Genomic DNA, 72,089 nt, shown 5'->3' on the forward strand with positions numbered 1-72,089 from the left:
GTTAATATTGTCTTAAAAGTAAAGAAACTTGAGTTTAGGCCCCCACTTTATCATTAATTTACTGTGATATATGAACCTTATTACTTCTTTTTTACCTTCTTTATCTTTAAAATGAAAGCTTAGACTAAATCGTCACTCTTATCCCCTTCAGCTCTAATATGCTATTATTATTTATCCAATTTGTAGTGGAATTTAACAATGTTGCTATAGGGGTATTCCTTTCATTTTAATCAGGCTAAAGTTCTTTGTCCTAAAAAGGAAAGATACGTGCAGTCTAGCTCAGGAAATTTCACCACCGGGTATTTTGTTTCAAAATGTGTGATTATTGTCTCCTAAAGCTATTTGGTTGAATCAGACAGGAAGTAAATGAAAATAATGAAGGGTGTGCTTATACAAAGCAGCGATATTTATGGGTTTTTAGAAAACCGAATATCTTTCTGTTCTTTACTTATTGAAATTGCTATTATTTTTTTCCTTTTTATTGAATTTATTGAAGGTGTCACTGGTTAATAATATTATACAGATTTCATTGAAGCATTATTTACAATAACCAAGATAAAAAGCTGTGGTACATTTACATAATGGAATACTACTTAGCTGTAAAAAAAAAAAAAAAAAAGGAAATTTTACTTTGTGCAACAGCATGGATGGACCTAGAAAATATTATGCTAGCTGAAATAATCCTGCCAGAGACAAAGACAAAAACCATATGATTGCACTCATATGTGGAGTATCATGAAGAAAATAAACTAAAAGAGAAAAGAGACAGACTCATAGACAAAAATCCTGCTATTCTTTTTAAAAAATATATTTTTATTGATTTCAGAGAGGAAGGGAGAGGGGGAGAGAGATAGAAACATCAATGATGAGAGAGAATCATTGATTGGCTGCCTCCTGCACGCCCCACACTGGGGATCCAGCTCTCAACCCGGCATATGCTCTGACCGGGAATTGAACTGTAACCTCCTGGTTCATAGGTCAACACTCAACCGCTGAGCCATGCAGGCCTGGTAAAACCCTGCTATTCTTTTTTTTTTTTTAATTCTTTATTAGTTAAGGTATTACAAATGTGTCCTCATCCCCCCCCCATTAAATCCCTATCCTCCCCCCCTACTCATGCTCTCATCCCCCTGTTTTCCATGTCCATTGGGGGCAAAGGGAAGAGATCAACCAAAGGACTTGTATGCATGCATATAAGCCAAACCAATCCTGCTATTCTTAATAGGTCCAGCACAAACTCTCCTTCTCCAGGAAGACTTGCCTGACTTCGATCCTCAAATTTCACTCCTTATCTCAGTGCTCCAAGAACTCTGACTTTCTCTGTGAAATGTTGCAGCACTAGATATGACATTATTAGGCCTTTATTACATACTAGGGGCCCGGTGCACGAAATTCGTGCACTGGGTGTGTGCGGGGAGGGGAGTGTCCCTCAGCCCAACCTGCCCCCTCTCACATACTGGGAGCCCACAGGCGTTGACCCCCATCACCCTCCAATCGCCTGATCGGCCCCTTGCCCAGGCCTGACGCCTCCGCCAGAGGCATAGACCCCCATCACCCTCCGATCGCCTGATCGGCCCCTTGCCCAGGCCTGACGCCTCCGCCAGAGGTGTCAGGCTTGGACAGGGGACCCCCATCTTCCCCCAATCACTGGCTCTGGCCCCCGCCCAGGCTTGAGGCCTCTGGCTCAGGAATCATGCCTGGGCAGGGGACCCCCATCTCCCTCTGATCACTTGCTCCACCCCCCGCCCAAGCCTGACGCCTCTGACCCAGGCTTCAGGCCTGGGCAAGGGGACCATCATATCCCCCCAATCCCCGGCTCAGCCCCCCACCCAGGCCTGATGCCTCGGCCAGAGGAGTTGACCCTCATCACCCTCCAATCACCAATCACCGGATTGGCCCCTTGACCAGGCCTGAGGCCTCTGGCAGAGGTGTCAAGCCTGGGCAGGGGACCCCCAGCTCCCCGCGGTTGCAGGCTCCGCCCCTGCCCAGGCCTAACGCCTCTGGCTGAGGCATCCGGCCCGGGCAGCGGGGACCCGCAGCTGCAGCGGCCCCGCGATCATGGGCTCCGCTTTAGGCCCAGTCAAGGGACCCCTAGCTCCCGGGACTGCCAGCTTCGACTGTGCCCAGCTCCCATCGCTGACTCTACCCCTACTTTCTGCTATCACTGGCCAGGGCGGCAAAGGCGCCTGATTCTCCGATCATGGCTGGGGGGCAGGGCAAAGGCGGCCCCAGGGCCGCCTTTGCCCTGCCCCCCACCTCTTAGCTCCCCCCTGGGTTTCCGATCACTGTCAGTGGCAGGGGGCTTCTTCCTGCTTTCCCTTTCGCCTCCCCGCATTGTGCCTACATATGCAAATTAACCGCCATCTTGTTGGCAGTTAACTGCCAATCTTAGTTGGCAGTTAACTGCCAATCATAGTTGGCAGTTAAGTGCCAATCATAGTTGGCAGTTAACTGCCAATCATAGTTGGCAGTTAATTTGCATATAGCCCTGATTAGCCAATGAAAAGGGTATCGTCGTACGCCAATTACCATTTTTCTCTTTTATTAGATAGGATACATTGCCTTATATTTGAGACAATTGCATAATGTCTTATCTAGATTCTAAAAAGCTCCTGAGAGATGACACCCTTTCTTTTACCAGCAGCCCACTCTCACAGTTTTCCCCACATTCTCCCCTTCCCCTCGGGTGTGCTTTTAGCAGTTTTTCAATAAATATTTGCTGAATTGAGCTAAGGCTGTGTGAGGGGAGAGAACATCCCAATAAACTCTAGACACACCAAAATTAAGTAGAAAAATTCTTTAATAAACACAGCATCACCTGCATATTATGCCAGAACTCAGAATAAAGAATAAAAAGACAAAGCGAGGACAATATATTTTATTTTATTGTAAACATATCTGACATAATGCAAATTATGATTAATTTACATCCCCCCCCTTATATTTTACCCCACTTGCTTAGGACTGTTCTCATCATAACTAGCCTATTACAAAATTACTAAAGATTGCTTTGACAGTTCAGTTTTCTTATCCTGGGTTCTTTTTAGCTTTTCTTTATATCCTGCTCCCACCATCTACACCCATCTTCCCAATTCTAATAAATTCATTCACACCAAGTTTTCAAATAAGTATATTTCTAAGAGCATCAGGATTTGAAAATCAAGACTTCAGGAAGAAGGGAACATTACCTGCAAATGACTGATGTTTCATGTATTAATCAAGGAAGTATTTTGAGGCAGAAAGACTTACAGGTTCTCTCTATAATATACCCCACAGGTATGCCCTGGCATGAGGCTGGACCTTCACTAACATACTTCTTTCTCCCATGGTCTATTTGAACAATTATCTTGTTCTGATCTAGAAATACTGCTCAAGTCTTGAGGATTGCTTCAGCTTCCTTCTGTTCATCTTCTAGCGGTGCTGCTGGTGGTAGTGGTGGTAGGGTGTTAGATGCCTAATACAGTGTGGCAGTTGGTTCTGAGACCCTGAGGCTCCTTGAAACACCATCTTCAAGAGGCTGTGTCTATGGGTCTAGTCTACAGGAAACCAGATTCTTTTCACTCAATCCTCCCTGACCACTGAGAGGAAATGGGAGCTTACCTGCACTTCCTTTTCACAGGGTCTCTGAGGGGAATGCAGAGTGTGTGAACAGGAAGTGGGAGGCAAGTTTAGAATCTCCAAATTCCTCTTTAAAAGTAGGGTATTTATTTTAATGTCAGGAGTTTGGAGGTTTGTACATACAAGAATACTCTAGGTAGAGGTCTACCACATCTTGACTTCTTTATTGGGAGCTACCTAAGGGATATCCTTAAATAAGTAATGCCCACTTTGGTACCTAAACACACCAACTGAGGAGCTGTGAGAAAGGATCACAGTTTAGATTGCAATGGTCCACTAACTATGGCAGGGGGCAGAGGGCACCTACCTTAAACAGAGGGTTCCATAAATAAATAGGTTGTGTATTATTGTTTGTACAAATACCAAGGAAATTGCACTCAATGCTTGGTGCAGTCACGGGATTGGTAGACAATGCACTTAGCCCTATAAATAGAAATGAGAGGTGAGAGGTTCTTTGCTAAGTGTGAAGCTTTTCAAACTAAACGTACAGCCCATAGTATATATGCACCTTGCATCATTAATGAGAGAGAGAGAGAGAGGTGCTGCCCCCTGGAAAACGGAAATGTTCAGTGTGCACAGGGTGGTTTGCATATTTCACTCTGACATTTCGCTAGCATGCTTTCCAACATGGTAATGGTTAGGTAATGCTGAGAATTTAATTTTTTCCCCTTTTGCTGTCTTAATTTTTCTTTTGGCTTTCTTTCATTGTTGTTGTTTCATTTTGTTTTTTTACTCTTTCTTTCCCTCTTTTTTTCCTCTCTTTTCCTTTCTTTCTTTCTTTCTTTCTTTCTTTCTTTCTTTCTTTCTTTCTTTCTTTCTTTCTTTCTTTCTTCCTTTCTTTCCTTCTCTTTCCTTTCCTTTTTTGTTCTTTCTTTTCTCTCTCTTTTTTTCTAGTAGTGAAGCAGGATTGGATTTGTTGTTCTTAGAACAGGGAGCCGGAATTGATACACAGATCAGTAGTATCCTTGTTGCAGTGGCTGTCGCATGAATTCTTTAGAGACATATGAAGAAAACAGAAAGAAACTGAAATGGTAGGTTCCATTTTTTTTAATGCATAATTAGCACTTATCTGTGCCTTTTCACACTTGATATACAGAACTGTTCTCTTCACACCAGGTTCTGTTATTTCTAAGGGTGATGTGAATATAATAAAACTGAACTATCCCCATATATAATTTCCTTGGTATTTGTACAAACGAAAATAATTATATTGTTGGCTGCCTGAGATGGGTGAGGGAAGTAACTGTAAATTAGAGAAATGTAACTTTGATATGGAGAGGTCTTTTATAATGTTTTGCTCAATTTATATTATATAAAGTAGCCCTGTGAACATTTGTAATTTAACCAACTCTATTAAATAGAGTTACTTGCATAAATATGCAGGATGCTTTTAATCTACTCTTTTGTATAATTCTTTAAAGATAATATTTTTATTTGCTGGGTGATTAAAATGGTTAAATTTATGTTTTGTTATTTTCAAAATAAACTCTGATTAAAAATAAGAGATCTGTAATGCCTCAGGACCTTTACCAAAATGAATGCATATTCCTGTCAGCTTGTATAAGTTACATATTTTTATGGTAAAGTGAATTGTAATCAATGTTAGGTGTACAGATTCTGCCTTCAAAGAAAGCAATCCAGAAGAAAAAAGTATTTATAATTAGAGAGAGGGAAAATAAGAAAAACAGCAGGCACAGTTGTTGTATTTCTCATAGATAAGCTATATCAGAATAATCAGTACACTAAAAACAACAACATGTAAACTGATATTGGATTAAATTCACATTTTAGAAACTTATAATAGACTTAGTTTATCTTTTAAAAATGTAAGTGAAATTGTTTCCTGACTTTCATGTTGTTTCTCTTTTGTGCTCAAAGAGAAAATATTAAGGAAGGTGCCTTCTAACTTTAAACCAAAGATAAGGCTATCAATGGCATGTAACTTCTAAGAACTGCATTCAGAGATTATAAGAAAGGAAAATATGGATTTCCATGGCGCACCATGATCAAGCATTAAATCGCAAATGACTTTCCTGGTTCTATGCTGTCAACAGTATTGTGCAAGAACTTCATTTCTTACTGCTCTAATCTTTCCAGGGGGAAAATGTTATAATTTTATTCAATTAACAGAGTTACTATTGGTTAAAAAGTTTTGGGTCATTCAGCAAGGAGTATTTCTTTTCTGAAGCTACTATAAATCTCAAGTATGGTGGCAAAAGCATCAATCTTATAGATAGGATTCAAGTTTTGAAGCCCAGGGAAAGATTCCACCAGCCACATTAGCAAATATTATTTAGATTATATACAAGCCATCCTCCAAGATGTTTGTGTCATAGGGGGATATATATATTTTTTTAATTACAGGATATGGTCTCTGCACTTTTGAACACACGCACTGCTCTATTTTGCTACATATTTGCAGTAATATTTCTGTGACACAGGAATAATGTAGTGTATTTATTCTGTTGGGGCCAGTGTAATGTGGCTCTGATTATTGTAAAAGTGAATAAACACAAAGTAGGACATTGACCACTCCAAAAACCTCACTGAATTTCCACTTAGAGACCATTAGGAATGAATGAACTCAATTATCACCCTTTGCACTAGGTAACTGAAATGCTTTTTGCCTTACTGTCATAGACACTTTTGGCATTAATCAGATGCACTGAACCAGAAAGGGAATTTGACTCCTTCTTCTGACCACTACCTATTCCTATGAGGAGATACCACAGATAGTTCTGTTTCCCTTACCATTAAAGTGGCTTCCCAAAAATGTTCCTGTGTGCCATAGGTGTCAAGAATCAGTCTCCAGACCCCAAGCCAGAGAATGGAAAATGATCAGAAAAAGATTCAAATCCTATAATTCACAGAAGCAATGGCGAAAAAAAGAATGTTAGATCCTTTTATGATTCAGGAAGTAACATAAATTGACAGCCTTCATTTTACAGTTGGCTCAGAGAGTTGTAGTGATGGGGACAAGTACTTCTGTGAATCTGTGACAGAGAAAAGGCTAGAGCCTAGGTCTCTTAATGCTTCATCTAGTAATTCTTTCACTTGTGATTGCCTAACAATGCTTGAGGATTAAGAGAGACATGCATTATTCATTGGGAAATGTTAAAAGATGCAATATTGAAATCACTCAAGAACCTTTCAATAACAGGGGCACACTTATGGCTGTTCCCAAGGGCCCAGATAATGTAGCAAACCTTGATTTGGGGTTTCTACCACTGTTTCATTGCAAGAATAGGAGATAATTTTCCCTACTGTGCCCACATAAAAAAATCCCCAAATGCAAATTGATAAACACTAAATGATGTAACACAACAGTAATATGGACTTGGCCATTGACTGGATACTTAGGTGCTATATTGAGTGGCAGGGCAACAGTTTGGTCAAACTATAAGACAAGAGATGGTATTCAGGAAGACCTGAGATGTAGGAGATTTCAGACTTCAGAAGGCAGTCAAGATTACAGAGTATGTGCCTAGCAAAAACATTGATATGGGGCTTAAGATAAAGTGTGAGGAAGCATAATACTATACTAATTAGTGGTATGTGAATCCCAAAGAGGATGCCACAGTTCGTGGCTTGCCTATTGTCACTGTTTATATGACAGGGTGATATATGCAATTAGAAAATTAAAGTGAGTTCTCTTGGTATAGTCACTGGAAGGCAATTAGGAGTGGGGGATGTGCTTCACAGACTTCACTTTCATTTTCAGCAGGGGCTGGCTGCATGAGCATCAGTCAGGAATCAACATGCAGACAGAGTTCCTGATAAATAATCAAAAGCGCAGGATATTAACCAAAATAAAGTCTGTATAGGCTCTGGAGATTTGGGTATGGGCCAGAAACTTCACTGACTCTAATAATCTAGTGAGGAAATCAAAGTTTACGCAATTGGCCATAATCAGTATGTAGGTCACATAGAAGCCTGAGTTGTGTCCAGAGCATGAGCTAAAGCTGCCCATTCAAGCTCAGTTGTATTTCCAACAGCCTAATTACTATCTCACTAAACATCAAAGATATATGCAAATATCTGCTACCAAGTCTAAAGCCCCTCTACTCCTTCCTTACTTCTTGGCAATATATTTTTTTTTCTTCCAAAACGCTTTTAGTCAATCTCACACTATTTATGGAAGACAATAGCAGAGTTTTCTCCATGTTCTCAGCAACGGAAAAAAGGCTTTAATAGTGTTATAATTACAATTACTTAGCTAAAATTCTTTTCTGCTTTACTTAGTAAATCAGATTTGGCTATTTCTCATAAGGTAATAAACATGTTACCAGATATTTTTTTACAAGGTGATTTACTTGTATAAGATAAAACAATTTCAACAAGTTATTTATAGGGTAACCATAATGATACTTATTTAATGTTTGGAGTATTAATATTTTAAAAAAATATATTTTTTATTGATTTCAGAGAGGAAGGGAGAAGGAGAGATAGAAATATCAATGATGAGAAAGAATCATTGACGTGCTGGTTCCTGCACACCCAGGCATGTGCCCTGACTGGGAATCAAACCATACCTCCTGATTCATAGGTTGATGATCAACCACTGAGCCACAGCAGCCAGGCTTAATATTTTTTAAATGACATAAGTTAACCTATGAACTGTTTCTTTAAAACTAAAAATATGTTTTCCTGTGTGGCTACCCTTTTTTGATTTTTACATTTTTAAGACAAATTTATTTATTTATTTATTTATTTATTTATTTATTTATTTATTTATTTATTTTACATTCAATATTATTTTTTACTAGTTTCAGGTGTACAGCATAGTGGTTAGACAATTATCTACTTTACAAAGTGCTCCCCCACCCTGATATTTCCAGTGACTACTCTATGTTACAGTGTCAGACCAAAAGGTGTGCTGAAAATGAATCACGTGTAAATGATTTATTACATATTAGATGTGTTATTTTAAACCCATTTAATTCCAAAAGTGCAAAAGGATGTGTTTTCTTGTTTTTTATGATTAATGTCACATCAACAGATATAATAAAGCCGCTCTGATTAGTGGCAAATAAAGTAGTAAGACGGTGGCTTTAAATTACAGAAACATTGTGTATCCTAAATTAACTATAAAAAGTTGAGGAGCTCTTTCTCTATTCTTCGAGGAAAAATGAAGTTTTTGAAACTAATGCACATTTACCAACTTGACATATATTGTGCATATGTAAGAATCAAGGATGTGCACTGGACATACTTGTAAAGAGTCTAAAACAAAACACTGGTGTTATCTTTAAGCAAAATGATTCAACAAAGCTGGATATATTTTATAAATAATTCTATTAGAATTGCTCTAAGATATGAAATTATGTTCACATATGCCTCTCACAAAGATAAGTTAATGATTTTCCAAGCAATTCAGTTAATGCAGATAGAGGAAGAGTATAATCCATGCCCAATAAACAAACTTTTTTTCAGTAGACAGTGCTATTCTGTTACTGTTTTACTCAACTTACCTGGATAGTTTAAATTTGTAGGTTTAGAAATAATATTTTTGGTTTGGGTAATAGGGACCTGCAAAGGTGGTTTTTAAATGTATATTTTCCTGGTCTTTATTAATTTTTATACCAAATATTTCAGTTATTAATATTCTAAAATTAAGTAAAATTATTTTGATCTTTCTTCCCACATTTTCATAATAATAATAACACCCTCCTTTTATATTCTTCGGTCCATTTTGATCAGGATCTGATTATTTTGTTGTTTTAAATTATTGTTTAAAACTTGTTCCCCCTTCATCTTAATATATTTTAGTTATGAAAGTACTAACAGGCTTATCTTTTTTCCTAAGAATGTGAGAGTTAAAACTAGTTGTTACTGATTTCTAATACTTCATAAAACTAATTTGATATAAAAAATTCCAGTCACTTGAACTGGTATTAGTCTCTTTGAAGAAAAACACAATCAACAATGGAAATATTTGTTTTTTATCAAGAGCAGGCACAGTCCATATCAAAGCATCTGGTAAAGCAATGCCTTTCCCTCTGAAAGTCTATAACCTCCAAAAGCTTATCATAACTTAGAAGAAAAGTGATTAATTTCTTATCAGTGGATATAATAAAGCTACCTCACTGAAGCACAGTTTGAATATGACAAGCTGTGAAGTGACCAGATTAACCAGGGAAAGAAGATTTGGGCTCCAGTTATCCAGGGTGGGGAACATCCATTAGATTTTGGGCTACTCAGCTTTGCTCTGGCCACTTGATGAAAGTCCCTTTTGGTCACAGAGGATACAGTAAACTTCCCTCAATTTTGGACCATGAAATTTGATTAAGCAAAGCACTAAGAAGGAGACATTTTGAAATCTTCAAAGAGAACAGTGTTATTTCTCAGAATTTAACGAGTATGACCTGGATAATATTTGATATAGAAGTACTTGTTAATAACCATTTTGGTTCTAAGTTAAAGTTGTAATAATTAAACATTGAGAAATGTCATCTCTTTGTCTAATTCTTTCCTGGGGTGGGGATTACTCATGAAATTTAAAGCTGCCTGACCTCTTGGAATCAGTAAATTTGAAAATCCCTCTGACATGGTCTAATAGGGAAAATATATTACTTTTTATTTCTCTGCATTGTAACTTACTCTCTTACTGGAACTTGGGCCAAGCAAATATAATCAGAGTAAAAACCTTGGTTAAACCAATATCTGGAGAATATGGGCATGATGGTTACTCATGCTGACTCCTCCCCAGATGCTGTGGGATCTCCAATATGTGTGTTATTTTAATATAGTGGATAGAGAGGTAATATTTTCCCCATCTTTTTCATGTAGTGTTACATTTGAGAAATTGTTAGAAATATTTTAGAAACATATCTAATACTGGCTGTAACTTTGATTTTGAGTTCCCTTATATTCAAAGATAATAATGATTCTTATTTATTGTGCACTGATGAAATACTAAGCATTTGGCACGATCTCATATTTTGATAATAATTCTATTTAATTTCCCATATGTTATAGATGATAGATGAGGAGACCAATGTTAAGGGACTTAATAACTTTCACAAAGTTGTATAACTAACTGCCTTAGTTGACTTTCAAACTCGGTTCTGTTGATTATCAAAGCTCTTTCCATCATGCCATGCTGTCTCTATATGATAAAGCCACATTTCACTACTTTGTCCTTTTCCATTTGAGAATCAGACGAGTTTATAACAGAGAGAATCAGTATACAATTATTTAAAAATAGGTTTTATTTTTACTAGATTTAGGGTGGGTAACCTAGAAAATGAAATGGTGATAAAACACATAAAATAAGGAATAAAATGGATAAAAAAGGGAATCATACAAAGAATAAATGAAACATTTTAATTCTCTTTAACCAGTATTTATAGTATGTTTACTATTTTTTTCAGTGCAGAAGGATATAATAGGAGTTATAAAAGGTATAGCCCTAGCCCGCTTGGAGCTTATCTACTTGGAGAGGATAAAGTAGAACATATTAAATCTGACTATAAAGTAGGGATTTAGAAGAAGTATGTGTTGATGACTTAACATATTTTGCCTTAAACAGAGAGTCGCCATGATCACACTAAACTGATGTGTTGCAAAAAGGATATCACATTAGGCATTTGGAAAAAAAGTTTTTTATATCTAACAATCTATGTTATGCTAAGATTAGAACAAAGGTTCTGAATTCCACATGTAAGGCTATATCACAAACTAGAACAGAATATGTGATTTTAGATGTAAGTTAAAATCAACGCAAGGAAAGTGTACACAGAAATTCTCCTAAATAGGTCTGGGGAAATAAATTGATTTATATATATACTTGTCAACCGGCCTCCTACTGCACTTTATATTGGCTATATAGTATCAGAATTGGAGGGAAAATTATTATATTCTTCACATACACAATGTTACACACCAAACATAAGCATGTAGAGCTATATTTATATTTATGAGTCATTTTTCCTTAAGACCAAGAACTTGAGATATGGAATTCCCATCCCAGGTTCAGAGTGCAATCCATGGCTACCTTACAGAGATAATTAACTGCAATTTAGCTCTCATACTTAAGTTTAGCTAACCCAAACAGCTATAGAAATCTGGGTTAAAAATTAAAGCAGACATAGGAACAAGGTTTTAGCATAGTTTATCTCCTGATAATGTTGGTTATTCCCCACATCCTCCTACTCTCTGCAATCTTTCCACCCCATGTCTATGCTTCCTTGTCCAAGAGGAAATAGAGGAAGAGTCTTGGGACATCCATTTCTTAATCCTTTTTGAAATTATACTTTTAGTAGGCACAGTCATAGGCTTGAGCTTCAAGTTATGCTTCTCTGAGACTGGCTAGGGGTATAAACCTGAACAAGGCAGTAAGCCTCCCCATTTTTCAGTTTCTCTAGTCATATGATTGAGGGCATCTCTCCTTCAAGATGCCTAATAGGTACTTTGCATCCTTTTGGTCAGAGCTCCTCTGTACAATTTGAAAAATGCTATGTGTAATTGGACTGAAATCACACTTGGAAAATTAAGTTGCACCTGCCAGATTTCCTTCAGTAAACGGGAGCATTATTCTTGGTCAAGCTTGCAGCTTAAATGCATAAGGCTTTCAGCTGAATACATGAGAAAGGGAAATATGAGTTTTATGAATTAGAGAAGTCACTACCCTTAGAAATGCCATATGAAATATCCCAGCCTCATTAAGGTTTGTATCCTAAATATATGGCAGCTTTCAATAGAGCTTAGCATTTGACTTACTCAATTGAGCAATTGATTTCACTCATTTCTCTCTTGCTTTGTATATTGTGTCACTGATGCTAGTCTACAGGTGTTTAGGAGACAGAGCATGCTATTTGTTTGTTTGTTTTAATCTCCAGCAACATCCAACATAGTGACTTGATTTACAACAAGACATTGCTCATCTCATCACTTCATTTATTTTTCCTATATTGATAATTTAGAAAATTGTAGCAGCAGGAAAGGGGTTGAAAAGGAAAAAGAGCGTTTGTCCCATTTTGGTTATTTTATCTCAGTCTTGCATGCCAGTGGAAATCGATGTCTGTGTGTCTCTGTTTCTGTATGTAAGGAGAGATGGGGAAGAGGCATATGTAGGTGTTGATTTTTTTTCTGCACATAGTAAAAACCATTGGCTTCCATACACTTAGTAACATAAGTAAGGCTTACATTCAAATGATGTAACTATACATGGGGAAGAGAAATATCTACACACATATTAGAGAATGTGTAGTTGGGAGGAAGTGTGATATGGATAAAGGAACACAGGCTTTTGAATTAAAACTTAGACTCTAGTCCACCCTGCCGTTAACTTGCCATATAACTCAGGATGAACTCCTTACTTTCCTAGTCCTTAATTACCTTGTTTGCAAGACCTAAGCATCAAAAGAGATTGAAACATTATAAAAAGTCCCATTGAATAATTATCTATGTCAACTTTGGGCTCATCAATGAAAACAGCGTTTTGCCTCAGGTGCTCAATAAGTATGCTCTGACTGAACTTGTCCATGTGTAGGCTGCTGAGCAGGGTTCAGTGTATGATATGAGGAATCCAACCTATTTAAAACATCTCCCCTAATGTTCTCCTTTCTGCTTGGGTCTACAATTGGTTTCCATTAATTTTTTAAAATAAGGCTGCTGAGAAAAGGCCTACACACTCTCTTTGAAGGTCCTGGATAAAATCTTCCACTTCTCTGTCACTAATGCATTAACTTAAACCAATTTATTAAATAGCAGTGGTTTTGAACTTGAAAGTAGATACATTGGCCCTAAGGAATGTTTTGATGGGAACATGACAGGAACAAATCTGTATTAATCAGGAAAGGGCATCTGAGACTGTGGGTCTTGGATTGGATATAGAGATTAGGCAGTTATTTTGTAGTGTGATAACTCTTCATCAGACCTGAGTTGATAAAGCATTGGAAACGAAAGACTATTTCTTCATATCTTTTCCACATTTTACATAATAGTGGGCTTATCTACCAGTTCAAACTTTCTACTAGACTTAGACTATCAGAACTCAAAGGAATCTGAGGAATGACTTAGTACAACTTCATTTTTTCAGATGAAAGACTGAGGCCTAGTGCTAAAACAGACATTACCAAGGTAACACCACTAATTAGTGATAAGTCAAGACTAGAAGCTTATGTCTCTGACCAGTGCTCTTTCCCTATACACCCATTTTCTATCAGCTTTCTACCAAGTGACCTGTCTTGGGAGATTAAACAAAATGCAAGTAAAACAGAATGACTGTAGTGTATATGGCTGTTCTAGAAGAAATTGATGAAGTGACCCCTAAACTGAAACCCATTTTTTGATATCTTGCCTAACTCTTGTTCATGAAATATAATAAATGAAATGACATAGAGATTGTTGAAAGGACTAGCTTGAAGCATATTTTCTTAGACTATTAAGTTGATTGTCTGCCTTCTATTTAATTGTCCTCTCTTCCCTTTTATATAATTCCCTGTAAACTCTTATGATAAAATCTGGCTTTTCAGATAATTTTACTATGTTTCACCACCTAAGATTGCCCCCTTAAGGTTCCTATATTTCCCCTTTTTTACCAAGTAAAATGTATCTCACTTTGTATTTCCTCTCACCCACTTTCTATGGTGAAAAATACCTTATATAATTAATTGCAGTTGATGGATTAATATAAAAATCCTTCTTGTAGAATTTTCATTTTATTAGAAGATTATTAGAGATAAGGTCAAAACTTGGCAAGAGATCATTGGGTAGAGTGGAGCAGAGAGAAGTGGGACATGATTTTTGATTCCCCCAAATCACCCCACATAGGACACCATCTACAAACATTGCAAGGGTACCTATAAGGCAGTTTTGTATAGAAGATAATTTACCACTTAGCATCAGCTTTGTTGACAGTTAGTAGTCAACTGGATCTCCCTTTATGTACATTTAATAACCAATGAAAGAGTTGTAGTCATGAGACCTCAGAAAAGATCTCCAACTGAGAAAAAAAAAAAGTCCGTTTCTGCCCTTCAACTGTACTATGACTTTGACTAGAAGCTGTGGGGCTTTTCAAAGATAACTCTTCATACTTAAGGGCTCCTTTTGAGCAGTCAGTGACTTGTGAACCTTGCCACTGACATTCCTACCTTCTCTCATCCTTATTAAGGCTGCCAATTCAAAGAGATATGTCAAATGGTAAAGGAATTCCCACTCACTCTACTTTGCTACTACTAAGGGCTAAGTGTAACTCTTCATACTCTCTTTTGCCTATGGTAATACATTTTGAGGGTCTCAGGTTCTACCTGTTGCAATTTCCATTGAAAATCTCCTTCAATCTGCAATTGTTCACAGTTCTATGTTCTTTCAGGCATGAATAAATTAATCCAGCCAGATTCCCCATGGCTTCTTCAGGAGACCCTATTGCTTGGATGAAGGAGTTCAACCAGCACTGGAGAAAACAGTAGGTACTCAAATATGGTCTTGACTTCTGTTTTCATATAATCCGTGAAAGAGTACTCTTTCATTCTGTGGGCCCTGGGCAGGGACAGAGAGACCTCACTAGTTACCTGTCACAAATTTGTTTGTCCACTGGAAAAATTAGCAGATAATGGGCAGGTGTTCACAGTACATTAATACAATCCTATAGAACATGAAAGCCTGTGGTTTCTGGAGAATTTGATAAAATGTAATATTTTTTTCATAGTGTCCTGCAAGTCATATTGGAACCTGAGGGAAAAGTAAAAATCAGTCATATTGATCTTGTTTGTATTTACTACTTTGATATTATGACTATCATGGATTTGCATTAATTCTGATTTTTTTTAAAAAAAACATTGCACTAAAATATTTGTATCTTTATTACTGAGGTTTTTTTTTAGCAATTCCTTAAATTTTGTGTCACTCACCTTATCCTATCTTTTATTCCCATTTTGAAAGTAAGTCTATATACAGATTACACAAATGATTTCAATGCTAATCTTTTAGGATACATATATAAATCTCAGCACATATTGGCCACTCTTTTCATATAGTAGAGAATACTCTCTCTCTGTGTGTGTGTGTGTGTGTGTGTGTGTGTGTGTGTGTGTGTGTGTGTGTTTCGAGGAACTGGATGACATTGTTGAGAAGGAAGACTATAGTAGTTGTAGTTGAATCACATGGATTTTAGGCAAGTGTTTATTCATGGATTAGTAACCTAAAAATTCAGTGAGTCTTAAGACATCATCTAAGGGCAAATTTGAAAGATGTAGATTTTGAGAAAAGGAATTGTTTGTTAAGTTTGTTTTTTGGCTCCTTTTCATGGGTGCCTATTCTTAGGAGAACTATATTACTGTAGCACCATTTTAGGTATCTAAATATTGAAAGGGGATTTGTCTAATATTAGGGCTCAGTTTAAAAAATCATGAACAAAATAACTGCAACTGCACATATCACTTAAATATGGAGAATAGTCACATTCAGTTATATCCCTAATCAAGAGGTCAGGATTTTAATGATATAACTCCTTATAGTACAATACTCTCTGTATGTTAAGACAGAGGGTGCATGTTTAACTTAAATTTCTCTCTATATAAAAGCCTAGTGACCAAACGGCAGAAGGACGGGTTGACCATTCGCTATGACATGCACTGACCACCAGGGGGTAGACGCTCAATGCAGGAGCCACCCCTTGGTGGTCAGGGTGGATCCACAGCCACTTGACTGACCAAGATGAGCGGCGCTCCCACAGTGGGCCGAACCCCGTAGGACACCCCCCCCCCACCAGTGCATGAATCCGTGCACTGGGCCTCTAGTTTTATATGAGCTTATGTATATCTTGAAGCCGCTCCATCCTTTTTATACTTGCATTTTCCCATAAAAAGGAAAAGAGCTTCTGTTCAAGACCACTTGAAATATTTATTCCAAGATGTAATCAGGATAAGTATATTAGGAGAGCTCAGTGAAATAAGGAGAAAAAAATCAGGCACCTGTCTGAAGCATACTATGCTTACAACACTCTTAAATTAATGATTAATACTCAGTGGAGTAGCCTACAGAACTAATAGCATGCTTCTATTGTCAGAAGTAATTATGGGTTGGCTCAAGTAAAGAACTATACCTCCTTTGGAGGTATTAACAAATTAAAATGCTGATGGAGACTGAATACTTCTTGTGATACAAAATTCAAATTAACTGAGGGAAATTCAATGAATTTTAATTTATTACTAGCCATTAAAGTTCCTAATCATGATACAAACTCAGGCTTAAGAGAAAGAGAAATACACAACTACTACTACTAACAAACACACAGAAAGACAAAACAAATAAAAACAATATATATATTTTATTAATAAGGATAAAAATATACCTATGTAATTTGTTTGAATTATTTCCTTCTGGAAACATTAGCTGCAATCATTTATGGGGGCAAGAATTTATGTATGCATATAATTATTTTACAATGATTAAAATGATAAGAATTTATTCATTTTAATTAGTATAATTATATAACACTAACAAAACTTAGAAATGATAACTTATTAAATACTCATAGAGGTAGGCACTCATTTTGCAAATGAGATTGTTTAGATAGAGAATCTTTTTATTTTATTTTCAATTACAGTTGACACTCAATGTTATTTTATATTAGTTCCAGGTGTACAGCATAGCGCTTAGATAGTTATATAATTTACAAAGTGAGACCCCCAATAATTGAAGTACCCACTTGGCACAATGCATAGCTATTACAATATCATTGACTATATTTCTTATGCTGAACTTTACATCTCCATGACTATTTTTTAAAAAATAAGTTTTTATTGATTTTTTTTTAGAGAGAGGAAGGGAGAGGGAGAGAGAAATAGAAACACTGATGAGAGAGAATCATTGATTGGCTGCCTCTTGCATGCCCCCTACTGAGGATGGAGCCTGCAGCCTGGGTATGTGCCCTGACCAGGAATGGAAACTGCTACTTCTCAGTTCCTGATATGACACTCAACCACACTGGTTGGGCCCCATGACTATTTTGGAACTACCAATTTGTACCAAGTAGCTTGCTCAAGTCATACCGGCAGTCAGTGGCAAAGCCTGAACTTCAATTCAGAAAAACTTACTGCAGAGGCAATGTTTTTGCCAAATACAAATGAGGCCTAATTATTTATACAATATTTGCATGTAAATGGGAACATGTATAGAACATGAAATACTAGGGCTATTTAAAAATCAGAGTAAAATGACAAAATATTAAAGCTAAAAGAGTCCTTAAAGGTTAGTTGGTTTAACCTACATATTTAAAAGAAGAAATGAGGGCCTAGGGAAATTGACTTGCCCAACATCATAAGACAGTCAATGACAGAGTTGGAAGATCTCAAGACTTCTTACTCTCAATCTCATAGTTTCATTACACTAAGTTGCCTTTGCTAAGACTAATTTAAATAAATACATCAATATTTATATTTTCAAGTAATTTTTAACTTCAAATGATCACTTTCCAAAGATATTTGCTTACCCTAGTGATGCTGTGTTTCACCAAATGTTCTCATAATTTGTTCTTTGGAGTTATCTTTGATACTGGCTTGAGTCAACACAGTATGGTCATGCCTTAACATACCTTGCTTTTGAACACAAATGGTATTTCTATTTTCTTATTGAATTTATTGGGGTGACAATGGCTAATGAAATTATACAGGTTTTGGGTGTACAATTCTACAATACGTCTTCTGTATATTGTATTGTGTGTTTACCACCCCAAATCAAGTCCCCTTCTACCACCATTTATCCCCCATTTATTGTCTTTTTCATCCTTAACTTCATTGTTCAGTCTTGGTTCTAAATGACATTTGATTATATCCCCAAATTTAACTACCCTTAAAATAAAAAGATTTGGCCCTGGCTGGTGTAACTCAGCTATTAGAGCATCGGCCTGTGCACTGAACGGTTGAGAGTTCCATTGCCAGTCAAGGGCACATACCTAGATTGCAGACGTGTGAGAGAGGCAACCACCTCTCTCTCTCTCTCTCTCTCTCTCTCTCTCTCTCTCTCTCTCTCTCTCCCTCTCTCTCTCTCTGTCTTTCTGTCTCTTTCTCTTTCCCTATCACTCTCTGAAAAATATATGAAAAAATATCTCCAGATGAGGATTAACAGCAACAACAACAATAAAACCCCACAAAGATTTGTCACCATGGAGATTATTGTGGAGTATATGATGCAGGCTGTAAAGTAGAATTTTAGAAGAGAATTCCAAAATTTTCCTTAATAGTAGGAGTATAATTGAAATAAGCATGTAGCCTTTCAAAGTGATGGCTTTGCCCTAGCCAGTTTGGCTCAGTGGATAGATAATAGGCCTGTGGACTAAAGGGTCTCAGATTTTATTTCAGGGTACATACCTCGGTTTCAGGCTCCTCCCTTGCCCAGGCCCTGGTCAGGGCTCTTGCAGGAGGCAATCAATTGATGTGCTTCTTTCACATTGATATTTCACTCTTCCACTCTCTCTAAAAAATCAATGGGAAAATATCCTCGGGTGAGGATTTAAAAAACTAAATAAAATGAAAAAAAAATAATAAAAACACATCAAAGTTACAGTTTAGGGAGGGAAAACTCATTTGGATGTTTTCTTTCTAATGTTTATTTTTTTAAAATATTATCACTATGGGAAATCCCATGTTCTAAACTTTCAAACCACTGGAGTCCAGGAAGATAATATATACTAGTGTGTTATGTTGTGTTTCTTGGATGACTTTTCTCAGCTATAGAGATTCCAAATAAAGAATACCATTCATTCTCCTAGGCAAAGGGGATTCTTTGGGGGTAATGAATACCTTGGTGTGGTATGTAGGATATGTTGATGGCATAGTTTGTTGGAGAGGTTGTGAGAATAATTAAGAAAGTCAGATAGAGCTAGGACTAAGCAAAAAATAATGTAGATCAGAAAAATGTTACAGTGAAGGTTATATGAAACAAGTAGTAGTCTAAATTGGAGGCAGAGAAGAGAATCAGGGGCAGGGGAGACTTTGTTTGGGGCAACAGGTGCACAATGAAGTGAGCAAATGAAGTTTTATTGAATTGTACATTTGAAACCTATATGGTTTGGCAAAGCAATGTCATCCTAATAAATTCAATTAAAAAATAAAACTTTCAGTTATTAGTGATATCAATGATATTCCCAATATTGGGAAAGACAGGGAAAGAGAAAGTTCTCAGTTTTAGATAAATTTGCCCTTAAGAATACTAGCCTTTTGTTTTAACCTTCTTAAAATGCCATCTGTGAAGCCTAGTCTAAATAAATTATAGATAATATGTCTTTTTTGTAACTATATTCACTGGAATATTGGCCTATAGTTTTATTTATTTTAAAATATGTTTTTATTGATTTTAGAGAGAAAAAAGAGAGGGAGAGATAGAAAGATCAATGATGAGAGAAAATCATCTATGGGCTGGCTCCTCCCCTCGCCCCCCCCCCCCCCCACTGGGGATTGAGCCCACAACTCGGGAATCAAACCATTACCTCCTGGTTCCTAGGTTGATGCTCAACCACTGAGCCACACCAGCTTGGCTTATTTTTTTTTATTTTTTGTGTTCAGTCTTTGTCTGGCTTGGATATCAGAATAACACTGGCTTCATAATATGAGTTGAGCAGTGTTCTATCATCTATTTTTTGACAGGTTGTAAGGAATTGATAATTAATTCTTTAAAAGTTTGATAGAATATTTTATTAGTAATATGGTTCTTCAAATTATTTATCTCATATTGGGTTAGTGGTGGTAGTTTATGCTTTTGATGATATGGGTCCACTTCTAAGATATTAAATTTATGTATAGTGATATTTCTAATGTTTTCTTATTATTCTTTATTATTATCATCTTTTTTGTGATATCCTTTGTTTCATTTCAGACATTGCTGATTTTTGTTATTGCTTTTTCCTTTCTTTGTCAGCCATGCTTGAGATTTGCCAATTGTATTAAACTTTGAAAAAACAACAGATTTTTGCTTCATTGATTTGCTCTATTATTTTTCTCTTTTTAATTTATTTTGCTGTTATCTATATTATTTACTACCTTCCACTTGGTTAAGTTTAATTTGCTCTTCTTCTAATTTTTTGAAGCGGGGATGTAGATATTTGATTTTAGACTTTTCTACTGCAAAGATGTAATGCTATATATTTAGAAACAGTGTTTTCTTTAACCTTCAAAACAACGCATTTAAGGGAAAGTAATTATAAAGAAATAAATTACAAGCTTATGCTTAAATTATGTCTAAGCTCACCCTGGGCCAAAATAATTTCCTAGGCCTAAAGGCATGCAAGAGTCCAGCTTTGCTCTCTGAGTAGATAATGACATAGTGAGGTAAGCTCTTGGCCTATGTCAGAAATAAAAGTGAGCAAAGCAGATAAATTTAATAAAACATATATAATATTTTTACAGCTGCACATTTGGGGGACCAGTGCCTATTCAATATACTTTCAGGTGCTTGCTGTGTTCCCTGGCTATGTAGGGGAAGGACTTGTCATTTCCTGCCATAAAAAGGCAGCAGGCTGTGGTGGAGAAAGTAAAAATAGCACCACATTGCCACAAAGAAGTGTGCTGTACTCCATTTGAGTGTGTGTGTGTGTGTGTGTGGTGAGAAGGTGAAACCTATTTAAAACTGACTTTTATTTGCACTTCTTTTTATCATAATACCATGTGGCTGCTTAAATATATATTCCCAGGAGTTCAGACTTTTTAAAAAGGCAACAAGTGTGTTTTGAGTCTTGCTCTATGCCTTAGAATCTAAGGCTTAGATTATAGATTGCAGATAAATATGGGTAATTTATAGTTGGGTAATTTTTAAAATGTCAAATGGATATTAAGCTAGTGGGAACCACTGTTATGGTGAAGATGTGTTTTCTCTTTGTTTCTTTAATTTTATTCCCAAACATTTAGATAATATATCATGATTGTTTGGGGGTATCCATTGAGAAAATTCTAATTAGTTCAATGAATGGCATTCAGAGCACTTATTTTATTCATTTGCAGTTTATCTACAAGGAAGAGCAAATTTTCCTGTTGAGAAAATAGACAATTTTATAAAGAAAAATAGTTATAATTCTCAGTAAATAAAAATGGAAAGTTCTTTAAAAAGTAGCCCCTGCAATCTCCAAATGCTTTGCAGTGACCATTATAAATAATGAAAACAATAGCTATAAATTAGTAAATATGTGTTTAGATTTTATAACTTAGAGTATTTAAATGACAAACTGCAAAAATTACACAGAATTGGAAAATTTTAAGAATGTTTCTGAAAACATGCTGAGCGATTTGTACTATTTAACAAATATTTCCTAAATGTCTGCTAATGGGCATTTATTTAATACTAGAGGCTCAATGCATGAAGATTTGTGCAAGAATGGGCCTTCCTTCCCCTGGCTGCTGGCACTGCCTTCGCTCCAGCCCAGAGCTTCCTTTCTGCCTTCATTCCCGCAGGGAGCCACCTTTCCGCCTTCTCACACTGCCCAGAGGCCTGGAGCGGCTGGGGTGGTGCTGTATACCTGTGTCATCGCCATGGTGATGACTCAAGCATCCTGCCCCACCCCTGGCAACTCGGTGCCTGTGTATGAAAATTAACCCACCATGTTTGTTGGATTATTTTGCATACTCAACCCTGATTGAGTTGGCTGGTGGGCGTCATGAAGGTATGTTCAATTTGCATCTTTCTCTTTTATTAGTGTAGATAAGTCTGCTCTAAGTGTTGTGAGAGATACACACATGATTAGGACAGAATCCCTACTCTCAATAAGCTTATAATCTGGTGGATATATGGATGATTAACTATGCTATCAGACAGGATGAAACATATTAGGCTATAGGAGAGATATGAGCAACATGCTGTGGGAAGTCAAATGAAAGAGAGGTAATTTCAAATTGAGTGACTCAAGGAAGACTTGGGGGAGGGTATGAGATCATCAAAATTCTCCTTTTTATCAAGAATTTTCCTATCAAAGTGGGAAGGTGGGGATGAGGAACTAGGACATAAAAACATGTAGGTTGAATAAAAAAACAAAACCGAGAGATCCCCCTGTCAGCATGGCTCAGTGATTGAGAGTCAGCCTATGAACCAGGAGGTCATGGTTCAATTCCCATATAGGGCACATACTCTGGTTTCAGGCTCCATCCCCAATGTGAGGTGTGCCGGAGACAGCCGATCAAGGATTCTTTCTTATTATTGGTTTCTCTCTCTCCCTCTCCCTTCCTCTCTGAAATCAATAAAAATATATTAAAAACAAACACACAGAGAAATCTAGGTACATGATATATTCAAGGACAGCCTGGCAGTGTGGAAGCCTAGAGCATTTTGAAAACTATAATTTGAGATCTGGCTAGAAAGAGAAAATAGAGCTTTGAATGTCAGTTTTTAGGCCATCATAATGTGGACACTTGGAGGATTTTTCATAAGTGCCTGATATGCTTCAAACTGTATCTGATAAAGATGTCTGCAGAAATATGGTAGTCTAAAATAAAAAAAAGTTATGCTATTTAACACAAAAAAGGAAGTAGGGCTATTACTCATGTCAAAATGTTGCAAACAGAGATAAATATGAATTTTGTTCCTCCGGAAATATTACTGGGTATTACTGATACTGTGACAGAAAGGCATGAAAAATTTGCATTTGCCAGATGAGATTTCTTGTTTGCTTCTCTATTTATTTTAGCTAGAAGGTGCCACTCTGTCCTTTGACTCAACCCAAAGTAGAAGCTCTTAGTATTTCTCTAAGGTAATTTGCAAAAGATTTTGGGCAAAAAGGGATGTTCTGGCCTTTATACAATACTTTTCAACTCATACTATACATTGCAAAAAAGGAAAGAAACAAACAAAACCAAATGTATATATATTCTGCTTTTATTTTATATTTTATTTCATTTTTTAAAATTTGTTTTATTGCTTAAAGTATTACAAAGAGTGTTACATACGTCTCCTTTTTTTCCCCTGCCTTGACATTCCCCCAGCCTCCCCTACCCCCTAGTGTCTTCTGTCCATTGGGTATGCTTATATGCATGCATACAAGTCCTTCGGTTGTTTTATTGTTTTATTTTATTTTATTTTATTTTATTTATTTTATTTTATTTTATTTTATTTATTTTATATTTTATTTTATTTTATTTTATTATTTTATTTTATTTTATTTTATTTTATTTTATTTTATTTTATTTTATTTTATTTTATTTTATTTTATTTTATTTTATTTTATTTTATTTTATAATATTGTTGAAAGTATTACATGTGTTCCCTTATGGCCACATTGACCTCCATCAGTCTGCCCCTGGCCCACAGCCCAGGCCTTCACCTTCCTATTTTCTGTGTCCATTGGTTATGCTTATATGTATACAAATGTTCTTTGGCTGATCTATACCCACCAAAGCCACCAATCCTCCCCTGCCTTCCTTCTGAGGTTTAACAGTCTGTTCAATGCTTCTGTATCTCTGGATCTATTTTTGTTCATAAGTTTATTATATTCCACAAATGAGTGAGATCGTGTGATACTTACCCTTCTCTGTGACTTATTTAGCTTAGCATAATGCTCTCCTGTTCTATCCATGCTGTTTCAAATGGTAAGAGTTCTTTCTTTTTACCACTGCTTAGTATTCCATTGTGTAGCTGTACCACAGTTTTTTAATCCACTCATCTGCTGGCACTTAGGCTACTGTCAATTGTGCTGCTATGATCATAGAGGTGCATATATCCTTTCTGATTGGTCTTTCAGATTTCTTGATATAGTCCTAGAAGTGGGTTTACTGGTTCAAATGTGAGTTCCATTTTTAGTTTTTTGAGGAAACTCTATACTGTTTTGCACATAGGCTGCACCAGTCTGCATTCCCACCAGCAATGCACGAGGGTTCCTTTTTCTCATATCCTCATCAGCACTTGTCATTTGTTGATTTCTTGATGAAAGCCATTCTGAAAGGTTTGAAGTGATATCTCATTGTTGTTTTTTTTTATTTGTATCTCGCAGATGATTAGTGACTTTGAGCATTTTTTCATATGCCTCTTGGCCTTCTGTATGTCCACTTTCGAAAACTATCTATTTAGATCCTTTGCCCATTTTTGATTGAATTATTTATCTTTCTTTTGTTAGGTTGCATGAGTTCCCTATGAACTTTGGAAATTAAACCCTTACCAGATGTAACATTCACAAATATGTTTTCCCATGCACTGGGCTCTCGTGTTATTTTGTTGATGGTTTCTTTTGTTGTGCAGAAGCTTTTTATTTTGATGTACTCCCATCTGTTTATTTTCTCCTTAGTGTCCATTGTCCTAGGAAATGTATCAATAAACATATTGCTATAAATACAACTAAGATTTTGCTGTGTAAGTGCAAGCCAGAGGCATCTCACATGCATCCACATCTGGGCTTGCATTGAAGTCTGTTATCCATTTTGAGTTTATTTTTGTGTATGGTATAAGTTGGTAATCTATTTTAATTTATTTTTTTTCATGGATATGTCCAGTTTTCCCAACACCATTAACTGAAGAGACTGTCTTGACCGCATTGTATTGTGTATGGTTTGTTCCCCCACGTCCTGCGTAGTTCAGGGTTCAGGATCTGGAAGAGGGCTGCGTGCAAATGAAAGAGACAAGACAAGAAATAATAATTTGGAAATATTGGGGGGCCAGTTGGGCAAGTCCAACTCAAGGGGAAGGACTTCCACTGGTGCTCAGGCTTGGTCATCCTTTTATTGGTTTGGGATACACCCATAGCCCTTAGGCAGGCAATTCCCAATAACAGGCAGACTAGCCCATCAGTAAGGATTTACATAATAATAAATGGGAAGTTGCTTCAGCTACCATTGTCTGGACTAACAGTGGATGCACAGCTCTGACCTTTGCCAGAGATTCAAAGATCACCAGCCTTCTGGGTTCCTTGTTCACACCTCTCTGCTAGTGAAGACAATAGGCAGCTTCCCACATTGTATGCTCTTGCCTTGTTGTCAAACATTAATTGAACATAATGGCTTGGATCAATTTCTGGGTTTTCTGTTCTGTTCCATTGGTCTATGTGTTGTTCTTGTGCTGGTGCCAGGCTGGTTTGAGAAGAGTGGCACTGTAATATAACTTGATATCTGGTATTGTGATCCCTCCAACTTTCTTCTTATTTCTCAGGATGGCTGTGTCTCTCTGGGTCTTTTTTTTATTCCATGTAAATTTTGGAGAGTTTGTTCTAGATCTGTGAAATATGCCATTGTTATTTTAATGGGGATTGCAGTGAATCTATAGATTGCTTTGGGTAGTATGGGCATTTTAATGATGTTGATTCTACCAATCCATGAAGATGGTATATTCTTCCACTTGTTTATAACTTCCTCTATCTCTTTTTTCAAACTGTAGTTTTCCAAGTACAGGTCTTTTACCTCCCTAGTTAAGTTTATTTCTATGTATCTTTTTTTTATTGGAATGGTAAATGGGGTTGTTTCTTAGTTTCTCTTTCTGTGAGCTCAATATTGGTGTATAAAAATACCATTGATTTCTGGGTGTTAATTTTGTATCCTGCTACACTGCTGTATTCATTTATTAAGTTTAGTAGTTTCCTGGTGGAGTCTTTAGGATTTTCTATGTACAATATCATGTCATCTGCAAATATGAGAGTTTTACTTCTTTTCCCATTTGGATGCCTTTTATTTCTTCTTCTTTTCTGATCACTATGGCTAGCATTTCCAGTACTATGTTGAACAGGAGTGGTGAAAGTGGGCATCCCTGTCTTGTTCCTGTTCTTAGGGAAAATGGTTTTAGTTTTTGCACATTGAGTATAATGTTGGCTCTAGGTTTGTCATATGAGGCATTTATTATGGTGAGGTAGGTTCCCTCTATTCCCACTTTGCTGAGAGTTTGTATAAAAAAAATGGTGTTAGATTTTGTCAAATACTTCTGCATCACTTGGTGATTTTTGAAAGGAAATGATAAAGATTAGGTCATGTGATTTTTGTACTGCTGTCTGTTAGTGTGTTGTATCACATTTATTGATTTGAAGATATTGTACCAGCCTTGAATCCTGGAATAAATCCCACTTGGTCATGTTGTATGATCTTTTTAACATATTGCTAAATGCAATTTGCTAATATTTTTAAAAATCTTTATTGTTTAGATTATTACAGATGTTCCTCTTTTTTTCCCTTCCATAGCTCCACTGCACCCAGTCCCCACCTCACTCCAGGCCTCCCTGCCCCTCACTGACCTCGTCCATAAGTGTAAGCTCTTTGTCCAATCTCTTCCTGCACCCCCCACAACCCCTTCCTCCTGAGAATTGTCAGTCTGCTCCCTTTCCATGCCCCTGATTCTATTACATTCACCAGTCTATTCTGTTCATCAGGTTTTTTATTCATTTGATTTTTAGGTTCACTTGTTGATAGATATCTATTTGTTATCACTTTTTTGTTCATAATTTTTTATCTTTACGTTTTTCTTCTTCCTCTTCTTATAGAATACCCTTCAGCATTTCATGTAATACTGGTATAGTGGTGATGAACTACTTTAGCTTTTTCTAGTCTATCAAGCTCTTTATCTGACCTTCAATTCTAAATGATAGCTTTGCTGGGTAGAGCAATCTTGGTTGTAGGTACTTGGTATTCATCACTTTGTATATTTCTTGCCATTCCCTTTTGGCATGCATAGTTTCTGTTGAGAGATCAACTGACAGTCATATGGGTACTTCCTTGTATGTAACTGTTTTTCTCTTGCTGCTTTTAAGATTCTCTTTTAGCCTTTTGCCCTTGGTTTTTTAATTATGATGTATCTTGGTGTGGTCCTCTTTGGATTCCTTTTGTTCGGGGTTCTCTGCGCTTTCTGGACTTGTAAGTCTATTTCTTTCACCAGGTAGGGAAAGTTTTCTGTCATTATTTCTTCAAATAGGTTTTCAATATCTTGCACTCTCTCTTCTTCTGGAACCCCATAATTCAGATGTTGGTATGCTTGAAGTTGTCCCAGAGGCTCCTTACACTATATTCATATTTTTGGATTCTTTTTTTCTTTCTGTTTTTCCTTTTGGGTGTTTTTTTGCTTCTTCACATTTCAAATCTTTGACTTGATTCTTAGGATCCTCTAGTCTGCTGTTGGATCTCTGTATATTATTCTTTATTTCAGTCAGTATATGCTTAATTTATGGTTGGTCCTTTTTCATATCTTTGAGAGTCACACTAAATTTCTTGGAGGTTTCTAGAAGATTCTGAGTAACCTTATAACCACTGTTTTGAACTCTATATCCAGTATTTTATTTTCATCCATTTATTTCCTTTATAACTGGTTTCTTTGTCTCCACATTTTGGCTGCTTCCCTGTATTTGTTTCTATGTACTGGGTAGCTGCTAAGTCTCCTTGAGTTGACAGAGTGGCCTTGTGTGGTAGGAGTCCTATAGGGCCCAGTGGCTCAGCCTCTCCAGGCAGCTGAGGTGGACATTCTTGGTGCACCCCTTTGTGGGCTTTTTGAGTAGTCTTGTTGTTAACCCCTTTTTTTTAAGAGGAGAATGATGATATTTATTTTTAAAAATATATTTTATATTTTTTACAGAGAGGAAGGGAGAGGGATAAAGAGTTAGAAACATTGATCAGCTGCCTCCTGCACACTCCCTACTGGGGATGTGCCTGCAGCCAAGGTACATGCCCTTGACTGGAATCGAACCTGGGACCCTTGAGTCCACAGGCTGACGCTCTATCCACTGAACCAAACCAGTTAAGGCTGTTGTTAACCCTTGATTGCTATTGGTATCACTGGGAGGAATTTACCTCCAGGCCAATTGGCTGTGATGACCAGCTGTGTCTACACTGAAAGATCTGTTGTTCAGGAGACACCCTTATGGGGCAGGACTTCCTTCAGTGGAGCTTTGGTGCTCACTGAGTCTGCCCCTTGAGTGTGTCTCTTATGGGTGTGAAGAGTTGTAATCCAGTATGGTCTCACTCTGACCACTGGGTACACTGGCTCTTGGATCTCCAAGGAGGTTCAAGGTCAGCCATTGTCTGGGGCTTCCCAGCAAGAGCTACAGAGACATCTGCAGATTCCTCCTCTTAGTATGGGGTTTGGAAGTGCCCAGATGAGGCTCAGCTGTGAAGTAGGGCAGGCTGCTGCTGCCAGGCCTTGGGTCTTCTTTTGGAAGCCCTGGGGCTCTCTGACCCAGCTGCAGCTTGACAGGTTTTAGACAGATAAAGGGCAGGCCATTCATATGCAAAAGCTGATGCACACAGCTTGGGTGGGGTTGTAAATTTGGTGGGGCAGGGTCTCTGGGAATCACCAAGAAGGAGCAAACAGCAATGGCTGCCAGTCAGCCCTGCACCAGAGAGTTCCCCTTGACCGGAATCGAACCTGGGACCCTTGAGTCCACAGCCTGATGCTCTATCCACTGATCCAAACCAGTTAGGGCTGTTGTTAAGCCTTGATTGCTATTGGTATCACTGGGAGGAATTGACCTCCAGGCCAATTGGCTGTGATGACCAGCTGTGTCTACACTGGAAGATCTGTTGTTCAGGGGACACCCTTATGGGGCAGGACTTCCTTCAGTGGAGCTTTGGTGCTCACTGAGTCTGCCCCTTGAGTGTGTCTCTTATGCCCCACTCCCCCGTACAATGATCACTGCAAGCACCTCTGAGAGAAAGCTGCCCTCATGTTCCTGTCCTGATGCCAGACAGTCCAGTTTCTCTCTGTATGCTTCTGGGTACCCTAGAGTCTTGCCTTGAACTGGAGTTCAGTGCAAGAAGTAGCTTGTATCTCCCTCCTGATTAAAAGAGCAGCACATCCAGGTGCCAGCACTTTCCTCACCTCTGCACCTCTTACCAGTCTCAATGTGCTTTCTTTACCTCTCTAGTTCTGGAACTTCCACTCAGCCAGCTTTCCTGCAGTTCTGGGTGGTAGTTGTTCTGCCTTTTAGTTGTAATTTTGATGTGGCTATGAGAGGCAGCAAGTATAGGTGTTTACCTATGCCATTATCTTGATTCTCCATTTGCTGATATTTTGTTGAGAATTATAGCAATTATACTCATCAGGGATATTGAACTATAATTCTCTTTATAGTGTCTTTATCTAGTTTTGGGACTAGTGTAATGCAGATTTCATAGAAAGAGCTTGGAAGTGCCCAAAAAATTCCTCTTGAATTTTTTGTAATATTCTGAGGATGAGAGGTGTTAGTTCTTCTTTAAATGTTTGGTGAAACTGCCCTGTGGAGCCATCCTGGCATTTATTTTCTGGAAGTTTTTTTTTGTTTAGTTTTTGGTTTTTGTGGGTTTTTTCAGCTTCAATTTCATCAGTATTTATTGAGCTATTCTGGTTTACTCATTCTTTCTAATTGAGTTTTGGAAAGTTGTATTTTTCAAGGAATATGTCCATTTTGTTTAGGTTTTCCAGTTTGTTGGAATAGTGCTATATATATATATAATTTTTTTTTTTTACAATCCTTTGTATTTCTTTAGGGTCATTTATGACCTAACCTGTTTGGGTTCTGATTTTGTTTATTTGGGTCCTTTCTCTTTGTTTCTTGGTGAGCCTGGATAGAGGACCATCAATATTGTTTATCCATTTGAAGACCCAGTCCTTGGTTTAATTGATCTTTTGTATTTTTTTTCTATTTCTGCTCTAACCTTTATTATTTTCTTCCTCTGCTTACTGTGGGCTTTTCTTATTGCTCTCTTTCTAGTTCTTCTAGTCCTCAAAGTTGTAGGGTTAGATAACTTAATATCAGGTTTTTTTTGTTTTGTTTTATTTTTATGAGGTAGGCCTGTTGTGCTATGAACTTCCCTTTCAGGATTGCTTTCACCGTGTCCCATAGATTTGGGATTGTTGTGTTTCCATTGTCATTTGTTGCCATGATGCTTTTTATTTCTTCTTTGATCTCTTTGGTAACCCAATAATTGTTTAATAGCATGCTATTTAGCCTCCGGGTGTTTGATATTTTTTCATTGTTTTTATTGTCGTTGATTTATAATTTTATACCATTATGATCTGAGAAGATTTTTGATATTATTTATATCTCTTGAATTTGAAGAGACTTTGCCTGTGCCCCAATATGTAGTCTATCTTTGAAAATGACATGTGCGCACTTGAGAAGAATGTGTACTTGATGGCTTTGGGGTGAAATGTTTTGAAGATGTCAGTTAATTCCACCTGATCTAGTAAGTAATTTAGGATTGATGTTTCTTTGTTTATTTTTTGTTTAGAGGATTTATCCAGTGATGTTAGTGGGGTATTAAAGTTCCCTACTATGACTGTATTGCTGTTGATCTCTCCCTTGAGGTCTTCTAGAAGTTTTTTGTGTATTTGGGAACTCCTGTACTTGGTGCATATATGTTTACCAGAGTTATATCCTCTTGTCAAATTGATCTCTTTAGTCTTATGAAGTGGCATTCCTTACTTCTTGTTATGGCCTTCATTTTGGGGTCTATTTTTTCATATATAAGCATTGCTACTCCAGCGTATTTTCATTTCCATTGCCTGAAAATATTTTTTCCATCCCTTTATTTTCAGTCTGTGTGAGTCCTTTGTTCTGAGGTGGGTCTCTTGTAGACAGCATATATATGGTTCATGTTTTTTTAACCATTCAGCCACCCTATGCCTTTAGATTGGATCATTTAATCCATTTACATTTATGGTTATTATTGATAGGTACTTGCTCATTGCCATTTTTATTCTTTATGTCTGTGTTTCTCCCACTCTTTCTATTCTTTCTTCTTACACCAGTCCCTTTAGGATTTCTTGCATTGCTGGTTTGGTGGTAATAAACTCACTTAGCCTGTTTTTGTCTGTGAAAATCCTGATTGCACCTTCAATTTTGAATCATAACCTTGCCCGATAGTGTAGTCTTGGATTCACTCCCTTGCTTTTCATTATTTTGTACTCTTTATGATACTCCCTTATGGCCTGATGTATTTCTGTTTAGAAATCATTTGATAGTCTAATGGGAGATCCCTTGTAGGTAACTTTGTCTCTCTTGTGCAGCCCTTAAGATTCTTTGTTTGTCATTGCCATTTGCCATTTTAATTATGATGTGTCTTGGTGTGGGTCTGTTTGGGTTCATCTTGTTTGGAACTCTCTGTGCTTCTTGGATTTGTGTGACTTTTTTCTTCTTTAAGTCAAGGAAGTTTTCTGTTATTATTTCTTCAAACAGCATTTCTATTCCTTGCTTAGCTTCTTCTCCTTCTGGCTTCCCTATTACATGAATTTTGCTTCATTTCATTTTGTCTCAAAGCTCCCTTAAACTCTCCTCCTGCTTTATAATTTATTTTTCCCAAACGCTGTTCAGATTGGGTGTTTTTTTCTACCTTGTCTTCTAATTTGCTGATTCTTCAACTCCTTATAGTCTACTGTTGAAACCTCCCAGGATATTCTTTATTGCAGCTGTGTCATTCTGAATTTCTTCTTGATTCTTATCCATGTTGGTGAATTTTTCATTCAGCTCCTTATAATTCTCATTGAGCTGCTTGTATTTCTCAGTCAAATGTTTGAGTATCTCTATAACCATTACTCTGAATTCTTTTTCTGACAAATTGCTTGCCTCCATTTCATTTTGGTCCTTTCCTGGTGATTCCTCCTTTTCTTTTCTTTGGATATTGTTCCTTTTTCTCCCCATTTTTTACTCTCCCTTTGTATTTGTTTCTATGTAATGAGAGTTGCTGTCTCTGTGGCACTGGGCAACCTAATTGAGGTCCAAGAAGTTGAAGCTTGTAGTAGCCCAGTGGCTTTAGCCCAGAGGCTGGATCAAACCGTTATTGACTCGGCTTTTAGTTAAACCCCTTTTCCAATGAATCTGGTCCCTCAAGTGTCCACTGCAGATGCCCAGGATGGGTGGGGGCATGTGCACAGTTCCTCTTGTGTGTGATACTCTGTGAGGTCCCAGAGCCTTCTGGCATGCATTTCACTGTGTGCCCTGGTGCCTGTGGCAGGGTGGTGTGTGAGGTCCCTTTGGCATGCACTCACTGTGCACTGTCCAGGGGTCTGGGTGGGGTGGCACGCTAGGTCCCTCTGGTGTGCATTCACTACACATGGGTGGGATAGTCTGGGAGTTCCCTCTGGTGTGCACTCAGTGCAGGGTCTCAGAGCCCAGATGTGGATGCATGTGAGATGCCTCTGGCTTGCACTCACAGTGCCCAATTGTGGGACCTGGGTGTGGTGTTGCACTAGGGGATTTTGGTGGGTACTCACAGCTCACAGTCCTGGGGTCTGGGTGGGATGTTGTACTAGGTGCCTTGGGCAGGTATGTTCTGCTTTTATTATTATTACTAGAGGCCCGGTGCACAAAAATTTGAGCACTCGGGGGGGAGGGGGTGTACCTCAGCCCGGCCTGTGCCCTCTCGCAGCCTGGGACCCCTCGGGAGATAAAGACCTGCTGGCTTAGGTCTGCTCCCGGGTGGCAGAGGGCAGGCCCAATCCCTAGGTGCAGCCCCTGGTCAGGCTTAGAGCAGGGCCAATTGGGGAGTTGGGGCGCCACCCCCTGTCATGCACAGAGCAGGACAGATTGGGAGGTTGAGATGCCACCCTCAGTCACGCTCAGGGTAGGGCTGATTGGGGGGTTGGGGAGCTCACCCCTGTCACGCACAGAGCAGGGCCTATCAGGGGGTTGGGGAGCTCCCCCCTGTCACGCACAGAGTAGGGCCCATCAGGGGGTTGGGGAGCTCCCCACTGTCACTCACAGAGTAGGGCCGATAGAGGAGTTGGCGCACTGCCCCCTGTCACACACAGAGCAGGGCGGGTCAGGGGGTTGGGGCGCCACCACTCTCACACTCCGGGCAGGGCCAATGGGGAGGTTATGGCTCTACCCCGTCACACACAGAGCAGGGCTCGTGGGATGGGAGGGTTGGGGCGCCACACCCTGTCCCACACAGAGCTGCAGGGTGATCAGTGGGTTGGGGAGCTCCCCCCTATCAGGCACAGAGCAGGGCCGATCAGGGGTTTGGGGCGTCTTCCCCTGTCATGAACAGAGCAGGGCTGATAGGGAGGTTGTGGCCCCGCCCCCTGTCACACACAGAGCTGCAGAACAATCAGGGGGTTTGGGTGCTGCCCCCTGTCACACTGATCCCGGTGCCGGGAGGCCTCTCAGCTCCGCTGATCCCAGTGCTGGGAGGCATATTACCCTTTTACTATATAGAATAAAGGCCTGGTGCATGGTAGGGGGCCAGCTGGTTTGCCCTGAAGGGTGTCCTGGATCAGGGTGGGGGTCCCCACTGGGGTGCCTGGCCAGCCTGGGTGAGGGGATGATTGCTGTTTGCAGCTGCTCACACACCCTTCAGGGTGGGGGTCCCCACTGGGGTGCCTGGCCAGTCTGGGTGAGGGGCTGAGGGGCTGAGGGCTGTTTTCAGGCTGAGACTGAATCTTCCAACTGCTCCTTTTTTCCTTTTTTTTTTTCTTTTTTATTCTGGGCCAGGTTTAGCTCTGAGGCTTGGCTCCAGCTCTGAGGCCTCAGCTGCTGAAAACAGGTATCTGGTTTGTTTCAGTTCTATAATTGAAACTCTATATCAACTCCAACTCTGAGATCCCAGCTCTCTGAAAGCTGGTTTCTGGGGTTTTGTTTAGCTTCTGTATTTGTTACAATGTTTTTTAAACTGCAAGCTCAGAGGCCAGCAAGGCAGGCAGGGAACATTGCAGTCCTCCGTCACTGAAGCAAGGAAGCCTCATGTTCAGTTTAAGCTACCTGGCTGCTGGCCGCCATCTTGGCTGGCAGTTAATTTGCATATCTCGCTGATTAGCCAATGGGAAGGGTAGCGGTCGTACGCCAATTACCATGTTTCTATTTTATTAGATAGGATTATTATTGAAATTGACAAAAGGAGTATTTAATTGGCACCCAGGTCAGATTAAGCTTCTTATCTTTCAAAACCTGCCAGACCCATAATCTCTCATTTCCTTTAAATCTCTTGACTGGTGCTTTCTTATTTACCATTTTATTTTATTTTATTTTATTTTATTTTATTTTATTTTATTTTATTTTACTTAATTCTTTAATGTTGAGAATATTACATACTTTCTCTCTTTTCTGCCAATAACTTCTTCCAGCCTGCTCTGGTCCCCCTCTCCATTCCCCAGGCCCTCACCACCCCATTGTCTGTGCATAGGTCATGCATATAATCACACAAGTTCATTAGTTAATCTCTTCCCACTCACCCTCCAGAGCCTTCCCTCTGAGGTTCAACAGTATGTTCATGCTTCAATGACTCTTGGTCTATTTTTGATCATCAGTTTATTTGGTTCATTAGATTCAGGGTATGAGTGCGATCATGTGATACTTATCTTTTTCTGATTGGCTTATTTGCTCACCATAATACTCTCCAGGTCCATTCATGCTGTTGCAAATGGTAAGAGGTCTTTCTTTTTTTATTGCCATGTATTATTCCATTATGTAAATGTACCATAGGTTTTTTTTTTTATACACTCATCTGCTGATGGGCATTTTTAGGCTGTTTCCAAATCTTAGCTATTGTGAATTGTGTGGCTATGAACATAGGGGTGCATATATTATTTCTGATTGGTGTTTCTGGTTTCTTGGAAGCTATTCATAGACGTGGGATCACTGGGTTGAATGGAAATTCCATTATTAATTTTTTGAGGAAACTTCATATTGTTTTCCACAGTGGCTGTACCAGTCTGAATTCCTACCAGCAGTGAACTGGGGTTCCTTTTCTCTACAACCTGGCCAACACTTGTCATTAGTTGATTTGTTGATGATAGCCATTCTGATAGGTGTGAGGTGATATCTCATTGCAGTTTTGTTATGTATCTCTCAGATGATTAGTGAAGTGACTTTGAGCATATTTTTTCATATGCTTCTTGGCTTTCTATATATCCATTTTGGAGAAGTGTGTATTTATGTCCTTTGCCAATTTTAAAATTGGATTTTTTTTGTCTTCCTTATGTTAAGTTGTATGAGTTCCTTATATATTTTGAGATTAACCGCTTATCAGATGTATCGTTGGCGAATATGTTCTCCCATGTAGTGGGCTCTCTTGTTATTTTAATGATGATTTATTTTGCAGTACAGAAGCTTTTTATTTTGATGTAGTTCCATTTGTTTATTTTCTCCTTTGTTTCCATTGTGCTAGGAGATGTATTGGTAAACATATTGCCAATATGTTTGAGATTTTGGTACCTATAGTTTTCTCTAGGACTTCTATGGTTTCACTTCTTACATTTAAATCTTTTATCCATTTTGAGTTTATTCTTGTATATGCTGTAAATTTGTGGTCAAGTTTCATTATTTTGCATGTACTAGTCTAATTTTCGGAACACCATTTATTGAAGAGACTGGCTCTGCCCCAATGTATACCCCTGCCTCCTTTGTCAAATATTAATTGAGTGTAGTGGCTTTGGCCGATTTCTGGGTTCTCTATTCTGTTTCATTGATATATATGCCTATTCATGTGCCAGTACCAGGTTGTTTTGAGTACAGTGGCTTTGTAATATAACTTGATATCTGTTATTGTGATTTCCCCAACTTTGTTCTTCCTACTCAAGATTGCTGCAGCTATTTGGGTTCTTTTTTTAGTCTCATATAAATTTTGGAGTGTTTGTTCTAGGTCTATTAAATATGCAATTGGTATTTTTTTTTAAAATATATTTTTATTGATTTTTTACAGAGAGGAAGGGAGAGAGATAGAGAGCTAGAAACATCGATGAGAGAGAAACATTGATCAGCTGCCTCCTGCACATCTCCTACTGGGGGTGTGCCCACAACCCAGGTACATGCCCTTGACCGGAATCTAACCTGGGACCTTTCAGTCCGCAGGCCGACACTCTATCCACTGAGCCAAACCGGTTTCGGCATCCATTGGTATTTTAATAGAGATTTCATTGAATCTATAGATTGCTTTGGGTAGCATGGACATTTTAATGATGTTGATTTTACCAATCCATGAACATAGTATATTTTTCCACCTTTTAATACCTTCCTCTATCTCTTTTTTCAATGTACTGTTGTCTTCTGAGTACAGGTCTTTTACCTCCTTGGTCAAGTTTATTCCTAAGTATCATAATTTTTTGTTGTTGCAAAGGTAAATGATTGTTTTTTTTTTAGTTTATCCTTCTGAGAGTTCACTATTGGTGTATAAAAATGCTATGGATTTCTCAATATTAATTTTGTATCCTACTACATTTCTGTATTCATTTATTAAGTCTAGTAGTATTTTTTTTTTGTAGATTCTTTAGGGTTTTCTATGTACTGTATCATATAATCTGCCAATAATGAGAGTTTTACTTCCTCCTTTCCAAATTGGATGCCTTTTATTTCTTTTTATCTGTTCACTGTTGCCAAGACATCCAGAACCATGTTGACAATACTAGTAGTGGTGAAAGAGGGCATCCCTGTCTTGTTCCTGTTCTTAGGGAAATGTTTTTAGTATTTGCCCATTGAGTATGATGTTGGCTATAGTTTTGTCATATATGGCCTTTAATATATATATTTTTCTTTTTTAATTTTTTATTGATTAAGGTATTACAAATGTGTCTTTTTCCCCCCATTGTCCCCTCATCACCCCAGTCTTGCCCTCACCCTCACTCCCAGTTGTCTGCATCCATCTCTTATGCTTAAATGCATGCTTACAATCCTTTGGTTGATCTCTCCCCCTTACCCCCACCCTCCCCTACCTTCCCTCTGAGGTTTGAACATCTAATTGATGCTTCTCTGTCTCTAGATCTGTTTTTGTTCATCGGTTTATGTTGTTCATTATAGTCTATAAATGAGTGAGATCATGTGATATTTATCTTTCTCTGACTGACTTATTTCACTTAGCATAATGCTCTCCAACTCCTTCCATGCTGTTGCAAATGGTAGGAGTTCCTTCCTTTTTACTGCGGCATAGTATTCCATTGCATAGATGTGCCAAAGTTTTTTAATCCACTCATCTGCTGATGGGCAATTAAGCTGATTCCAAATCTTAGCTATTGTAAATTGTGCTGTTATGAACATAGGGGTGCATATATCCTTTCCGATTGGTGTTTCTGTTTTTTTGGGATATATTCCTAGAAGTGGGATCACTTCGTAAAATGGAAGTTCCATTTTTAGTTTTTTGAGGAAACTGCATACTGTTCTCCACAGTGGCTGCATCAGTCTGCATTCCCACCAGCAGTGCACAAGTGTTCCTTTTTCTCCACATCCTCCTCATAATTTGTCATTTGTTGATTTGTTGATGACAGCTATTCTGACAGGTGTGAGATGGTACCTCATTGTCATTTTGATTTGCATCTCTCGGATGATTAGTGACTTTGAGCATGTTTTCGTATGTCTCTTGGCCTTCCTTATGTCTTCTTTTGAAAAATATCTATTTAAGAAATTTATTTTTTTATTTTTTTAAGAAATTTTTTAAAATATATTTTATTGATTTTTTACAGAGAGGAAGGGAGAGAGAGATAGAGAGTTAGAAACATCGATGAGAGAGAAACATCGATCAGCTGCCTCCTGCACATCTCCTACTGGGGATGTGCCCGCAACCAAGGTACATGCCCTTGACTGGAATTGAACCTGGGACCCTTGAGTCCACAGGCTGATGCTCTATCCACTAAGCCAAACCAGTTTCGGCCGAAAAATATCTATTTAGATGCGTTGCCCAAGAAAACCCACTGCATAGGAGAACATATTTGTCAATGATATCTCTGATAAAGGTTTAATATCCAACATTTACAGGGAAATCATGCAACTTAACAAAAGGAAGACAAATGACCCAATCAAAAAATGGCCTTTAATATACTGAGGTATGTTCCTTCTCATCCCACTTTGCTGAGAGTTTTTATCAAAAAAGTATGTTGTTTTGTATTGGTTGATATGATCATGTGATTTTTGTCTTGCATAATTTTTATGTGCTGTATCACATTTATTGATTTGTGAATATTGTACCAGCCTTGCATTCCGGAATAAATTCTACTTTGTCCTGATGCATGATCTTTTTTTAAAAAATATATTTTATTGATTTTTTAGAGAGGAAGGGAGAGGGATAGACAGTTAGAAACATAGACGAGAGAGAAACATCAACCAGCTGCCTCCTGCACACCCTCCACTTGGATATACCCGCAACCAAGGTACATGCCTTTGACCGGAATTGAACCTGGGACCCTTCAGTCCGTAGGCTGACGCTCTATCCACTGAGCCAAACAGGTTAGGGCCTGATGCATGATCTTTTTAATGTACAGCTGGATCCTGTTTGCTAAAATTTTGTTGAGATTATAGAGTCTATGTTTACCAGGTATATTGGTGTGTAGTTTTCTTTCCTTGTCGTGTCCTTAACTGATTTTGGAATTAGAGTGATGCTGATCTCATAGAAAGAGTTTGGAAGTGTTTCTTTCTCTTGAATTTTTTGGGAATTGTTTGAGGAGTAGAGGTATTAGTTATTCTTTGAATATTTGATAGAACTCCCCTGTGAATCTGTCTAGACTGTGGCTTTGTTTGCTGGAAGTTTTTATATTATTATTATTATTATTAATGATTCAATTTCATCAGCAGTTGTCAGCCTAAACAGTTTTTCTGATTCTTCCTGATTGAGTTTTGGAAGGTTGTTATTTTTGTAGGAATATGCCCATTTTGTCTAGGTTGTCAAGTTTGTTGGAATAGAGTCATTCATAATATTTTATTACAATCCTTTGTAATTCTGTGGGGTCAGTTGTGACCTCACTTCTGATTTTGTTTATTTTGTTTCCCCATGAGCCTGGCTAGAGGACCACCGATCTTGTTTTTCCATTCAAAGAATCAGATCTTGGTTTTATTGATCTTTTGTATTGTTTTTGATCTCTATGTAATTTATTTCCACTCAGATTTTTATCGTTTTCTTCTTTCTACTTGTTCTGGGCTTTTCTTGATGTTTTCTATCTAATTTTTTAAGTTGTAGTGTTGGATAAGTTATTACCAGTTTTTCTTGTTTGTTTTTTGAGGTAGGGCAGTAGTGCTATGAACTTGCCTCTCAGGACTGCTTTCACTGTGTGTCTCAAAGGTTTTAGTTTGTTGTGTATTAATTTTCATTTTTTTCCAGAATGCTTTTTATTTCTTCTTTGAGCTCCTTGGTAAGCCATTCATTGTTTAATAGCATTCTATTGAGCCTCCATGTATTCGCTTATTTTTGAGCTTTTTTAATTGTAGCTTCTGTCCAATTTCATTTCCATTGTGGTCTGAGAAGATGCTTGATATAATTTCAATCTTTTTGAATTTGTAGATACTTAGCTATAGGGAGCAGCTCTAGAATTAAGCCTTGGATTGACCTGTGGCAGAGCCACAAAGAAGTCCCAGCTTAGGGGCAGAGCCCTCTTAGCATAATTAAGCTTGACCTTATGCCCCACCCCCCAGATCCTTCCTAGGTAGCTAATGGGCTGTGGGAGATGCAACAAGTTCTGCCAAAACAAGTGAAACTCCCAATAACATTGTAACTATGTTCACCACTACCTTGTTTTTTCTCTGACTATAAAATAAAGCCTTCGCTTGCTGTCTGGACCCTTCCCTGTGGCCTCATCCAGGCACAGGAGATCCACCGAGCCCCAGCTATATTCTCTTTGTCTACTTTTTCTTTAATCCTTCACCACCGCCCCAGCATGACATGTATGCCTGTTCAACCACCATTTTTCCCCTCTATATATATTCTTCTCTTAAACTCAAAGAACAAAATCACACAACATTGGCATGTCCAGTCCTCCTTTATTATATTCTAATATTGAATTGTATTACTATTCACTTCAGTGAAATAAAGTAATAAAAAATGAACTAAATATTGCAAATAATGTCACTCACTGGAAAATTACTTTATTTAGTAACAGAACCTTATGCAGTGAACACAAGTATGCAAAATTCCAGTCAAATATTGGCTATGCACCAAGCTCTAGAGATTTACATGATACCAGGTTTGACTTGAGAATGGGTCTATGTTCCTTCAGGATATTTCAACTCTGTTACAGGAGAGTAAAATTTCCAGGTCTTTGAGAATCAAGTACCTAAAATGCTGGTATGGGAAGAAGAGAGAGTGTCTTATGAGAGTTTCATCAGACTCAATTTTCACCACCTTTTTCAATCAGTATATTTGATGTCATCTTATAGAAATGTGACAACAGTTCTGATGAGAACCTACAATATAATTTGATGTTTCATACCTAGGACATCCTTATTCCAGATTTTGGCCTGGGTTCTGTATCATGAGTACAGTAGATTTGGCACTAGAGTCTTTGAGGGTAGTCTAGGACTCCCCCTGTTTCATTCCTGTAATGCTCCTTTTGGAGACAGATGCAGAGAAACAGATACCTACGTCTCTAACACTTTACAATTATAATTCTTTTCTCAAATATGGTCATTTACAAAGGAAGGGGAGTGTATTTAAAATTATGTGCCACCTTATCTGCTTCCATCTTAGCCAGGAGGCATGTACCTGTCATAGAGTTTCCATCACTGGTGGAATATTAGTCAATAAATCCATCCAGCCAACTTCATTATTTTTTTTTTATTTTTTTTAGAGAGGGAGAGAAACATTGATGTGAGAAACATTGATTAGTAGCTTCCCATACATGCCCCAACCAGGGATAGAACCCACAACCTAGGCATGTGAACTGACTGGGAATCAAATCCACAATCTTTTGTGCATGGGACAATGCTCCATCCAATTGAGCCACACAGCCAGGGCAGTCATCTTCTTTTTTGGATGAGACTTCAGTGTCAGTAACCAGTAAGATACCCCTCATAGTCAAGAGTTTTCAGAAGACTCAATTTGCTTCTACTAGTCAGGAGGGCTGAAATGCTGGAATTAGAAGTATAGGACCACAGTAATGGTTTCTGACATGTGGTCACTCCTTGAGCAGTGACTCAAGGACTTGGGAGGTTTATATTTTTAAGTGAGAGACAAAGTAAACTCTGCCTAATTTATCAAATTACTTTCTTAAGCACAGAAAAAAAACGGTAGAAAATTGAGAAGTAACCAACCAGAATCCTGCTTGGTTGGAGTACCAGATAAGCAATGCAGCAAGAACCAGAAAACAAGACAGGTCCAGTAAAAACAAAACTGTCACTAGAGGGGATTATATTCAATTACCTGGCATAGCAGTGTTCAGTGTCTTGTACCATGCCTGTATCAAATCCTGATCTAAGGACAGAATCTGTTATCTGTTATTTAAAATCTAAGAATGAGATTCCCAATTTTAGACTAATTGCTTTGCTCTTAGGATATAAAATGTTCTATGGGCATTTTGAAAGTAATTACCATGAGTAGTTTTATGGAAATCACTAAGTATTAAACAATTCCTTTTTACAACTTGCATTTTAATGTTTAAAATCTTAAATTTTCAATTATTTTCCATCAGGGTTATTTATGTAGTTTTTGAAGAGTCTACTGAGAGGTTTCCACATTACCCTTTTGTTCTTTAAAACAAAATGTTATAGATTTTGGGTAATATAATGTGGAGAAAATGGCCCTAAAATATGAGTAAAACATAAGTAACTATGGCAGGTAGAATATTTCTTTTTCTTAAAGAAGAGCTTTTGGGCAAACTTTGACATATATACCACATTAAGTAGCTACCTACACCAAAAATCAAGAACACTGAGGTGAGGCCCCAGAGGTTGGCTTAATTTTCCAATCCACTCTTGCCATTTTTATCAGAGTCTATAAGGTTGGTTTAGATTTCCATTTTCGCAACTTATTAATCATATGAAACAGTAGATAAGATATACTCTCAAAGAAAAATAAATGCAAGGAAAGGACTTCAAAACTGTGAAAAGGGCCAGAATGATCTGTTCATCTTAGACTTTAGTTTATTTTATGTAATCTTGGAAGTTTATAACATCCCTAAAAACCCCTTTTATTTTCCAAATGCTCATGTCTCTTATGAGACACAAGGTGAACATTCAGAAAAACTGAGGAAAATTCCCACAGCTATGTCAGCACTGAGAGCAGGAAATACTATGTGACGTTTTCCTTCTGTGATATAACTTATGATATTCTCATCAAATCTACAAAGTGAAAGTACTTAAAATTTAATGTATAAAACGGATCTTTGTAATATGGTTACTTGTGTTTTAGATGAAAAGTTCAGATACACATACTCAGAGTGGTAAACAATGGAGACACTGATATTTGGCTACATGCAATTCTAAAGTGTGTGCTATCAAAAAGGATCTGCTACTCTCTCTAACATTTTAACTATGTATAAATAAAAACTTGAGATCCACTATGAATCATAAGTTAAACAATAGCCAACAAAATTGAGCTCTATTAAAAGTGTTTACAAAAGAACATAGCATGTGTGAGACAAAAAGGGATCTTTCCATTAAATTGAGCTTTGCTCTAGATGTTCAAAACACTTGAACCTACTTGAGTTCCTACTACATGTAAAGCAGCTGGGCATTTTAGAGGTGGAAGATTATAAAAGTCTGCAAAACATAAAACACAGTCTTAGATGGTAAGAAGCTCAAAATTTTGTGGGATGTATTTTTTCTAACATAAATTACTATGGGAAATATGAGGGAAGGACAGATCAACCTCTTATCTTGAACAAATGATCAACTAATAGAAACATATCAATTTAGATTCTTTATTTCTTAAAGAAATGAAATGTTATTTTTCAATCACATTATACATTCAACACTATTTTGTATTAGTTTGAGATGTACAATATAGTGGCCAGACAATCATGTACTTTACACAGTGATTCTTTGGTATTTCAAGTACCCACCTGGCACTCTACATAGTTATTACAATATTATTGACTATACTCCCCATGCAGTCCTCCACACCCTCAAGACTATTTTGTAACTACCAATTAGTACTTCTTAGTCCCTTCACCTATTTCACCCAGCCCCACAATCCCACTCCTGTCTGGCAACAGTAGGTTCTCTCTATCTTCCATGTTTTCTTTATCCCATATCTCTTTATGTAAACTAATTTCTTTATGTAAATTTTCCTGAAATTCTTTGATTTCTGATCTGTTTATGAACATTATAGTTATTTTTTCATATTAAGATAAGATCTCTTTAGAGTTTTGATTAAATTTATATTACAAGTTAAAATTGTTTGGAAAGATTCCAAATCTGTATATTTTTATTCTTATCCAAAAGCAGTACATGACTTCTAATTTATTGAAATATGCTTTATGGCTTTCAGGAAGTTTGTAGTTTCTTTATGTAGATCTCATATTTATTGCTCATTTTTTTTCTAAGTACCTTATATTTGATACTAGTATATATGGTTGATTCAATTATACTTAAATTATTTAATACTAGTACACAGGAAAGTTATATCTTTGTTTATTTTGTTTACAGCCACCATATTAAATTTTCTTGTTAATTGTAGTAATGTTTTATGTAGATCTCATATTTATTGCTCATTTTTTTCTAAGTACCTTATATTTGATACTAGTATATATGGTTGATTCAATTATACTTAAATTATTTAATACTAGTACACAGGAAAGTTATGTCACTTTGTTTATTTTGTTTACAGCCACCATATTAAATTTTCTTGTTAATTGTAGTAATGTTTTTCTTCATTCTTTTTAATTTTTAGCTATGCAATCATATTATTCATAAAAATGATAATTTTATTTCTTTCCCCATATTGTTACTTTTATTCTTTAATTTACATATTTTTTTTTATTAAATTGTATTGGTTATGTTGCCAGTGGAGGTGGGGTTCTTGAGGAAAAGTATTTCCAAATACCCACTTGGATGAGGTCTGGTGGTAATTTTTATTTGTGATGCAAAAAAAAAAAAAGTCCCATCTCTATCTGTCTCACCGTAGAAAAATAAGGAACAGAAATAAAGTCAATGTCAAGTGATTCTGTGAAATAACCTTTAGTACCAGTTCAACATCTAGCTAGCTTTACTTGTTTTCCCAGCTGCAATCCATGGCTTTGCTGCTGTACAGAGGCTCCTGCCTGGAGCCTTCGGCAACCTGGCTACAAAGGCCACATGTCTATGGAGAGAGAAGGTGCAAATGCACAGGCAAGTGTGGGTCACAAACAAGAGAGAGAAAGCATCTTTGATACATAGAATTATGTATCTCAGGCTTGGGAGGAACCAGAAGCTTTTTCTTTTCCTTTTCTTCTTTTTTAATCTTTATTGTTGAGATTATTACAGATGTCCCTCTTTTTCCCCCCATATCCCCCCTCCATCTGGTTCCTGCCCCACCCCAGGACTTCACTACCCTATTGTCTGTGTCCATAGGTAATGCATATATACATATAAGATCATTGTTTAATCCCTTCCCCCCCCACCCCTTTCCCTCTGAGAATCATTAGTCTGTCCCATTTCCATGCCTCTGATTCTATTTATTTGTAATACATATTTTTATTTATTTCAGAGAGGACGGGAGAGGGAGAGAGAGATAGAAACATCAATGATAAGAGAGAATCACTGATCGGCTGCCTCCTGCACACCCCCCATTGGGGATTGAGCCCACAACTCACACAGGTGTCCTTGAATGGAATTGAACCTGGGACCCTGCAGTCTGAAGGTTGACTCTCTATCCACTGAGCAAAACTGGCCAGGGCTCTGATTCTATTTTATTCACCAGTTCATTCTTTTCATTAGATTTCTTATTCATTTATTTTTATTTTTAGATTCAATTGTTCATAGGCATGTATTTGTTGCCATTTTGTTGTTCATATTTTTATCTTTTTCTTTTCTTCTTCTTATTAAAGAACTAGGGGCCCGGGGCACGAAATTTGTGCACTGGGTGTGTGTGGGGGGGAGTGTCCCTCAGCCTAGCCTGCCCCCTCTCACATACAGGGAAGCCCTCAGGCGTTGACCCCCATCACCCTCCAATCGCAGGATCGGCCCCTTGCCCAGGCCTGACACCTCTGGCCTAGGCGTCCGGCCCGGGCAGCGGGGACCTGCAGTGGCAGCGGGGGGTGCCGCGATCGTGCGGGCTATGCCCCTGCCCCTGCAGGAAGCCTCTGGCTGAGGCGTCCGGCCCGGGCAGTGGGGACCTACAGCTGCAGCAGCCCCGCGATCGTGGGCTTCGCTTTAGGCCCAGTCAAGGGACCCCTAGCTCCTGAGACTGCCAGCTTCAACCGTGCCCAGCTCCCATCGCTGGCTCCACCCCTACTTCCTGCTATCACTGGCCAGGGCGGCAAAGGCACCTGATTCTCTGATCATGGCTGGGGGGCAGGGCAAAAGCGGCCCCAGGGCTGCCTTTGCCCTGCCCCCCAGCTCTTAGCTCCCCCCTGGGTTTCCGATCACTGTCAGTGGCAGGGGGCTTCTTCCTGCTTTCCCTTTCGCCTCCCTGCATTGTGCCTACATATGCAAATTAACCACCATTTTGTTGGCAGTTAACTGCCAATCTTAGTTGGCAGTTAACTGCCAATCTTAGTTGGCAGTTAATTTGCATATAGCCCTGATTAGCCAATGAAAAGGGTATCGTCGTACGCCAATTACCATTTTTCTCTTTTATTAGTATAGATACCCTTCAACATTTCATATAATGCTGGTTTGGTGGTGATGAACTCCTTTAGCTTTTTTTGTCTGTGAAGCCCTTTATCTGACCTTCTACTTTAAAGGATAGCTTTGCTGGGTAGAGTAATCTTGATTGTAGGTCCTTACTATTCATCATTTTGAATATTTGTTTGTGTGTGTGTGCAATTAATTTTATATATATCATTAATAGGTTTGAACTTTGAATATGTCTTGTCATTCCCTTCTGGCCTGCATTGTTTCTGTTGAGAAATCAGCTGACAGTCGTTTGGGCATTCCTTTGTCGGTAACTAATAACTGTTTTTCTCTTGCTGCTTTTAAGATTCTCTCTTTCTCTTTAGCCCTTGGCATTTTAATTATGATGTGTCTTGATGTGGTCCTTTTTGGGTTCCTCTTGTTTGGGACCCTCCATGCATCCTGGACTTGTAGATCTATTTCTTTCGCCAGTTAGGGGGAAGTTTTCTGTCATTTCTTCAAATAGGTTTTCAATATATTGCACTCTCTCTTCTTCTAGCACCCCCATAATATGAATGTTGGTATTCTTGAGGTGGTCCCAGAGGTTCCTTACACTTTCTTCATATTTTTGGATTCTTTTTTCTTTTTGCTCTTCTGGTTGGGTGGTTTTTGCTTCCTCATATTTCAAATTGTTGATATGAGTCTCAGAATCTTCTACTCAGAATCCTTGTATATTATTCTTTATTTCAGTCAGTGTATGCATAATTTCTGACTGGCCCTTTTCCATTTTTTTGGAGGTTTCTAGAAGATTCTTGAGTAACTTTATAACCATCTTTTTTTAACTCTATATCTAGTAGTTTGCTTTCGTCCATTTCTTTTCTTTGTGATGTTTCTTTGTCTACACATTTTGGCTGCTTCCTTGTGTTTGTTTCTATGTATTGGGTAGAGCTGCTATGTCTCCTTGAGTTTGTAGAGTGGCCTTGTGTATTAGGTGCTTTATAGGGCCAAGTGGCTCAGCCTCCCAGTCACCTGAACTAGGTGTACCCCTTTGTGGGCTGTGAGCACATTTTTGTTGTAGTTGAGCCTTGATAGCTGTTGGTGTCACTGGGTGAAATTGACCTCCAGGCCAATTGGCTGTGAGGACCAGCTGTGACTACAGTGGGAGAGCTGTTGTGCAGGAGACACCCCTGTGGAGCACAATTTGCTTCAGTGGGGCTTTGGTGGTCACTGAGTCTACCCTTTGAGTATGTCGCTTTTGGATATATAGAGTTGTAATCTGGTATGGTCTGACACTGACCACTGGGTACATTGGCTCTTGGGTCTCCAGGGAGGTGCAAAGTCAACAACTGCCTGAGGCATCTAGAGGGAGCTACAGAGAGATATGCAGATTTCTCCTCTTTGTATGGGGTTTGGAAGTGCCCAGATGAGGTCCAGCTATGAAGCAAGGCAGGCTGGTGCTGGTGCAGGGTCTTGGGTGTTTTATTAATATTTGGGGCTTCCTGACCCAGCTGCAGCTTGTTTGAGAGATTTTAGCCTGAGCAAGGATAGGCCATTCATGTGAAAAAACCACTGCACACAGCTTGAGAGGAGTTATAAATTGGATGAGGTGGGGTCTTAGGGAATCACCAAAGTGGAGCAAACAGAAATGGCTGCCAGTCAGCCCTGAGACCAGGGAGGTCCCAGCATAGGAACAATGATTCCTGTGAGCACCTCTGCCTGGGAGAAAGCTGTCCCTGAGTTCCTGCCCCATGCCAGACAAAACAGTTCCTCCTCGTATGTGTTTGTGTTCCCCAGAGCCTTGCCCTAGTGCTGAAGCTCAGAGGAAACAGGACCTTGTAAGTTCAGTTCATGTTGCTGGCCTTTTAAGAGGACAAGCGGGGTCTCCAGCAGCCTCTGTGTCACTGGGCCCCAATCCACATGGGCTTTTATAGCTGGCAGTTCTTATTGCCAGTTCTTTACAGCCGGGGCTTCTTTTCCAAGCTCTGGGGCCCTGGGCTGGGGGTCTGGTGTGGGGCTGGGACCCCTTGCTCCTCATGGAAAGACTCCACAGAGACAATCTTCCTCCTGATTAAAAAAGCGGCATACATGGGTACCATCCCAGCCCATTCAATGCCTCCACAACTCCTATTAGTCTCAGTGTGCTTTCTTCTTTACTTCTCTAGGTGACTTCCACTCAGCTAGCTTTCCAGTGGTTCTGGATGATAGTTGTTCTGTATTTTAGTTGTGATTTTTATGTGGTTGTGTGGGAGGCAGTGAGTACAGGCATTTACCTACACCCCCATCTTTTGTCTCCCAGAAACTTTCTCATAATAGCCAATCAGCTTCCCAAAATTTCATGGGCTTCTGATGGGGACCTTTTAAAAAGATTCCCAGGTGATTCTATGTGCAGCCAAGGTTGAGAACCACTGCCCTCACCAATTATCTTTTTCCCAGGTTAAACTGATAAACCTCTTTGGTCAAGCATCTCCATGTGCCATTTTGACTTTATCATGCATATGTTTGCCTCCTCCTTTGCCCTATTCCTTCCCCTAGTGATCTGCATGGAATGGACTGGATGTTCCCTGGGCAGAGTGTGAAGCTATGGCTTTCTGGTGAAGCAAACAGGTCTCTGCTTCCTAGATGAATATGTTCAACGTTTGACCCTACTTTTCTGCCTTTCCCTCATTAATATATAGCTAATGACAGTATTTTTTTATAGTGGCATTGAAGGATAAACAGAATTTCAATAGGTAAAAATGGGGTAGGACATTATAAACAGAAGGAAAATCAAGAACACAAACAATGGAGATAGGAAAACACTTGGAATGCCTGTCAGAATCTAGTTTGGCTATGAAGCTTAACAAAATGACTGAATTGATATCAGTTGCCCTTTACAATTCAAGGAAGACTCTCAGATTTGAATGTTTTCTGATTTGGTTCTCAAGGAAGGCTGTTAAAATGTAGACACCTTGGCTCCACCCTTTGGTAATTAAGATTCAGTCCATCTGGCAATATTAATTTTAACATCACCCTGCATAAGAAAAAGGGAAAGAAGAAAAATATAAACCTATAAATCATGTGGATAAGATCAAGACACTGAGAGATGGGAGATAGGAAAGAACAAACTTACTACTGTTTTTTTTTTTTTAATAAGTGGTAGGAGTAAGGAAGTGAATAGTTACTAAAGTACTTGTTAATTATCAGTACAGATTTCAATAGCCTCTGGAGTTACCCAATACCCATTGGTGTGCCCTGGTCTCCAGGATATGAAATCTTTACAAACAAGGATATCTGAAGAAAGACAGCATGACTGAGAATTATTCACTTGTGATATGAGGTTGAATGTGACTATCTTGGTGTCTCCAAGTAATTAAATGTGTACCACTCAGATAAGAGGAACAAGATGCACTAACTGCTGAAAAGGAAATGTGCTTCAGATCTCAGCAGAAACATTTAGACTCAGCTAAGTGAAAGAATTTCCTGGAACAATGACACCTCTCACAATAACTGCATTGTCTGACCACATAGGTATTTTCTCCCTTCATGAAGTTGGTCTATGGGGGAATCATAGAAGGTGTCAAAGGTAACAGAGGTTGGGAGCCTGATTGGATGTGGTGTCCGGATAGAACACCCCCGCTCTTTACAGTAAAAAAAAAAAAATCTTATAGAGCATTTAGTGGATCAGAACTAGTGAATTTCTTAGACGGTTCAACCAGGCAAAGACTTTCTAAAGTATTTTATTACTATTTTGTAGTCATCTCTTTACCTTGATGCAGATGCTGGGTAGGTTTATTAGAAATACTGTAAGCTAATTGACTGAAAAATTTCAAAAATGAAAAATAAGTTTTAAGATTTACTATGTATACTGATCAGAATCAGGAATAAATTGTTCTCTCTCCTGTCCAATATTTGTGAATACTCATGTATCATAATGGTACCTCCCACACACATTTACACACCTTGTTAAGTTGCCCATAATTTCAGTCTCTTGCAGCACTAAGTCTAATTTTACTTGGCTTACTAAAGTGTTTACCTGACCATAACTGTAAAATAAAGTTTTTTGAGAAAGTAGCTGCCTATGAGCCATGGTTTCTCAGCAGGGCTCCATATCCAAAAATATAGCGTCTACTTGCCACTAACAGACTACCATCAGAAATTAGGTCATTTTATGATATAGAAATTTAAATAATTCATTTTCCTTTATTAAAATACAGAAACACATTTTGATGGGGGAAATTCTAACATCTTCATAGATAATAACATTTTCCTCAGAGAATATCTCAGTAAAATAACACAGAACGCTATACCTGATCTTCATTTGAAACAAGTTTTACCTGGATAGTCAAGCAAACATAAAATTGCTGAAATTGTAATATTTTGGAATTATATAAAAAGTAAAATTTAATGAAGCTTCAGGTTTGGATAACTAAATATTCATAAATAAAAATTATAGTTTCCTATGGGAACTCCAAATGAAATAGTGTCTGACCTGTAGATTGCTAAATTTCAGGCTAAATTCAGGCCCTCAGTTTTATTTTCATTCTCTTATTTTTTCATCTTCCCAAGGAATTTAGTAAAATTAAGAAAGAATAGGATATTTAAGCAAGAAAAATTCTCAAGGAGCCTGGAGTGTTTCTTCAAATGAATATCTCATTCAAAAATGAAAACTCTTCCAGTGTCTGTTATAATATGGATTATTTTCTGAAAAAGAAAAATCTCAAAAAATAGGGTATGCTCTAAAAAAATGCCACCTTCATGCTTATCTTTATCACTCTTAGATAAATGAGTATTTATATTCATCATAGTGCAACTGACTGTTTTTTTTTATGCTTGAAAGTCTTACCAAACATCCCAAGCAAATTTTTCTACTAGAAAATGTTATGTAAACAGAGAGAAAGCATCATCAGGTCTCCCAGGAGGAAGACAGAGGAGTCTTAAGTGAAATGATGTAGTCGGGAGCATTTCAAGGTTACATGCCACGGCGTACTAAATGAAAATACATTGAAATATGGCCAATAGGGAATGACCAACAGAAAAAGTACAGACTTCAGGAGGGTACTCCTGACTTTAAATTCACTTAAGGGAACCAAGATGGCAGCATACCTATACAGTGGAGCCTTGACTTAAGAGCTTAATTAGTTCTGTGACGGAGCTCGTAACTCAAATTACTCGTATATCAAATCAATTTTCACCATTACAATGAATTGAAATGCCATTAATCTGTTCCAGACACACAAAAAAATGAAGTTTTCCAAAATAACTGCAAGCACAAATGCGAGCACAACACTGATGGTTCAACTAAGAGCTAACCGCTTAAAGTGAACGAGTGATGCTGGGCTGATGTTGTGGCGTTCACTGTGACGTTCGCTGCACCAACTAGCGGTGGGGTATCTGAAGCTGGCTCGTAACCCAAATTTTAGCTCACAACTCAAAGCAAAAAATCGGCCGAGAGACAGCTCGTATCTCGAAAAACTCGTTAGTCGGGACACTCGTAAGTCAAGGCCCCACTGTATAGGTAAATGCTTGTACTTGCTGCTTCCCACAACCATATTAAAATTACAACTGAAATACAGAACAACCATCATTCAGAACTACCTGAAAGCTGACTGAATGGAAGTCCTACAACTAGAGAAGTAAAGAAGAAGGCACACTGAGACTGGTAGGAGGAGTGGAGGCATGGAATGGGCTGAACCAACACCTATATGCGAGGAGGGTCATTTCTGTGAGCCTGGAATATTCTATATATACACACACACACACTAAGTGGCCAGATTATTATGACCACCTGACGTTTGTAGGAAAATTAGCCGTGCACTGCATCGTATGGGATATGGAAGCCGAAGGCCTGTTCGAACACCTTTGCTGTCTGCAGTTACCAAGATAAAATGTCTCCAATTCACACAGGAACCCAAGAATTGAACAGTCAAACATTGGAAAAAAGTCATGTAGTCCAATGAACCATGTTTCCAGTTGCATCATGCAGATGGCAGAGTGAGAATTTGGCAGAAACAGCATGAAAGCATGCACCCCACATGCATGAGTACAACCCTTCAAGCTGGGGGGGGCAGTGTTATGGTTTGGGGAATGTTTTCCTGGAATGATTTCGGCCCTTTAATTCGTGTGGAACAACATCTGAATAGCACAACATACCTAAGTATCGTTGCTGATAAGTTTATCCTATCATGTTGATGGAGTATCCCAATGGAGATGGCTTCTTTCAACAAGACAATGTGCCATGCCACGGTGCTCATATTGTGCAGGAGTGGTTTCAAGAACATGAGGGAGACCTTACCTTGCTTAGGTGGCCCCCACAATCACCAGATCTCAATCCAATTGAGCATTTGTGGGATGAAGTTAAAAGAGCCATTAGGCAGCTGGTTCCACAACCATCAAATCTCACAGATCTGGACAGTTCTCTTCATCAGGCATGGTGTCAGATTCCTCGCATCACCTTTCAACATCTCGTGGAGTCAATGCCAAGAATAATTGCAGCAGTATTGGAGGCAAAAAGTGGCCCAATGAAGTACCGATGGGGTGGTCATAATAATCTGGCCACTCACGTTCAAATATATCCCACGTTCAAAGGCTGTTAAATCACATTGTTTACCCATATCTTCACTTCTACTGTCATGGTAAACAACCTGCTTCCCTATTTATAATGGTCTGGCCCTCTAGCAACTTCAGTGTGAAGGTATAGCTAATTTGCCTACAAACTTCAGATGGTCATAATCTGGATACTCAGTGTATATATAATCTTTGCTTCTTAGGCAAATACAGGAAAAACTTTTTTCCTCCTTTACTTTTAGAAATAGGCTTATTTTTCTAATGGGAAATATACTTACATAACATGACCTTGACAGCTCTTAGGAGGCTGGAGAAAGGGTGGGTGTGTATGGGGAGATATCAGGTCCTGGGGTTTGTTCCCAGGACTGTAGCAACTCCCAGGCCTCTAATGGCTTTAGTGTAAAAGTACTATTTTTTTCCTTTACAAGGAGAGTGCTCCCCCACCCCAACCCACTGATGCCGCTTGTGCAACCTATTCAAGGGCACTTATGTAGCTCCAGCCCTTTAGGATAAATACTTGGGGAGTTTAAATAATTGTTTCCAATATTTTTCTCTTTTTGAGTAGACGAATGATATGAAATCCTGTATATAAGGAGAGATCTTAAAAATAGAAAAAACAAACAAACATAGTAAATGAATGAGTACTCACAAAAGGGTGGACTGGGACATTAGCCTTAGAATCTTATTTCACACTAACCCAGTACAGTAAATGGGTTCTGAGTGGCATAAAGTCTAAATAGTAGAGACAGAGGATTCCCTATATTTATAAAATGGCGAAGTGCAAACTAAATCCCCTAAAGCTAAGAGAGCAAGTAAAGAATATTAATCAATAACCAAATTACATTACAGACAGATTAGAACTTCTACTAGCTAAGAGTTTCTAGTGGCTAATGTCTTGAGAGAGAGAGAGCAGGAAGGACCCCAAGATTAAGAGTTCTTGGCAGCTGCTGGGAAGTTCCTATGATCCCTGCCACGTGTTCAACCTGCCACAAGTAGCTGGGGCCTCTAGCAAAGTGAAGTATGTCGCATCTCCAAACAAATTAAACCAAACAACAAAGACACAAAACAACAGTTAACAGAGACACCCTACATACAGTATTTATAGGTGTGCACAACCCACAGACAAGACTTAATAAATCAGAGTCCTTTCTTTGGATCTTTCAGAAGATGTCTTATAGTGACCCAGGACTTACAGCTAGAATGCAGCCCAGAGGGCTCCCGGGTGTGGTGGCTAGTGAACACCCATAAACAGCCTGTTGTTCACAGATTTTATCATATTCTGCTCTCCATAATAGATATTGACTGGCATCCAGAGTTGTTTTGGCCAAAATCTGCCAGTCCCAAAGAGTCATGTGATAATTTTCAGACAAGGAATTAAGGAGTCCTTTTGTAAATGGACTGTTAGCTCCATTTTCTCTAACACTTGTCCTTATTTTTTTAAAGGTATTAAAGGAGAGAGACTCATAAACTCTATTACCTTGTTGATCTTGAATAACTGGGCAAGCTAAAAGCTCTCCTTCTAACATGGCTTGCCTGACACAGGACCCCATAACTGAGGATCTAGTTGATGAGCCGTCCCACACTGGAGGCAGAGGATCAGGAAATATTTCCTCCAGAGGCGGGCTTTAGGTATTACAGGCTCCACAGGCTCTGCTTCAGGAGGAGGGGGTGGTAGTAAATCCTCCTGTTGCTCTGTAGGCTTTTGATTTTCAATATGAAGTGGGCATAATGCAGCTCGAACAAGAGCCCACATAGTTAATGATGATGAGGGCACTCGTTTCCCTGGGCCTGATTTCTCTTTAGATTCCTGCCCACTTGTTCCCAGAGATTAAGGTCTAGCGTTCCAGCATCAGGAAACCAAGGATTATAAATTATAACAATTTTAATAAGCTTTTCAGTTCTTCTGTAACAGAGGCACCACCTACTTTTAATAACTGTTTCAGCACTGATATATTGCTGCTGTTCTGTGGACAACTGTTGTCCCATTATGAAATCTTAGCTGAGAAAGAATTCCCTCAAACTTGAGAATCCCAAATGGATTCCAATGACTTACTGTGCAGTTGCTTTCATTTTCTTCCTCTTCATTTTTGAGGGTTCCACCGCGTTTCATTGCATTCCTGGCTTCCTCACACAGGGCACCAGGTGCCGGGGCTGACCAGCAGACCCTGAGTGAGAGATGAATAGATTACTCTGACACATGTTTCTGTGAAAGAGAGGGCTAAGGGGCTGTTTTGCTTTAGGAGCAAAAAACCATGTTTGCCTGCCTTCTTAGGCTTTTATTGTCACAACAACTTGAATTGAAATTAACCTCTAGATACAATCAGCAGGGTAAGTATACTTGAGAAAGCATATGCTTCTACAAGGTCGAGTCTAAAAGACCAAACAGAGATTCTAGCAAAACACCAGGGGATCAGACTTGTTTGGAAAAGTCAAGGTAGGGGCTGCTGCTTTCGGCAAGTCTCCCTAAAGGCCACCAATATTTTGGAGAATCCACCTTATAGACATCTAACCAAGTCCTGTGCTTCCCCACATATATGTATACTAGAGGTCTGGCGCAAGAAATCCTGCACAGGTTCAGTTCCTAGTCCTAGCCTGCTATCAGGGCCATCTTCCCCAGCTGCCAGCAGCTTCCCCACCCCCCACTGCCACCCACCTGGGTTCTCAGTTTGCATTAGGCGATGGGAGCCTGATGACTGGGGGGAAGGGACTGAGAGGTCGCCTACTTGTGATACCAAAGCCCCCACTGCGGGTCACCCTGTGTGTGTGGGGTGACAGGTGGGGCAGGGGCCTTGGCCTGCCACCACCTGAATCCCCTGCCACCCACTCCAGTTCCCTGTTCACCATCGGGCAATCAGAGCCTGAAGGCTTGGGGGAGAGACCAAGAGGTCGGCCATTCTTCCCGCTCACCAGTCCCACCCCCGCCACCACCAACCCTGGTTCCCCATACACTATCAGGCAGTGGGAGCCTGCTGGCCGGGGGAGGAACCGAGAGGTCAGCCATTCCTGCTTGCTCGCCGGCCCCACCCCTGCCACAGTTTGCTGTCTGTGCGTGGGGTGACCGGAAGGGCAGGGGCCTTGGCCTGGCACCACCTGCATCCCCTGCCACCCAACCCTGGGTCCCCAGGTGATGGGAGCCTGTTGGCCAGGGAAAGGGACCAAGAGGTGGTCAGTGCACTTCCTAGTGACTGATTAAAGGGTCGTTCTGGTCGTTTTGCCCTTATGATCACTGGGCTTTTATTATATAGGCTATTCCAGGCTCCACTCTGAGGCAGTAGAATGAGCAAATTCTGTTTGTGGTGGGAAAAAGTTAATTTAAACACTAAGCCACTCAGTTTGGCTGGAGTGCTGGGCATGTTAGGGGAGTAGTAGATGACACTGTATTTAAGGAAGCCACTGAATGCCAGATTATGTACTTTGTGATTTGTTGGACAATAAGGAGCCATTAATGTTTTTTAAAGAGTTTGTCTTAGAAAAATATTATATCTAACAGCATTACGTAGAGTGAAGTAGAAAAAGATGGGGTAGGGAGACAAATTAAGTAATAAGGGCCTGAACTAGAGTATAAACAATGAAAAATGTTTAATTCTCACCCAAGGATCAAGAATATGGTGATTGATTTTGATTTTAGAGATACAGGGAGGGAGGGAGAGAGAGAGAGAGAGAGAGAGAGAGAGAGAGAGAGAGAATTGATCCTATACACATACCAACTCAGGATCAAACACATCACATAGGCATGTGCCCTGACCTCTGGAAGATGCTCCAACCAACTAAGCCCTCCAGCCAGGGCTAAACAATGAAACTTTAAAAAGTGAAATTATCATGAGAAATAAAAGTTACAGAAAATAGTAACAATAAGTATAATAACTAATGTTTATTGAGCACTTATTATGTACACTATGCTAAATGAATTGCATAAGCAGCTCAATTAATTCTCAAATTGACTAAAAGTTAGATACTATGATAAATTTCATTTTACCAATGAGAAAATTAAGGATCAGAGAGATTTAGTGATATACCCAGGGTCACGCAGCTATTGATTAAAACAGCAAGAATTTAACACAGGTTATTCTGACTCCTAAACATACATTTTCCTCCATATACTAGTAGTATGTTATCGCCTCCACTGGAACTTATTTGGAAGTGGAGAATAAGTGACAAAGAGTTGAGGTCTTGAGACTTTGACAGGATCTGGAAAATTGTGGTTAACTTAATAGCAATAAGGAAGTCTAGAGCAGAATCTGGCTTGCAGTTTTGAGATATGATGATTTTTGTTTGTTATGCTGATTTTTGTAGCCAAATAATTTGTACTCACTGAAATTATTTCATTTAACAAATACTGAGCACTTACTTTATCTTGGACATTCCTTGGTTCTGGTATACAGTAAGTAAACAAAACATGCAAGAATCCCTGTGCTTATACACTTAAAATTTTACAGGGAAAAATAAATATAAATAAGATGAATAAGTCAAAACATAGAATATGTTACTTATGATTTATAATAGATAAAATAAATATTACTAAAAGGTTATGAAGAATGCTGGAAGAGAGCTACAGTTTTTTAAGTAGGAAGATCAAGGAAAGATGCAAATTGGGTAAATATCTAAAGGAAGTAAGAGAGTAAAACAAGAAAATAATTTGGCTAAAGTGTTTTAGGCACCAGGAGCTGCCAATACAAAGTGTTTTGTTTTGGTTTTGTTTTTGTTTTTTAATATATTTTTATTTATTTCAGTGGCCCCTAAATAATGGCTCAAGGACAAATGCTGGGTTGGCTGTATTTAAATCTATATGGGGGAGATTTTTTAAAATGTTGAATTTTGGGCCCTGCATATTGACTCAGAATCTCTGAAGGAGACACCAAGAAAGCTATGGAAAGCTGTATTTTTAAAAATGTCCTCAAATGAGTCTGATGATTGGTGAGGTTTGTGAAGCAAAGGTCTAAATTAGAGCCTCTCAAATGCTATTACATAAAAGAATGACCTGTAGTTATTGTTAAACTGTAGATCATGACTCAGCAGGTATGGGGGGAGGGACAGGAGAGTCTTTTATATTTCTAACAAGCTCTCAAGAAATGCTGGTTCAGGATCACATTTTGAATAGCAAAGGGCTAGATTGCCTCTGAGAATTCTTCTAGTTATACTTTGATGTGCTTATCGAAACAGTGGACTATCACCCTCACTCACATCAGAACTTCCTACTCAAACAGATTTTTCTACACATGGGCTTTGTTTTCCTTTTCTTTCTTTTTGTTTGCAAAAAGTGCAAGACAATAATATTTTTTTCTTCACTTGCAGCTCTGCCTTATCCACATTGATCATCTCTGAAGAGTTGCATACCCACTGAGTACTAAAGCAAACCTTTCTTCTATGTGAGCCATAAAAAGAAAACCTGACAAACACCTGTAAAGTGACGGCTATCATCATATGGGAATTAGAAGAACTGCTACATGAAATATTAATGATTGAAATGGGAAATAATCAGCTGTTGTGATGTCCCAGAAGGCCTTATAACAGAGTAAACAAAAGGGGAAAATTATAACAGCTTGTTATCTGTGCTTTCACACTTAGACTTCCATGTTATTACTGTAGACAAATCCAAAGCAAACATGCAGATAGTTCTTTGAAAATCATGTGTAGAGGTTCATACCTTTACAGTAAGGAGGAGGTTATTTTATTGTCAGTCTCTTTAACCCATTGATGGTTAATCTTTAAGAAAGAGCAGTAGTTGATTGTAAATTTAGGTTTTGAGCTACCATTTGGCAAATAAACTTTCTCTGAGAAGAAAAATGCCTGCTAATAACACATGTGATGGGCCAGATGGATACAATACAGATTTTCGATACTTTATCTATGCAGTGACATACACTGTCATTCTTGTGCCAGGTCTCATAGGAAACATATTAGCCTTGTGGATATTTTATGGCTATATGAAAGAAACCAAACGAGCAGTGATATTCATGATAAACTTAGCCATTGCTGACTTACTACAAGTTCTCTCCCTGCCACTGAGGATCTTTTATTACTTGAATCATGACTGGCCATTTGGGCATGGTCTCTGCATGTTCTGTTTCTACCTGAAGTATGTCAACATGTATGCAAGCATCTATTTTTTGGTCTGCATCAGTGTGCGACGATTTTGGTTTCTCATGTACCCCTTTCGCTTCCATGACTGCAAACAGAAATATGACCTATACATAAGCATTGCTGGATGGCTGATCATCTGCCTTGCCTGTCTGCTCTTTCCTCTCCTGAGAATAAGTGATGACACCCCAGGCAACAGAACCAAATGCTTTGTAGATCTTCCTACCAGGGATGTCAGTCTGGCCCAGTCTGTTGCCATGGTGACCATTGGCGAGTTGATTGGGTTTGTTACTCCTCTTCTGATTGTCCTATATTGCACCTGGAAGGCTGTTTTATCACTGCAAGATAAATATCCTGTGGCCCAAGACCTTGGAGAAAAAAAGAAAGCCTTGAAGATGATTCTAACCTGTGCAGGAGTGTTTTTAATTTGCTTTGCACCTTATCACTTCAGTTTTCCTTTAGATTTCTTGGTCAAGTCCAATGAAATTCAAAGCTGCTTAGCCAGAAGGGTGATTCTGATATTTCATTCTGTTGCCTTGTGTCTTGCTAGTCTGAATTCTTGCCTTGACCCAATCATATATTACTTCACCACTAATGAGTTCAGAAGACGGCTTTCAAGACAAGATTTGCAAGATAGCATCCAACTCCATGTGAAATCCTCTGTGAGCCAACATACTACTTCTACCCTGACAACTGAATTATGCTAAATGAATGTGACCTGAAATGAATATATAATTATATATTCAGAATATCAGAATACATTTCTAATACTCCAAGCTACTGGGAAGTAATCAGCAGAGGCACTAAGAACTTTTTAGTTATACTCTGTCTTACCTTTATAAGAAATTCATATCTTTATAACAGAACCTATTTAGAGCATTATACTCTACCATCATTAATGTTGACATGTCCATGTAGTAATTTGTCACTAAGTCTTTAAGAATTGAACTATAAAATTTCAGTGACAACTTATACACATATTCTCTCAATTAGAGTCAGCAGGTTTATCTATGAACCTCAAACACAAAGAGGTGATTACCTTGGTGTCATCATAAGCACTTAGTTTGGACACTGAGTACTTAGAGTCAGTGTAGTTATCTACAGGATGTCCCAAAAATGTATATATACTTTAACAGCTGATTTGTCTTTAAAATGAAATGCATTTTAATAAACACTGCCTTTATAATTATTCACAGTGAATGTATACATTTATGGGATACCCTATATTTATACTGGTAATTTCAGTTTATATTCCAATATTGTATTTTGGTTATATATTAAGTATGATGGTCCATATATTATTCTGTGAAAATAAAGTGCTATAAACATTGGATCATTTCTATCTCCTGTGTATGATTACACTCTAGCATTTGAAGACTCAAATAGCTATTCCCTTCATTTTGGTGTCAATATGAAACATCATCTGTCACACCTGTTCATAGAATGAAAATCTGAACTTGGGTCTTTGGTATGTTAAAAGTAAGGGCAAGAAACATTCAAATAAAATAACTTTCTATTACTATATAAGCTTCCATATTGCATCTACTCAGGGAAGATAGCTTGCCAAAGTTCAGGAGACAGCAAGATAGGTGGTAATTACAGATATTTTTATAACTATTTACAAAGAACATCTGGAGATTAATAAACCTGCCTAGTAAGAGAGTGTCCACTATGCTTCCAGAGTGATGTTGAGGTACCTCTGATAGGTTACTATATTTTCTGAGCCTATGGAAGAAGTAGGGTACTAATTAATCACTAAGCTTAGGCCAGAACAAGAAGATGAAGTAGATTTGGGTACACCTCTTAACACTTCACCACATTGTATTTCTTACTTTAAGATAGTTGGCAACTGTTAAGCCACATTCACATGCCAGAGTAGGGTTTGGAAGCAGCCAGGCATGTGGATTCTAGTCTTCAGTAATTTGTCTGATCCAGCTTTGCCTCAGACATACCATTCTGAGGTCTATACAGGTTACCTCCCTTCAGCTAGAGAAGTCAACTCTTTCACCTTTAAAAAAAGTGCATAAGATTAATTTTAACACCATTGGACACCCATTACAATGCCTTGCCTGCTACCTGTTTGGTATAATATTCAGGAAGTAAATGCAGGATATGAATAGTAATTAAACCTGAGGTCTAAATATTACAATACTTGCAAAAACTTCTAAATTTAAAAAATGCTCAACTCAAAATATGTATGATACTAGTATGTTTGGTGGGGGGAACTAGTGGAATCAAAATTAATTATAATATCTGAAATGAATAGAAAATTTTCTAATGTTTTATCTGGACAAGTGTTAATTTTGTTTGTACTTTGTTATTAAAATAATACCCTATTAGAAGACTGACTTTGTGCTGCTAGCTGCAGTGTATTTATTTAACTCCTAATTATTAATTGTATTGTACATTTTTATGTGTTAAATAAGTGTTAAATTGTCTTTTTAAAAAAGGGTAACTATAACTATGTCTGGTTTGTCTACCTTAAAGTGATTTATTTTTGTATATAATTCAGTGTTGTAATGGGATTACAAGTAAGAATTTGTGGGTACTTATAAAGGAAGAATGTTTTCTATACGAAATGTGTTGACTATTTTCTACATAAGCATGGATTATACTTCTTATTGTTATTTGGTGAGACAAATGATCTAATTATTAACATATGAATCTCACTTTGAACATTTCTTTTCTTTTTTTTTTTAAGGGAACAAAATGCTCACCAAGAGTTTCCCGTGGTTACTCTTGAGTAACTGGACCCCAAACTGTGTGCATCAATCTGGAGATTTTATAATTGTTCAAAAGAGTGAAACAAAAAGCATAAATTGTTTTTCACATAGGCTTCAAAAATTGTTTTCACATAGCCTTCTAAAGCCAACAAAACCAATTTTTAAAAATAATTATTTATTGTTTGAAAGTATTACATATGTCCCCCTTTTTCCTCCCATTGACTCCTCCAGCCTTCCCCGCCCCCACCCCCCCGCCCCAGGCCTTCAGCACCATATTGTCTATGTCCATGGGTTATGCATATATGCATACAAAGTCTTTGGTTGATTACCTCCTCCCCACCCATCATCCCCCCACCTTCCCTCTGAGATTCTGCACTCAGTTCCATGCTTTCACGTCTCTGGATCCACTCTATTCATTAGTTTATTTTGTTACTTAGATTTCACATATGAGTGTGATCATGTTATACTTGCCGTTCTCTGACTGACTTATTTCACTTAGCATGGTACTCTCCAGATCCATCCATGCTGTCTCAAAGGGTAAGAGATTCTTCTTTTTTATCACTGCATAGTATTCCATGGTATAAATGTACCACAACTTTTTTATCTGCTCATTTACTGATGGGCACTTGGGCTATTTCCAGATCTTAGTTATTGTAAATTGTGCTGCTATGAACATAGAGATGAATACATTCTTTCTGATTGATGCTTCGGGTTTCTTAGGACATATTCCTAGAAGTGGGATCACTGTCAAATGGCAGTTCCATATTTAATTTTTTGAGGCAACTCCATACTATTTTTCATAATGGAAGCACCAGTCTGAATTCACACCAGCAGTATAATAGGGTCCCCTTTTCTCCACAGGCTCTCCAGCACTTGTCATTTGTTGATTTGTTGATGGTAGTCATTCTGACAGGTGTGAGATGGTACCTCATTGTCATTTTGATTTGCATCTTTTGGATGATTAGAGACCTTGAGCATTTTTTCATATGTCTCTTGGCCATCTGTATGTCCTCTTTGGAGAAGTGTCTATTTGCCCATTGTTTAATTGGATTGTTTGTCTTCCTTTTGTTAAGTTGCATGAGTTCTTTATGTATTTTGGATATTAACCCTTTATGAAATGTATCATTGCCAAATATGTTCTCCCATACAGTGGACTTTCTTTTCATTTTGTTGATGGTTTATTTTGCTTTGCAGAAGCTTTATATTTTGATGTAGTCCCATTTATTTATTTTCTCCTTAGCTTACTTTGCCTTAGGAGATGTATCTGTAAACATATTGCTACAGGAGATGTCTGAGATATTGCTACCTGTAGTTTCTTCTAGGATTTTTATGGTTTCACAACTTACATTTATGTCTTTTATCTATTTTGAGTTTATTCTTGTAAATGGTGTAAGTTGGTTTCTAGTTTCTTTTTTTGCCTGCATGTATCCCATCAATTTTCCTAACACCATTTATTGAAGAAACTGGCTTCACTCCACAGTATGGTCTTTCTTCCTATGTCAAATATTAATTGAGCATAATGTCTCAGGTTGATTTCTGGGTTCTCTGTTCTGTTCCACGGGTCGATATGCCTGTTCTTGTGCCAGTACCAGGCTGTTTTGATTACAGTGGCTCTGTAGTGTAGCTCGAAATCTGGTATTGTGATTCCTCCAACTTTGTTTTTCTTTCTCAAAGTTGCTGCAGCTATTTGGGGTCTTTTTTTATTACATATAAATTTTTGGAGTATTTATTCTAGCTCTGTGAAATATACTGTTGGTATTTTAATAGGTGGTACATTGAATCTGTGGATTGTCTTAGGTGGTATGGACATATTAATAATGTTGATTCTACCAATCCATGAACACAGTATATTATTCCACTAGTTTATATCTTCTTCTATCTCTTTTTTAATGTCCTGTAGTTTTCCTTGTACCTTTTGCCTCCTTGGTTAAGTTTGTTCCTAAGTATCTTAATTTTTTTGTTGCAGTGGTAAATGGGATTGTTTTATTTAGCTTCTCTCTCTGATAATTCATTATTGGTGTATAAAAAAGCCATACATTTTTGGGTGTTGATTTTGAATCCTGCTAAACTGCTAAATTCATTTATTAAACCTAGTAGTTTTTTGATGGTGTCTTTAGAGTTTTCTATTGTCAATATCATGTCATCTGTGAAGAATGAGAGTTTTACTTTCTCCTTTCCATTTTGGATGCCCTTTATTTCTTCTTCTAGAGATCACTGTGGCTAGGACTTCCAGTACAATGTTGAATAAGAGTGGTGAAGCAGACATCCCTGCCTTGATCCTATTCATAGGGGAAATGCTTTTAGTTTTTTACCCATTGAGTATGATGTTGGCTGTAGGTTTGTCATATATGAACTTTATCATGTTGATATATGCTCCCTCTAGTCCCAGTCTGCTGAGATTTTTTTTTAAAAATCAAAAAATGGATATTGGACTTTGTCAAAAGCTTTTTCTGCATTGGTTGATATGATCATGTGATTTTAGTCTTTCAATTTGTTTATGTGATGTATCACATTATTGATTAGCAAATATTGTACCAGCTTTGCATCCCTGGAATAAATCCACTTGGTCATGGTGTATGATATTTTTTAATATATTGCTGGATGCTATTTGCTAATAATTTGCTGAGGATTATAGCATCTATGTTCATCAGGGATATTGGCCTGTATTTCTCTTTCTTTGTAGTGTCTTTATCTGGTTTTGCAATTAGGATAATGCTGTCCTCATAAAAAGAGTTTGAAAGTGTTCCTTACTCTTGGATTTTTTGAAATAGTTTGAGGAGTATAGGTTTTAGTTCTTCTTTGAATGTTTGGTAAAACTCCCCTGTGAAGCCATCCAGACTTGGTGGGAGTTATGTTTTGTGGGAGTTTTGGTTTTTTTTTTAATACTGCTTCTTTTATATTAGTTGTTATTGGCCTATTCAGGTTTTCTGATTCCTCCTGATTCAGTTTTGGGAGATTGTATTTTTCTAGGAATTTGTCATTTCACCCATATTGTCCAGCTTGTTGGCATATCGTTGTTCATAGTATTTTCTTACAATCCTTTCTATTTCTGTGGTGTCAGTGGTTACTTCTCCACTTTCTTTTATGATGTTACTTATTTGGGTCCTCTCTCTTTGTTTCTTGATGAGTATGCCTAACAGTTTATCTATTTTGTTATCCTTTCAAAGAATCAGCTCTTCGTTTCATTGATATTTTTTGTATTACTTTTTAGTCTCTCTGTTATTTATTTCTGCTCTAATCTTTATTATTTTCTTCCTTCTACTTACTCTGGGCTTTTGTTGCTGTTATATTTCTAGTTCTTTAATTTATAGGGTTAAATAGTTTATTGCTGATTTTTCTTGTTTATTGAGGTAAGCCTGTAGTGCTATGAACTTCCCTCATAGGACTGATTTTGCTGTGTCCCAGAGATTTTGGGTCGTTATGTATTCATTTTCATTTATTTCCAGGAAGTTTTTTATTTATTTCTTGATATCATTGGTATCCCATTCATTGTTTAATAACATAGCAATTATTCTCCATGTATATCAATGTTTTGGAGTGTTTTTAATGTAGTTGATTTCTAATTTCATTCCAATGTGATCTGAGAAGGTGCTTGAAATGATTTCAATCTTCTGGAACTTGTAGAGACTTCTTTTGTGTCCTAACATGTGGTCTATCTTTGTGAATGATCCATATGCACTTGAAAAGAATGTATATTCTGCTGTGTTGGGGTGAAATGTTCTATAAATGTCAATTAAATCCATCTGATCCAGTGTGTCCTTTAGAATCTCTGTTTCCTTATTAAGTTTTTGTCTGGAAGTTCTATCCAGTGAAGTCAAAAGGGTGATAAAGTCCACTATTATGACTGTATTGTTGTCCATCTCTTTGTTAAATTCCTCTAGAAGTTTTTTTTTTAAATATATTTAGGTGCTCCTATATTGGGTGCACATATGTTTATCAGGGTTATATCCTCTTGTTAGATTGATCCCTTAAGTATGATGTAATGACCTTTGTTGTCTCTTGTGATGGCCTTCATTTTAAAGTCTATTTTGTTGATATGAGTATTGCTATTCCAACTTTTATTCCCTTTTCCATTTGCATGGAAATATTTTTCCCATCCCTTCACTCTCATCCTGTGTGTGTATTTTGTTCTGGCAGCATATAGTTGGCCCATGTTTTTGTATCCATTCAGCTACCCTATACCTTTTGATTGGAGCATTTATTAAATTTACATTTAGGGTTATTATTGATAAGTACTTATTTATTACCATTTTAATTCTGTATGCTTAGATTTCTCTCTCTGTTTCTTCTCATTACAGAAGTCCCTTTAGCATTTCTTGTAATGCTGGCTTGGTGTTCATGTACTCCTTTAGCCTTTTGTTTCTTTTCCTTTCTCCCTTCCTTCCTTCCTTCCTTCCTTCCTTCCTTCCTTCCTTCCTTCCTTCCTTCCTTCCTTCCTTCCTTCCTTCCTTCCTTCCTTTCATTCTTTTTTCCTTTCTTTCTTTCTTTCTTTCTTTCTTTCTTTCTTTCTTTCTTTCTTTCTTTTTTTTTTTTGTCTTGGAAGCTATTTATTTGACTGTCTATTTTGAATGATGGCCTTGCTGGATATGGTAATCTGGGTCTCAGATCTTTGCTCTTCATTACCTTGAGAACTTCATGCCATTCCCATCTGGCCTATAGAGTTTCTGATGAGAAATCAGAAACTTATGGAAGCTTATGGAAACTCCTTTGTAGGTAACAGTTTTCTCTTGCTGCCTTTAAGATTCTCTCTTTGTCTTTAATTTTTGGCATTTTAATTATGATGTGTCTGGGCTTGGGCCTGTTTTGGTTCTTCTTGCTTGGGGTTCTCTGTGCATCCTGAATTTGTGTGACTTTTTCCTTTACCAGGTAGGGAAGTTTTCTGCCATTATTTCTTCAAACACATTTTCTATCCCTTTCTCCCTTTCTGCCTTTTCTGGCACACCTGCTATTATAATATTGTTATACTTCACATTGTTCCACAGTTCCCTTAAACTGTCCTCCTGTTTTTTAATTGTTTTTTGTTGTTGTTGTTGTTGTTCTCTGATTGAGTTATTTTTTTAACCCTGTCTAGTAATTCACTGATTACATCCTCAGCTTCCCATAATCTGCTGTGTATTCCTTCCAGTGTGTTATTTATTTGTGTTATGTCATTCTTTATTTCTGACTTTTCCTTTCTTAGAGTTACTATATCTTTTTTCATGCTGTTGAGCATCTTTACTATCATTACTCTGAACTCTGTTTCAGATAAATTTCTTATCTCTGCTTCATTTATGTCTTCTGGAGAATTCTCTAGTTCTTTAATTTGGGGGTTGTCTCTTTGTCTCCTCATTTTGGCTGTCTGTTTGGGTTTGTTACTATGTATTAGGTAGACCCTCTGTGCCTCTCAATCTTTAGTGCAGGGCAGTGTCAAATGCTGTTTTTGACTAATTTGATCAGTCAAAGACTTAAAGCCTCCAGAGACTGCCTCTGCCTACAGACTGATAGGATTCCAACTTGAGTGGCCCCAGGCAATCATCCTCAGGTGTGGGGAGAGTTTTATTTTTTTCCACAGTGTGGGGAAATTGCTTCTGCCTAGAGGCTAATTGTTATTTTTAGTCTCTTAAGTCGCCTCAGGGCAAGATGTTTTCTGATAAGGTGTGTAAACTGTCTTCCCCCTTCCAGGGAAGGTCACCTGTATAGCAAATGTCTGTGTGAGGGAGATGTTCTCCACTGCATGAGGGAATGGCTCAGCACAGGAAATTGGGGGTGTCTACCTTCCATGTTCTAATTCCTGAGTCCCCAATCCTGGCTTCTGCTCACACAGCTCTAGTCCACTCTGCCCTCCTTCTGCTGGAGCACAAGGTGGGTGGCTCCACACAGAATTTTGTGCCTTGGCCCTTTAAGAGGGTGCCTGAATTTTTAGCTGTCAGTTCCTGGCAGACAGCAACCCCCACTGCTTTTCACAGCCATATGTTATGTGGATACTTCTCAGTTTTTGGTGCTCTCTGCTGTGGGGTCCAGCTTGGGAATTATATCCCAGAGTTCTCAGTGGCAACCCCCCATAGCTGAGATATCTCTCTGGAACTTCAGTTGCTGTCTGTGGGCACCTGGCCAGCCCTTTCATGCCTCTGCCCCTCCTACCAGTCTCTATGTGGTCTCCACTTTCAGTCCTCAGGTATCAGGGTGCTCTCCTGTGAGTCTTCCATTGATTATTCAGTAAGTTTTTCTGTATTTTAGTTGTAATTCCAGTTTGTTCCTGGGATCATGTCCGTGCAGCATCCACTTTCTCTACCACCATTTTTTGGAACATATCTTTTCTAAAGGGGAGAGGAAATATTTCCAGGAGATTATTAAACTTTTTACAGAAATGGTTTAGGCTAGAGTCCACTTAGTAGGCAGCCCAGAAGCCCTGACCAATAATTTTTATCATTCAAGGCGAGCAAAAATCTCCATATTCTTATGCTGCTTAACTAGGACCGGCCTTACTCCCCAGGCCTATCTATCTAAGTTTCTATTCAGTGCTGTGATTTTCTTTTTTTAAAAATATATATTATTGATTTTTTACAGAGAGGGAGAGGAATAGAGAGTTAGAAACATCAATGAGAGAGAAACTTCGATCAGCTGCCTCCTGCACACCCCCTACTGGGGAGGTGCCCGCACCAAGGTACATGCCCTTGACCGGAATCGAACCTGGGACCCTTGAGTCCCCAGGCTGATGCTCTATCCACTGAACCAAACTGGTTAAGGCATTGTGATTTTCTTTATCTACCCCTCCTCCCTATCAATCTGTTTTATCTTCTGTTTCATTCCTTTGTTATTCAAATCAGTAATCTGATCAATTTACTCACACTAATGTGTTAATGATTCATGTTAGCATAATATTAATTTTCCCAAGGATATCTAAATTTTAGGCTTTAAGATTAAACCTTAACTCAAATAATTAATCCCTAACTTTTAATGGAGGAAATAAAGACACTGAAGCAGACTGGAGGATAAAATATTTTGAAGAAGTGGGTTTTACAACAGTGTTTTGCAGTATATATATCCTATATAATAAAGAGTGAATAAGCAAATTGACTGTCACTTTGCCACAAAGATGGCAGCACCCACAGTGGAGGTGGGGTTTCTGTAACACAAGATGGCTGCAGCCACAGCGGAGGGGGGGTTTCTGTAACACAAGATGGCTGCACCCACAACGAAGGCCAAGTTCCCATAACGAGCCTTAGCAAGCAATTAGCAGGGACCTGAGGCTGTGCCCGCCCCCCAATATGGGGCTTGACAGGGGACCTCAGGCCATTCCCCCCACCTTGGAGGTGGACTGGGGGGACCTCAGGCCATGCCCCCTGCCTTGTTGCCAGGCTGGGGGACCTCAGGCCACGACCCCTGCCCTGGAACCGGACCAGGGGACCTGAGGCCGCACCCCTGCCCCAGCGCCAGGCCTGGGGACCTGAGGCTGTTCCCCCCACCTGGAAGGCCTTGACAGGGGACCTCAAGGTGTGCCCCTGCCCTGGTGCTGGGCCAGGAGACCTCAAGCTGCTCCTCCCACCCTGGTGCCAGGCCGGAGGACGTTAGGCAGCACTCTCTACCCCAGCGCCAAGCCAGGGGACCTCAAGCCGCAACTCTGCCAAGGCACTGGGCCAGGGGACCTGAGGCCATGCCCCCCCCCCCCGCCGCCTGGTGGGGCTTGACAGGGGACCTCAAGGTGTGCCCAACTGCCCCAGTACTGGGCCAGGAGACCTCAGGCTGACCCCCTTGCCCCAGGCTGGGAGACCTCAGGCCACATCCCCCACCCAGTGGGGCTTGACAAGGGACCTTAGGCTGTGCCCCCCATCCTGGTGGGGCATGACAGAGGATCTCCGGCCGTGTCCCCTATGTGGTGGGGCTTGATGGGGCACCTCAAGGTGTGACCCCCTGGCCCGGGCTGGGGGACCTCAGGCCGTACCTCCACCCTGGTGCTGGGCCAGGGGACCTGAGGATGAACTCCCCACCTGGCGGGGCTTGACAAGGGTGAGACTGGCTGGGTCTGGATCTAGCCCAATGGGTGGGGGCTGGCCAGGTCTGGGTCTCACGCTGTTTTGAGCACACATGGGTGGGCAGGGTCTTGACTCTGGGTCTGGTGGTGTACCCCAGTCTCTGACAGGAGGAAGATTTTCATATACATTTTACTAATTTTCTTTCATCTCTGACACTTATATTATAGAGAAAGGGCAAATAGCAATATGAAAATATTCCCTCTAATTAATCCCCTTTTAATGTGCACAAATTTCATGCACCAGGCCACTAGTATATATATATATATATATATATATATATATATATATATATATATATATATATATATATATATATATTCACCTAATTGGCTTACCTTAATGGAGATGCCACATTCTAAGACATATACCTACAAGTATGGCTATCAGTTCGGATATCTGCTTTCTTTTTTACTTTTACCCTTCCAACTCTGAACCTGATTTTCAGGGGGAAAAAATCTAAACTAGGAGAGAAGTACTGCGCAGCTGCTATCTAAACAGCTTCCTCTCTGAGCTTCTCCTTTCCTTAGAGAATATTTTCTTCAAACCTCCCATTTATCACTCTCTGGATTCAATAAAATCAGGGTGCAAAAAGTAAACACCCTTAACTACAATAATATATAATTCATGATAAATAAGCACAAACTTTCTATATAAAGTTATTTGAGTTTAATTCCAAGATATATACATAATTATTCCAAAACAGAATTTGAATATAGAGGGTTCCCATGTTATTATTATTCTCATTATTGTTATTGTTTTATTCAAATGTTTTATATGTTTTCATTTTCACTCAGTTAAGCAGCTAATTTTATTAACCCGTAATTCCATGAAAAGAGCCATCTGCCATAGGAACAACAAATCAAGCTACCATGGTTTGAATGAGTGCAGAAGTGGAACTCTTGTTCAACTTCATTTTTATTTTATCAATTTGTTTTTGCTCCCAAGACACTGTGAAAATGTTGCACCTGGGATGTATTTATGTCTATAATTTATAGTATACATTTTAATAATAAAGATGGCCTCTGTAATTACATAGAACTTTTCTGTCTCCAGAAGTCACTTTTTAAGCAAAACTGATACACATATCTTTGTCAGTGTTCACACACATGGATAAGAATACCATGAGGCTCTACTCTCCTTTTCTCTCCCTGAAGAGGTGCATGATTTCTTCCAATGAAATATGAGCCATTTCTCCCCATCCTATCCCACTCCTTATCTATTCCTCCCATAAATTCTTTAGCATGCATACCCTCCCATCACATTTTGACCAAGTTTATATGGATGACTTAAAGCCCTATATTTGCTAGAGTATACAATCTTTGGATAGGAAAGGAAATGAGGTGACAGAGGAAATGATTTTCTTTAGTCTTAAAGGTTGTTAAGAACTGATCATCTGATTTTTATTGTGCATTGGTAGGGAAGAAAATCCATCCTCCATTGCCCCGCTTTGTTCTTCCCAAAACAGTTTTACTTTTAAAAAAGTGAATTCAGAATAATTGTCTCTGACCCTCCTCTCATCTTAGTTATCTTTTTAGCACTTTAGTAACACCCTCCTCATCTCATCTATATCCCCAGTGTTTTCAGGAGGCCAAGGTATCTTCTGTAACAACCAATATGTTAGGAATTACACATTTTGGCTATTGCAGAAAGATTTTCCTAAGAAATGGTAAATGCTCTTCTAAGGAGAAATTTCTGATGTTTTGGTAGAGATAAAAAAATAATAGGATATAGATATGGAATCTGCTCTATGCTTCAAATGTCATATATATATATATATATATATATATATATATATATGTATGTATATATATATGTATATTATATATACACACATATATAAAGATATATAGATATAATCCATATATAAAATATATTTGCCTCCCCTCTGACAACCATCAATCTATTCTCTGTATCTACTAGTCTGATTCTATCTAATAAAGAGGTAATACGCAAATTGACTATCACTCCAACACACAAGATGGCTGCCCCATGTGGACACAAGATGGCTACCACAAGATGGCCAGCAGGGGAGGGCAGTTAGGGGTGACCAGGCTGGCAAGGAAGGGAAGTTAAGGGTGACCGGGCCATCAAGGGAGGGTAGTTGGGGGCAACCAGGCCTACAGGGGAGGACAGTTAAGGGTGAACAGGCTGGCAGGGGAGGGCAGTTAGGGGTGCCTGGGCCAATAGAGAAGGGCAGATGGGGGCAACCAGGCCAGCAGGGGAGGACAATTAGGGGTGACCAGGCTGGCAAGGGAGGGAAGTTAGGAGTGACCGGGCCAGCAGGGGAGGACAGTTAGGGGTGAACAGGCTGGCAGGGGAGAAGCAGTTAGGGGCAACTAACTGCTATCAGGCAGGCAGGTAGGGGAGCAGTTGGGAGCCAGCAGTTTTGGATTGTGAGAGGGATGTCTGACTGTCCACTTAGGCCCGATCCCACAAGGATCCCTCAAGGGGTCCCAGATTGGAGAGGGTGGAAGCTGGACTGAGGGACACACCTCCCCCCCATAGACGAATTTCATGCATTGGGACTCTAGCATATATATAATCTCCTCTGTGCCTTCCTGAAGCCAGGCCAAAAGTTACTTCACTATATTCATAACCATATTTGGGGTGTATGTGGAGAAGTGAGAGATAAACTGTCAAGTAAATATGATTGTTTTAACTCACTTATTCCTCAGTTATTAAAGAATGGGATATTAAGTTGGGGGGCAGGCAGTGACTGGTAACTTTCATGAACTTCACAGACCACTTTCTCAGCAGATTTTCTCAGCTTTAACCATATATTTGATTTTTGTAAGATCATATTTCTTTTATTTGTTGACTAAGTTTTCTTCATCTTTCCCCTGATTGCACACCTGCTGATTCATCCATAGGTATAAA

The 72,089-nt window shown here is 38.6% G+C and overlaps 1 protein-coding gene across 2 annotated transcripts; it reads left to right on the forward strand.

Annotated features, from left to right (window-relative positions):
• The first annotated feature begins 4,458 nt into the window (after positions 1–4,458).
• GPR174 (G protein-coupled receptor 174) lies at positions 4,459–60,044 on the forward strand. Of its 2 annotated transcripts, none has more exons than XM_059679343.1 (3): positions 4,459–4,649; positions 14,936–15,032; positions 57,692–60,044. In XM_059679343.1, the coding sequence occupies exon 3, from the start codon at positions 58,183–58,185 to the stop codon at positions 59,182–59,184; it is 1,002 nt and encodes a 333-aa protein (XP_059535326.1). In that variant the 5' UTR covers positions 4,459–4,649; positions 14,936–15,032; positions 57,692–58,182; the 3' UTR covers positions 59,185–60,044. The 2 variants fall into 2 exon arrangements, with proteins under 2 accessions (XP_059535326.1, XP_059535325.1); XM_059679342.1 differs by having other exon boundaries at positions 14,936–15,028.
• The last annotated feature ends 12,045 nt before the right edge of the window (positions 60,045–72,089 follow it).

Source organism: Myotis daubentonii, chromosome X, assembly GCF_963259705.1.
Source record: "Myotis daubentonii chromosome X, mMyoDau2.1, whole genome shotgun sequence".
In the NCBI taxonomy this organism is placed as follows: domain Eukaryota; kingdom Metazoa; phylum Chordata; class Mammalia; order Chiroptera; family Vespertilionidae; genus Myotis; species Myotis daubentonii.

Bases quoted from the DNA above. Each gene is read 5' to 3' on its own strand.
- GPR174 (XM_059679343.1), top strand. From the start codon at position 58,183: ATGCCTGCTAATAACACATGTGATGGGCCAGATGGATACAATACAGAT.